At 39.4% G+C, this 72,089-nt stretch overlaps 3 protein-coding genes across 3 annotated transcripts in view; 2 read left to right on the top strand and 1 right to left on the bottom strand.

Moving 5' to 3' along the window:
- The window catches only part of LOC124291234, a 6,353-nt gene extending 4,258 nt beyond the window's left edge, over nucleotides 1-2,095 (top strand). Inside the window, exons 3-4 of the mRNA XM_046728178.1 lie at nucleotides 761-852; nucleotides 1,715-2,095. Coding sequence (XP_046584134.1) covers nucleotides 761-852; nucleotides 1,715-1,776 — 154 coding nt within the window. The 3' untranslated portion in view covers nucleotides 1,777-2,095. The remainder of the gene's footprint in view (nucleotides 1-760; nucleotides 853-1,714) is intronic.
- A 9,732-nt stretch (nucleotides 2,096-11,827) lies between these two features.
- Nucleotides 11,828-71,116, bottom strand: LOC124291241. Its single transcript, XM_046728183.1, has 4 exons — nucleotides 71,093-71,116; nucleotides 18,830-19,061; nucleotides 18,254-18,345; nucleotides 11,828-12,235 (listed from the first exon to the last, which is right to left on the bottom strand). Exons 2-4 carry the CDS (start codon nucleotides 19,045-19,047, stop codon nucleotides 12,186-12,188), a joined length of 360 nt encoding a protein of 119 aa, XP_046584139.1. The 5' UTR covers nucleotides 19,048-19,061; nucleotides 71,093-71,116; the 3' UTR covers nucleotides 11,828-12,185.
- Nucleotides 41,502-56,064, top strand: LOC124291242. Its single transcript, XM_046728184.1, has 4 exons — nucleotides 41,502-41,652; nucleotides 51,752-51,941; nucleotides 54,398-54,489; nucleotides 55,595-56,064. The coding sequence occupies exons 2-4, from the start codon at nucleotides 51,760-51,762 to the stop codon at nucleotides 55,639-55,641; spliced, it is 321 nt and encodes a 106-aa protein (XP_046584140.1). The 5' UTR covers nucleotides 41,502-41,652; nucleotides 51,752-51,759; the 3' UTR covers nucleotides 55,642-56,064.
- Nucleotides 71,117-72,089: the final 973 nt, after the last annotated feature.

The raw sequence follows: 72,089 nt of genomic DNA, 5'->3' as shown, positions 1-72,089 counted from the left end.
TAACACATTGTGCCCATGTGGGGAATCGAACCCGGGTTTTCGGCGTGACGAGCCAACGCTTTAACCACTAGGCTACCCCACCGCCCCGAGTATGTGGGCGGGATATTTTAAAATCACTCTAAATTAGCCGAATTGAGCATGCACTAGTGCGTGGATATGTGCGCTATATAAATATCCAATAATAATAATAATTATTATAATATTTTTTGTCACGATGCTTATAAACATACTTTCATTCATTTACAACCTCCAAAATCTGAAAAAAACATGAATTTTGAACAAAAAGGAGAAATTCTCGCCCTTGGGCGAGATGTTTTAAAATCGCTCTAAATAAGCCGAATTAGTAACAATGAGTTAAGTTTTGTGTTATGATACGTATAAACATACTTTCATTCAATTACAACCTCCAAAACATGAATTCTGAACGAAACTAAACATTCTCACCAATGGGCTGATCCATGTGCCACTGTAGTTTAAATTTTGAGTCTTTGAAAAAGACATTTTCATTTTTTCAACCTTAAGATATAATCATGACAACTGCATGTTGAATTTTGTCAAATCCTTTGTCAGAAAGTGGCCACAGTGCGGAAAGTTTCTTGACTTTGGGGTTTCCAGAATTGGATTGCAACGTGTTCAAGTCATTTGAACTTAATATGCCATTACACTGATTAAATGTAGTCAAATACCATACCGAGCCGATGCTGCTGTCCTGAAGACAAACCATTATGTATGATTTAATATTGTTTTAATATCATTGAAGGCCCTTGTACACCACTGAAGAAATGAGGGAACTAGTGTCTGGTTCTCCAAGACTTCTTGCAGGAATAATCAGAGGATACATTGACAGGAATGGTAAGTTTCGCAATTTGAAATATAGATCCGTGCAAGATGTTATTACACACTTTAATACATCTCGCAGATGTTCAATAAGCGACTGAAGACAGAATATTCAGTTTGAAATTTCAGTTGGTAACCGAACACTGACACATTTGTTATGAGCTATAGTTATGTTCACATACCTCTTTACAGAGCTGATTCGAAGGCTTAAATATATTTCACAAATGTACACAGTGTGGATCAGAAAAATAATGATTTTCTTTGATTACCATAGATGAGATAGTTTCAGATTTCAGAGGGATGAGTACAACGGGGATGACGATAACGTTTGATAATAAATCCAGATCAGTGTAACGTCCCAGAAATAGCCAGTTTCATATTTCATCTTGATAGGTTGACCGCTTTAAGCGAGGACATATGCTTCATTGGGTGTAGGACTATACAATGAAGGGTAGGTGTGGGTTTGGATGGGTAAGGTTGTCTCAGATTCTTTGAGATATAATATAATTTCAGTCATAATTTTAACACATATGTTGTGTTGTGTTTGTTGTCCTCTTAACAACAAAACCTTTTTATTTTATGGATAACGACTTGATTATAAAAGAAGTTTAAGGACATCCGATTTCTTCAAATGATTATAACTAACATGTGATGTCATTTGTATTACAGTCATTTGAGAAAATGAGTGTTCTTCAAGTTCTTTTGAGATATATGCCATGATGAGACGTTTCGGTACAGATCACCCAACGGTATAACGATCTATACCGAAAAGTCGCATCATGCATGTGAGACTTGATTGCAAACTACCTTGCCTTCTCTTGCCTTGACTTAACTGGATACTATATGTTTTCATTGATGCATAATCAATTCTTCTTAGGCGATGGCTTGGTCGACGAAGAGGAAATGTCACAGCTGAAGAAGAGAATTCAGTATCAGTAGGATCTGATTCGTGAAACCGATTCGTGAAACCTTTTCGTGAAACCTCTTCGTGAAACCTCTCGTCAAACTGTTACAAACAGCAGCGTGCAATTGCTGGACCCACGATATCACGTTTCTGTATACTGTATATCATAGAATGGTGCTATGCATTTCAACAAGTGACATCATGGATTCTTGGAGGATTTACATTGCATCCCTACCATCACATGCAAAACATACGTACAGTGATGCCATATTCATTAGTACAGACGGTGTTCTGAACGTCGCCATAAAGTCTTTCTTTTCTTTTACAATGCAAATAAAAGACTATTTTTCCTTATAATGCGGTTTATTTGTCTTTTTGCAACATAAGCGTGGAGTCAATGACATTTTTTCCAAATAAATTAGACTGACTGACTGACTTAGTTTGGTTTTACGCCGCTTTTAGCAATAATCCAGCAATATCACGGCGGGGGACACCAGAAATGGGCTTCACACATTGTACCCATGTGGGGATTCGAACCCGGGTCTTCGGCGTGACGAGCCAACGCTTGCACTATACTACCCCACCGCCCCCAAATAAATTAGATTTCAATATGGAATGTCTTTATATACACAGTAAATCCACGTTAATGTTATGTGTCCTTTGGGGCCGGTTGGAATCCCTATGTCAGAAAGTCGTTGTTCTTCGCATCAAAGGCCCGGTGAAAACTCACTCATTATCACTCACTCTACTCACGCATTAGTAACTCACACATTAACTATCACCCAACATCAATCATTCAAATGCTCATGCTGTTGATCACTGGATTGTCTGCTCCAGACTCGATTATTTACAGACCGCCGCCATATAGCTGGAATATTGCTGAGTGCGGCGTAAAACTAAACCCACTCACTCAATCAATCATTCAAAGCGCACACACTCACTCATACCCAAAACACGCGTGCACTCACTCATTCACTAGACGCTAACATATGTTGTTGATCTCCGAAAACATGACACTTGACCACCGACGATGTTCCAGTTACGATTGTATGTACACTATTGGCAGTTTGACTATTGACATCACGTGGACCTTTAGCATGGAAATGTGTTCACGATTTCTAATCGCCTGACCCGTAACGCGAACGGTCTTGGTGAACATTGTTTCGGCGAAATTGATCCTTCACTCTTTTGTCGCCATGAACAGGGTCGGTCGTCACAATTTTGGGTTTGTTCGTACCTGTCCCATGGTCTGCTAATCAGAGAGTGTGATTAACGTAACACATCGTGCTGAATTCTGCAAATTTCCAGAATGTCAATAAGCTGTACACCCTACGCGCATGGCAAGCATCGCATCGTTAGTTCACACACAAACAACTATCATATCAATCGCAGTTGTCTGACAGCAGAATCAATAAGACGAACATCAAGAATTACACCCGTGCAAACGCACGCGCCACGTTCGACTATTCGATGTGTTTTGGCGCTGTACGTCCTGGATTCTGCAAGATAATGCATGTCGTCAACAAAATCTTTGTTCTAATACTCGGTATTAGCATATATAAGTCATAAACCCCTTTTTAAGAGTACATGAGACTCATTTTTGTTGTAGTTGTTTCCTCTTTTTTTTCTTTCTTTTATGTCGAATGTCAAACCTGTATCTTGACGGCTGGAGCAGTGTACTTCAGTAGAACCTCCACCCCGTTATTGGTTGTTCCCCAATAGCGTCACACCAAAACATGCTAACAGATGGTACCCTGCCTGGGATTGAGTATACTGTGTCTAATAGACGTAATCATGCGCCCTTAGAAAGCATTAAAACACTGCAGACGGGACCAGTGCAGGGAGAAATATACACCTGCTTTCTGTATGTACTGGAAATTAAATACGGGAGTTGTTCAATTTGATTATATTAATTTCTAAGATGCAAAAAGATCAACTGCACTGTTTGCATTACGTCACACTGTATTGACGTCACTACGCCATTCTGGTCTGCCCCCTCGTAATCAAACGTACCTTTGGTAACCAACGATGCTAGGTGCCATTTCCTTGTCTCCTACAGTACAACTAACTCCGTCGCAACCCGTTACTTTGTTTGCAGATGCTTCTCTCTACTAACATCACTGGTGAAAACATTACGTTTTTAAGAATAACATAACTTTATAGAATGGAAAAACTGTCTCTGCCTGACTTACAAATTGAATTAAAATGCGACACAGCAATGTTCGCTGACAAAGCCTATGTACACAGTCCCACACTGTCCGTGAAATGCCACGTGACTTGTCAGCTTCATTTGGATGTACTGATCTAAACTTATATTGGAAGTGGAAATGCGACATTCATATTGCCCCATATACGATAATCTAAAATTTAATTAAAATAATAAAGCGAAGATTTTTAACCCGAAACTAAACCGTCTTCAAACTCTTGTCGTTTGTTTTCTTGGTAACATGCGTCTTAACGTAGGAGGGCAGACACGTCAATAGAACAGCACGTCAGTTAGCCCTGAACGAGAATTGTTAATGTCACTCAGCATTCCTCTTCAACAGAGGAGATTAGAAGGCACACAACAAAACACGGTCTATTACTTGTCTGCTTGTCTGAAAAGCAGTCAAAGGCCATAAGCCATTAAAAACCTCATTTATGTTCTGCAATTCTGTGCAGACTGTAAATGCACTGAAATGTGCATGATCCTTCATTGAACTGATTCTTTGCATTGGGCCTATTGTGTCGAAAAAATATTGCACTAAATATTTCATCAGCTGTCATTAATACGGCACTCTTTATCAGCTGTCTTGAGGCTGGAATACCACGATTATATTGTAAAACAGCCAGTTTGGAAGCGTCTTACATTGATATTGCAGTACATAATGAAAGATCTGATTAACTATCCCCGAGAGCTTGTGCGTAGGAGAAATGTGTGGTATTGTGTCTGGTGTAGAAGTGTATACAATAGGTGAACTTTACTTTAGGTGAACTTTCAGTGGGAAGTGGATGGGGAACTAGCAATGTTTGTTTGAATGAACCGCAGAGCGTATGCACATCCGTTTCACTAATTGAGTTGGCTTTAGATGACGAAAAGCGACTGAAGTCAAAGTCAAATGGTGCTACCTAAAGAGCGTTTTCATATCCCCAGTTACTTAGTAACGAAGGAAGACGTTTTTATATTGAACGATGCAAGAGAATGTGCCCACTGTGTAATATAGATGTGGAAAATGAAATCCGTTATTTACTTGTATGTCCTTTGTATAAAGATTTGCGTACGAAATATATAGCTGAATATTATCTACGTAAGCCACCTACATTAGCATTTAAACTACTTCTTTCATCAACTGACCAGCATGTAATAATAAAGCTGTCGTACTATATCAATTATGCTCTTATTAAACGTAACAATCTGATAAAAAGGGTTGTAGGTCCATCGTATTTCACTACTTGTACATAATTTACTGCCTGTATCATGATTTGCTGTTTGGATCACTAATTACTACTTATTGCGCCATATGTATAATGTATATGTATAACTCCAATGTATATGGGCCGGAGGCCTTTTGTACAATAAACATCTTTGACTTGACTAGTTGTCGAACATGGAACACCAGAGAGAAGAACAAGTTCATATCAACCGCTGAAACAGATTCCATTGGACACAAATGGCAAAACAAAAAATGGTTTATATTTACGCCGTTATTCCAGCTGTAGAAAGGGGCTTCAACACATTGTACCCATGTGGGAATCGAACCCGGGTCTTCAGCATGACCCGCGAACGCTTTAACCACTAGCCCCCGCCCCTCCTCCAAACCAATAATGACCCTGCGTGTTTCTGAAAAGTCATTCAACCGACATTGGGTTTGATGTTGTGTGTACAATTACTGCACTAATTCAGAGCGCATTTAAACACTGCATGTTGCCTGTTTGCGCAATTCTGGACTTCAGCCGGTTTAATAGTGCTAACGAAATAGAATTGCTAGATAAATTTAAAAAATCTTTTGTAAATAGATAGGTATTCTATTATTAGTAGCTTAGATTAGTAACTGGGATTGTTAGTGGCTGTTCCCTCAAAGAGGGTTGAAGTATTGTAAAATTATTGTCCTCCTGAGAAGGTACGCAAGTCCCAAAACTTTCAAAGTCAATTTAAACTTACCAGGATTTTTAACCGTAGTATTCTTGTTATTTTAATTTTGGCTAACATTTCTTACAATCGCCAGCAGCTGAAGGGATGGTGTAAATCCAATTAGGGTCCATGCAGGTAGCAAAGGTACTGTAAGTCCCCATGGTCCCTAGTATGGTGATCTACCTTCAGTTGTTGGTGATATATAGCCTGTTTTTATATTGTATTGTCCAAATAGTAAGATTAGTTTTAATTTTCCACGCTAGTTTTAATTCTAATTGTGATATTCTAGTTGTTTTACTGTCCTTTGACGACAGGTTTATATAATATCCACATGTTCCATTTCAATGTCAAACATGTTCTCGTCCCGATATGGCTGAAATATTGCCGATGTGACGTTAAAGATTAGCTTACTCACTCACTTAATAGTGCTAACCAACCGAGATACCGTGGACACCCCCCGCAGTTCACATCATGCTGACTGAAAGGTGACCAGGCTTCCATTAATACCGAACGTCATTCAGACGTCAACAAACCATCTTTCCGGTGACGTCTGACCCGTTGTCACTGACCTTCCCGTCAATGGACAGACGCTGTAGCTTCGGGACAACGGAGGTGGTTGGGGTAACTGACCTGGTTGAAGGTCAATGTGACTTTTCCATTGCCATGGTTACCAAATATATCTGTGTTCGAATTATTAGTCGTTTTGTCATCGTTGTGACCATGGTCAAGGACACAATGTCCATGCTCGTAGGCTTTACCAAAAAACCATCAGCGACAGTTTTGTCTCTTCCCCAGCACCGGAGCACTAACATTCATCGCTATATAATTTGAAAGTGTCTCACATTCCGTTTAGCTAATTGCCTCACATGCCTGCTAAAGGTGGAGGTGAGATGTAAACAATCTGAACTTCCAAACGACCATTACATTTCATTGGGTAGAGCCATAAATGAATGTTATAGTCATCCACGTTCATTAATGATCATTCATAAATAATGATTTATTGTTATTGACGAGATACATCACTACAATTGACGCTGTTGGTCTCCACAATTGTTCGGTACTTGGACTTTGCCTTACAGCATTATCAATTGACTCCATGCCATTCCGATAGCGCCGTTTCCCATCGCCTCTGGTCACTGTTCGTTCCAATGTTGCCATCATTTGAAATGATTGATCTTGCACTCTATACTCGAAACAATTGTTTAAAAGTGTTCCTGAGCAAATGGTAATCAGACTAGTGCCAAGGGACCAACTATTTGAAATTCCATGGTCGGGACTGAGTAGAGGGGAGGGGGTATCTCGGATTTGGGGTGGAGTATTGGAGGTGAGTTGCAGTTGGGTTTGGAGGTGAGTACTAGTTAAAGGAAACAAATCTCGAACTTACTTTTTTATTATTATGTATATGCGTTATTTGGTTCAATCGTGTGAGCTCAAACCCGCCGTGTCGAAATGCCAATTTTCCATTTACCAATATCCAAGTCGCCATCGCTACCTCAGAGACAGGTCGTGGGCTAAGAAAATGTGAAATAGTGTTTCGGTTTGAATGTCATTATGGTAAGGAATTGGCAGTATGGCTGTGAATATCAAACAATCGGTTGTTTCCTATTGATCAAACTAGACCATTTCTTATTGACTGCTATTCTACCATCATTGTGGTGCAAATATGGATAAATGGATGTAAGTACTCTTTCTTCACATCCCTTAGTATAACATTTTTTCAAGTGGGTGAATGAGTGAGTTTAGTTTTACGCCGCACTCAGCTATATGGCGACGGTCGAGTCTGGACCTGACAGACCGGTGAAAAAGAGCATGAGCATCGATCTACGCAATTGGGATACGATGACATGTGTCAACCAAGTCAGCGAGTCTGACCACCCGATCCCGTTAGTCGCCTTTTACGACAAGCATGGGTTACTGAAGACCAATTCTAACTTGGATCTTTTTAAGAAGCTGACTGGGTCCTTGTAAACAAGTTATTGACATTCTGAACAACAATCCATCCTCATTGTTGTCAATTTGGGATTGTTTAAAACATTTTCACAGCTTTCAAACTGCTTTTGTCTTGAAATGGTTTGCGACAGTAGATACAAAGTTTGTTAGTAGTGATTGTCAGTGGCAGCAAATCATCGAAGCTCCAAAAAATGTCCTGTCAGCAGGAGCTAGTGAGAAGAATTTGGAGTTACCTCCCCTTGTTGACAAACTGGCAATCTTTGCTTTCAAGAAGTTGTGGGACAAGGCAGGTTCTGTAAGTATTGCTGTTACCGGAGGCGCGGTGGGCGAGCTGACTAAGGCGCCAGACTAGTAATCCAGGGAGCTTGGAGGTGCCGAGATCGAGCCCACCTGTGACCGGGTGTAAAAACCTTGGAGTCAACTTTGTGTGCAGACTCTTTCAGTGTTGTCACAACCCCTAGTGTACAGTACACAACCCTGTGCACTTTAAAGAACCCACGAATCCGTTAGTAAATGACCAGATGGTGGCCACATGAATACGTGCAAACACCTATAGCAACGTGCAGTGAATTTGGACAAAGTACTGTTACTATGTGCCCCAGTCCACCCAGCTGTGAATGGGTACCTCGTTAGGATGAGAAAGCCACAATAACTCTGTGCGCCTAGTTGCCGCAAGAGTTGTATGATCCCCAGGGAGTTGAGATTGATAATACGATGTGCCGTTGAGATTGACATCCAATGATCGAAGGAAAAAATATCAGCGCCTTAAGCACTAGTGCGTGGATATGTGCGCTATATAAATATCCTATAATAATACATCCTGATATAAAACCAAGCCTGACCTCTCGATCCAGTTTCTAACGACCAGCCTCTTGTGACCGTCTGGCGTGGAATCCTCTTGGATCAGAAGACCAACCTTTTACACTACCTTGGTCTGAGCCAACGATTTAACCACGTGACCCAAGAAGATCCGGGATATATATAAGTTGATCTTGAGTAGCCAATCCTTGTCGTAAGAGGAGACTAACGGGATCGGGTGGTCAGGCTCCCTGACTTGGTTGACACATGTCATCGTATTCCAATTGCGTAGATCGATGCGCATGTTGTTGATCACTGGATTGTCTGGTCCAGACTCGATTATTTACAGACCGACGCCATATAGCTGGAGTGCGGCGTAAAACTATACCCACTCACTTCAAGCACCTCACTGTCCACCAGAACCAATGACCCTGGACACACTTTATTGATTCACGTGTAATCCGAGATATATGGATAATCTGACCAATAGTAATCAAAACGTTATCAAAAGCTCCTGAATATATTCACAGGGGAAGACAAATGTATCTTCGATAAGACTAATCCTAACATTACCTTTATTGACTGCTCGTGAAAGTATGAGAACAAGTTAATTTTACAATTGCAAATGGGACCTCGCTGAGCAAGCGCATTGTCCCTTAAAATCATTTGTTTCATTATTAACGACATCGCAGTTCATAAAGTCATGTTGCTAGGCAGCGGTCGTACACAGACAAAACAATGCCAATCAGGCTGAAGCATAATTAGTATTTCTCCCTGAAGCTAATTAATCTATCATCGCATTCTCTATATAACAGCACCTGTCGTAACAGACTAGCAACACAATCCGTGTCATCATTTTAGTTAACTTTAATGTCTGATTTCATTACACTACCCGTGACGTCACTTTGGTTGGCACCGACGTTATGAAACGACATACGACATCAACCGCTTCAAACATTTTGGTATATTTATATGTAAGTTATACCGAACCCGTGATGATCCTATTGCGTTACGGGGCGGTGGGGTAGCCTAGTGGGTAAAGCGTTGGCTCGTCACGCCGAAGACCCGGGTTCGAATCCCCACTTGGGTACAATGTGTGAAGCCCATTTCTGGTGTCCCCCGCCGTGATGTTGCTGGAATATTGCTAAAAGCGGCGTAAAACCAAACTCACTCACTCACTCCAATTGCGTTACACAACAAACAAATATAAAAGGTACGCTGATATTTTTCAAGGAAAACTGATAAACTCTGAAAAGATGCTGACTGACAGAAATAACCATACAACAAAGTCGCATATGTTTATTGCTTCAACTTTCTTCTCTTGCTAACGGTAACATGAGATTGCGTCGTGTACAGACCAGATGCTAAAACTCCACGCTCAACAGATAAGAAGAAGGCATACACACATTTTCATGATAGTTAACTTGAAATATACAAGGAACGAAATTTGTTTTGTGATGTGCCCGATATATAGAGAATCACCTTTTGATACAAGAAGCATCACAACGATTGGGTTGGGGGTTGGGGGTTGGAGGCTCGGGGTGCGTGCACATAACTCATGAAATCCAAAGGTAAGGGGAAAATCACCACCCACCACCCACCCACCCCCTTGGATGGCAATTAAACAGTACCTAGTGACTGGCACTATATTCATATCTTGACAGAACCATAGGCAGGCATTTCTGAAGTCCCCTTTGTTATATTTCACTCACTCAATGTATTGTAAGCGCTTCAGTAGGTCAGAAAAGGAAACAGTTACCCACAGAAATCACTTATACGCTACATCTTTATTGACTTGAACAAAGACAAAATATTTCATCTGCAAAATTGGAATGGTTGGCGCTTTCATTATGGAGGACAATAGTCTTAGACAGATACCACTTTTGGGAATCGAACCCACGTTAACAGAATTCTATCTCGCTTTAGGCGATGGACAACTGTTTCCTTGTCATTGGCTATGGGTCGTTGACGAGGTCGCTGTCATCTTAGTATAATTACCCACTGGATAATTGTTCCTGTTGTTATCCTGTTGTTATCAATAGTGCGACACCTCGATAGTCTGGACCCTGTCAACGCCAACACAACACAATAAATCAAATCACAGAGTTTGCCCATTTTTTAAATTTCGTAAGCATGGCGATTTCACCATAAGTGTTTTCGTGATAATCATTTTTCAGAGATGAGGGCGAACTTTTGATACTTATAAGTATGTTTTAACCAAAATAGTTCAGACAGACATTATTGCTCAGTTACCTATCTTTAACTATGCCAGGAACTGAAGCATAAGCCAGTAAAAGACCCTTTCTGTGCATCATGTACCGTGTTGATGATAATGTCTACGACCTCTTTGGGAATATAAACGTTTAAATATGCATGAAGTACTCCTCATGGCTGCGTTTGGCCCAGTGGGGACTCTGGGTAGGATATAGCAATTCATATTAATCAGTGCATCTGTAGGATACGTGTAATTGAATTCGTGATTGGTTGACTGTATGTCATCGTACGTGAAATGCGTATCTGTACGTCGCTGCGTAGATGGAGGCCCATACCATTGTTTACAGAACGCCGTCGTATAGTTAGAATAAATAGGACGTCGTTAAAACATACAAATCAAATCTACTTTAAAGCGAACTACTCAATCGCAATTTCACTGTACCCAGACATAAAATGTGGTTTTTCAACCGAATTATTTTCTTTTGCAAAGCAGTCTGCCTGAATAAAATAATGACAGTTGGGTAGGGTCTCTAAGTTAAAGGGGTCTAGTGGTTAAGGCGTTCGCTCTGAGACCAAGGTTCGAAAATAAGGGTATCTAAGTTAAAAGGGGTCTAGTGGTTAAGGCGTTCGCTCGTCACGCCGAAGACCAAGCGTCGATTATATTATATATGGTGTCCCCCGCCGTGATATTGCTGAAATATTGCTCAAAGCAACGTAAAACTAAATTCACTCACTAACTCGAAGTAACATTCCCAACAATAGATGGAGTCAGTGTCAGACACCATCAACAATTAAAATTCATTGTGTATTTCAAACATTTCTCGTCACCATATGGCTGAAATATTGCCGAGGTGACGTTAAATTTTAACTCATTCATTACAATATATGTAATTGTAAAGTGAGGAGGCTGTAAAATGCCTATATATTCTTTTCTCATCCACCCACTCACTTACTCACTCACTCACGTATGTACGCACTCACGCACTCATTGTTTCATGAAAGAAAAATAACAGTTTCACATAGAAAAAGATGTTTATTTCTTGTGGGCGACTGAATAAATGCGGCATTTGTTATTTACATTTCAGCCACGTTGATTTTTCAAAGTCCCGGTAGATCGGCGATGGTTTCGCTGTTGCCATGGGTAACTACATTAACGTTTAACAAACTATCTTTGAGACACAACTGATATTCGAAATGTTGTATGGGGAGAAATCAATCTGTTCCGAGTCTCTTATCATTTAATGAAGTATCAGGAGAATTGTTTAAACGTGGTGTGCATGCGGAGAGATTTTGCCCGAGGATAAGCTTGCATTTACTCGCAGAGAGCGGGACGTTGTTGATGGATGGAACCATGGCCCCGTGATATAGCATTCACATTGGTTCATCCCCGCTGATCTCACTCGCACTGACAAGTCCATCACCTGAAAACAAAGACCACAACAGTTAAACCACAAAGACCAAGACAACATCCTTGCAATGGGGTAGCCTGGTGGATAAAGCGTTCGCTCGTCCCGCCAAAGACCCGGCATCGATCCCCAACATGGGTACAATGTGTGAAGCCCACTTTTATGAACCCCGTCGTGATATTACTGGAATATTGTCAAATGCGGCGAAACCATAGCCACTCACGCATTCAACGCCCCATCACTTGGTATATGTCTCTATAATTCCAAAGATCTATATAAAAACGTTTATTTATGATGATGTCAATCACTAATAGTATTTACTCAAACATTGAAATAGTAAGAAAGAGTTCGTGATACGAGTATTAGCCTTCAATACAATGAAGAATAAAGATTGCCACTGTCATTTCAGGGAATAACTAATGTATGACGACATTTAGTATTTTAGGGGGAAGGGGGCTAATTGCCATGTGAAAAAAAAGCATTTCCAATTTGTTTATGTTCATTGCCCACCCCTTAATTATGTCCATCGCCCATCCCTTAATCAATTCCAAATACGGAATCTGAGGCTGTCTATCTCTGTGTGCAAATTTTGTTCAATGAAAACTGGGGTAAGAAATGAATTGGCAATCACATGACTCCTACTATGTTTCAAAATGTTGATTTTCAAAGATGAAATGTGAAAGATAAGCTGCATATTATTTTCTCAAATTATAAAGTCAAATTCTGTTGCAAGAAAAATAATTTCAAAGTTTCGTGCTGATTAGTCGCCATTGCAGTTTGTGTTATATATAATATCGCTAACATTTTTATTTTTATTGCCTTTTGAAATTCAAAGATATACATATTATATATTTATATCATGATATATGATAGGCAAAAGAAACTATATTATGACATATATGTATTTCAACGACATCACAACTCGTAAGTTTCAAGTGACAAAAAGTTTAAAGAGTGTGGAATTATTCGAGAATGTACATACTGCTGACAGACCAAGGGTCATAATCGGACTGAAACTGGGATGTGAGTCCACAACCAGCAGCTCCTGACATATTACAGATGGAGTGGCTGATGTAACTGCCAGGCAGGGGTGAATCGGTAGGGTTAGGACTATTTTTAATGAAAATCATATATAATCATCAAGTTTTCATCCGCGTTATCAACTGTAACATGACATTTTTAATTTAGTACGCAATGTATGTTTCCTATTTAATCTTATTGAACATGCGTGGATCTTTTTTTATTCTTTTACACACAGAGGTCCGTGAGCTTCATTAAAGTCATGATTGGACTTCTTGTACTCTCAGTATTGAGTGAGTGAGTTACGTTTTGTGTCGCTTTTAGCAATATTCCAGCCATATCACGGCTTGGGACACCAGAAATGGGTTTCACACATTGTACCCATGTGGGGAATCGAACCTTGGCCGTCAGCGTGACGAGGGAACGGTTTAAGCACAAGGTTGTTCCACCACCCCACCTTCAGTATTGAAGTAATACTGGATATTGGTGATTATAAAATAATTAACATAATAATACTGTGTCATGACATATGGTCTGTCAGGCAATTAGTATTCTCAGATTTATTACTGACATAACTGTTATAATTCTGATATTGTCCCTGGTCAAAATAACGATGTATCCTAAAAGATGAAACTGCCGATTGTTCCCATGGATATGCCAACTTCTGGCTAAACTTCCCTTCCCTCAAGTTTCACATTGTTGTTGTCTATGATGAAGTCACAGATTACTTTTTCAGAAACCAGTAGGTGGCCTTTGTGTCTTCAGTGGTGGCAAATTGTCCTGGACTTTTCACACTAGCCCATCATTACTCCTCATGTGTACGTTCTACCATTGCCAAATACATTTGACAGTATTGGCCCAATAGTAAGGACAGAGGACGTTCGTTTGTTTCAATATAATGTGCTTACGATCGACCATGAATTGAACTTTCAGATCTGAGCTTCAGAGGCAGACCAGTGTTCTTAGTTTAACAGTACAAGTAAATCAACGTAGACACGTTTTCTGAAAACTGATTTAACACAAGAAGCACTCAGAATTAAACGTTCCCATTTGACCAAGCTTCAGTAACAGGGTCGTAGAATCCATCATGTTGCCTACGTAAGTTTAGTAATACGATGTTCGTTTGCTTCAATATTATGTGTTGATGATCGACAAAAATTGAGATTTGAAATGTGAGCTTAAGAGGCAGCCAAGTGTTCACCAACACAAGTTCATCAATGAAAACCAGGTAGACACGTTGTCTGACAAGAAATACGAGAACTAATTTAACACAAGAAGGACTCAGAATTAAACGTCCCCATTTGACCAAGCTTCAGTAACAGGGTCGTAGAATCCATTATGTTGCCTATGTAAGTGTAGCAATACGATGTTCGTTTGCTTCAATATTACATGTTTGTGTTTATGATCGACAATAAAATTAACTTGAGCAATCTGAAATGAAATCTGAGCAATGTGTTCTAACTTCAACATTACAAGTACATCAACAAAAAACAGGTAGAAACGTTTCTAACAAGAGATACGAGAACTAATTTAACAAAAGTTCCCATTCGACCAAGCTACGGTAACAGGGTCGTAGAATTCATTGTTTTCCACGTAAGTGTTGTAATACAATATTCGTTTGCTTCAATGTTACATGTTTGTACTTAGGATCGACAATAAATTGAACTTTAAAATCTGAACTTCAGAGACAGCCATGTGTTGTAACTTCAACAATACAAGTACATCAACACAAAGCAGATAGACACGTTTTCTAACAAGAAATACGAGAACTGAATATAGCTTAACACAAGAAGCACTCCGAATTCAAGGTTCAGCACTCCCATCTGTCCAACTTACAGTAACAGGGTCGTAGAATCCATTATGTTTTCTACGTAAGTGTAGCCGTACATGCTACCGGACTCACAGATCATATTACATGAAGCACAGTGAGAAAAGCTACATGCCTAACATTGTTTAAAATAAGTTAGTACCAAACTCGAGTTCCCAGACTTTAAATTCTGAAACTTGGTGTTTGTTTTGAATTGAAAATTAAAAGGCTTTTCCTTCGGATAAAAGTCTTTTGTTAGCGTTTCACTTGACCTTTCTCTGGGCCAGCCGTTAAATAGTTTAATGCACTTTCTAAAAAAAGCAGAGAACATAACTGAAACTACCTGTCCTTGGTATTGATGCTTTCGATAGAGCCCCCGTAACGCTGTTATCAAGTTGTAGGGAGAAAATTGATTATTGTGGTGAATCAAAACCTGAACGTCAAACAATTATTGACGGCCTGTTCTGTCTCCTTCGTGTATTTCTTGGCAATAAAATAATCTACGAGGTCCATAATTCGTTTATTGGCGTTCGTTCCGCGTGGAATATTTGATCAACGTGACCACGTATCAAGAGCCTAAGGTTTTTATCATTTAAAAAAATAGACGGAGGGTAATAGCGAACATGGAGATTTTTCTGTTCGTATATGTAAGAAACGAAACTGGTTTTGTTTCAGAACTGGCTTTATTCTTCAGTTTCTTATAAAAGTTACTGTTACACAACGTAAATATCAAACTGTAGACCTGTTTAAAGGTGTATTTAATCCTTGCCCTCCTTTTTGTTATTGCATTCTATGTATCCGGTGTTTTTCATAGATTAACCAAGGCTTATAAAATCCCATCATTTTAGAGAAAACCTTTAACGAAAGTCTCTGGTCAAATTACAAGGCAAAAGAGAAATATAAACGTCAACGCCAAACAATAATCAGTCTAGATTATACTAGATTCGGGTGAGCTAAAAGGTAAACTTGAGGGGAAGCGTATGAATTGGAAACTGAAAATCAGCGATTACAAAAGGTAAGCATGTCCTACCCAACCGGTTGTACCCGCCAATCACGCAATTTGGATTAAAAACGCAGGTGTTGGTTCGTTGCCTGACGCAGCACGGCAGTACTGCCCTGCGACGACGGCCAGTAAACAAAGCTGACAATCAATAGACCAGTAAACGCCTGACAGGTCATCGCATTTACTGAACGTAGGACGTTGTTGCACTTAAGCTCGTTTGTTATGTAGCAGGAACCGTTGGCTGAAACGTAGGGTAGGTTGAGGGAACAGGTTCCGGGACGTTACAAGTTTGTTGAGACAAGAGGAACCATTTTGTTACACCCAAGGTTCAGGGAACAGTGTGACATTAGTAAGGGTCTTCTCTGGTAGGAATTATTGACTGCATCGCGGAGAAGGTTATCAGAGCAAATGGGACGTTAACTGGTGTCTTAATACACTAGAAACTGTTTGTTTCAACCATGGAAAGATTCAGGGAACAATGTGACATTCGTAAGGGTCTTCTATGGTGGGAATTATTGACTACATCGCGGAGAAGGTTATGAGAGCAAATTGGACGTTAACTAGCTTCTTAATACACCAGCAACAGTTTGTTACATCGATGGAAAGGCTTAGGGAACAATAGGGCATTAGTTAGGGTCTTCTCTGGTGGGAATTATTGACTGCAGCGAGGAGAAGGTTATGAGAGCAAATTGGACGTTAACTAGCTTCTTAATACACCAGCAACAGTTTGTTACATCGATGGAAAGGCTTAGGGAACAATAGGGCATTAGTAAGGGTCTTCTATGGTGCAAACTTGACCTTAATACACCAGCAACCGTTTGGTACATCGATGGAAAGGCTTAGGGAACAATAGGGCATTAGTTAGGGTCTTCTCTGGTGGGAATTATTGACTGCAGCGCGGAGAAGGTTATGAGAGCAAATTGGACGTTAACTAGCTTCTTAGTACGCCAGCAACCGTTTGTTACATCGATGGAAAGGCTTAGGGAACAATAGGGCATTAGTTAGGGTCTTCTCTGGTGGGAATTATTGACTGCATCGCGGAGAAGGTTATGAGAGCAAATTGGACGTTAACTAGCTTCTTAATACACTAGAAACTGTTTGTTTCAACCATGGAAAGATTCGGGGAACGTTAATTAGAAAGGGTCTTCTCTGGTAATATTGACTGCAGCGCGGAACCGTTATGAGAGTTACATCAGCAATGGAAAGGCTTATGGAAAGAGGGAACAATAGGGCATTAGTTAGGGTCTTCTCTGGTGGGAATTATTGACTGCAGCGAGGAGAAGGTTATGAGAGCAAATTGGACGTTAACTAGCTTCTTAATACGCCAGCAACCGTTTGTTACATCGATGGAAAGGCTTAGGGAACAATAGGACATTAGTTAGGGTCTTCTCTGGTGGGAATTATTGACTACAGCGAGTAGAAGGTTATGAGAGCAAATTGGACGTTAACTAGCTTCTTAATACGCCAGCAACCGTTTGTTACATCGATGGAAAGGCTTAGGGAACAATAGGGCATTAGTTAGGGTCTTCTCTGGTGGGAATTATTGACTGCATCGCGGAGAAGGTTATGAGAGCAAATTGGACGTTAACTAGCTTCTTAATACGCCAGCAACCGTTTGTTACATCGATGGAAAGGCTTAGGGAACAATAGGGCATTAGTTAGGGTCTTTTCTGGTGGGAATTATTGACTGCAGCGAGGAGAAGGTTATGAGAGCAAATTGGACGTTAACTAGCTTCTTAATACGCCAGCAACCGTTTGTTACATCGATGGAAAGGCTTAGGGAACAATAGGACATTAGTTAGGGTCTTCTCTGGTGGGAATTATTGACTGCATCACGGAGAAGATTATGAGAGCAAATTGGACGTTAACTAGCTTCTTAATACACTAGAAACTGTTTGTTACAACCATGGAAAGATTCGGGGAACAATGTGACATTAGAAAGGGTCTTCTCTGGTGGGAATTATTGACTGCAGCGCGGAGAAGGTTATGAGAGCAAATTGGACCTTAATACACCAGCAACCGTTTGGTACATCGATGGAATGGTTTAGGGAACAATAGGGCATTGGTTAGGGTCTTCTCTGGTGGGAATTATTGACTGCAGCGAGGAGAAGGTTATGAGAGCAAATGGGGCGTTAAGTCGTTCTTCATTGCACTGGGAATCGTTAACTGCAGGGCAGAGAGAATAGTAAATATCGCAGCTTACCATTTGTATCAATGAAGCTGCGAACAAACTTCTGTGCCAACTCTGGTTGTGAAGAAATCATAGCTGCCAATTCCTCAACCGTCGTTAGTACCCTTCAAATAGAACGTGATTAATTTGATTCATTCAAAATATTCATTCCCTGGCAATTATTTTAATGACAGTGCACCGACAATGAGATACTCAATAGCAAAATCGAATCAAGAATCTTCAACTGATTTGAATACAATTGTTGAATACAATTCAGAATACAATAATATGTGCATGTCGGTGCAACATTGCATCAAATATAGTTCAAACTTCAATTTTGTTTTAACACTTCCATCTACACCCTCAACTTTACAACACATTTCGTTTTTAATTGAATACTTCGTATGACTGACTGACTGAGTTTGGTTGTACGCCGCTTTTAGCAATATTCCAGCAACATCACGGCGGGGGACACCAGAAATGAGCTTCACACATTGTACCCATGTGGGGATTCGAACCCGGGTCTTCAGCGTGACGAGCCAACGCTTTAACCATTAGGCTACCCCACCGCCCCTACTTCGTATGAGAATAAATGGGAATGTATCTCACCTTTCATATCCTTCATTTGAATCCCTCTTCCCATATCCAACTGACATTCTGTCTAAGACGGACCGGAGCGATCTGGAGGGTATTCTCTTTCCATAGTGTAAAGGCATTCGGTCTAATGTGGAACTTCTCTTGTCTCTATCAGCATCTGTTCCCAACTCCTCGTTCGAATCAACAAGGGAGATAACCGTGGCGATCGTGAGGGCTAGTATGATCTTCATTTCTTCAGCACTGCCTGAAAGAGTGAAACAATCCGATTACTATCAGTTATACTCTATAGCCTCTCCGAATCAGCGCAAATGATCTGCGGATACGAGATTAGACGTTATCATGAGAAAGAAGTGAACGTAAGTGGGCAGCGTGTATTTAAATCTTCTTTGAAATGTTATCATACTTTGTAAAATGATGCTTACTTAGTTATTGGTTCATGAAGCTGAAAATTGAATATCAGGTATCCCGTTTCATGTTTAGCACGCGCCGGGATCTTGTTACAGAATTAAGATTTATCATTGCATTCCGACGAAGTTCATATTGTATTTAGAATAAGGGCATGTGCATGTATGTTTTTGGAGATTGGTAAAAGATTATTTTTTGGAGTCGTGTGAAAAAATGAAGAAGCTGATACCGCTGTACCGTGATACAAGATTATATGCTTCTGTCATCGTATTTCGCTTTCATGTCACTTAGGTAAAGAACTGTTGTAACGTGAGTGAGTGAGTTTAGTTTACGCTGCTATATGTATGTAAACAATCGAGTCTGGACCAGGCAATCCGGTGATCAACAGCATGAGCATCGATCTGCACAATTGGGAACCGATGACATGTGTCAACCAAGTCAGCGAGCTTGACCACCCGATCCCGTTAGTCGCCTCTGACGACAAGCATGGGTTACTGGGGGTTCATTCTAACCCGGACCTTCACGGGTTTGTAACGGATACTTTGGCTTTTCATTAGGTGATACTGGGAGATAAGAGTCATGGTTTCACTCAGACGAGTCACGTATGTTCACCTGATCAGCGGCTTTCGGTTACTTGACTGATGTTCCCTAAACAACCGAGCCACCTTGGTCCATTGAATCAGCGGATCCTGGCTCATTAAGGGACGGTTCCTCATACACCCGAACCACATTGGTCCACTGAATCAGCGGATCCTGGCTCCTTAAGAGACGGTTCCTCATACTCCCGAACCACCGAACGACAGCGGGTCCTTCGGTGACGGTTCCCAATACACCCGAACCACACCGAACAGCGGACTTAAGAGACGGGTCCTCGTCCACAGAATCAGCGGATCCTGGCTCATTAAGAGACTGTTCCTCATACACCCAAACCTCTTGGTCCACTGAACCAGCATTGGTCCTCACCGCACCCGAACCGGTTGACGGTTCTTCATACAACCAAGTGACCTTGGCCAACTGTATCAGCGGATCCTGATTACTTTACTGACTGTTCCTAGCACAACCGAGTCACATTGGATCACTGTCAGCGGATCCTGGTTATATGAATAACAGATCTTCACACAACCGTCACCCTGGTTCACGATGTCAGCCAGCCATGGCCATAGGAGTTACGTTTTTTCACACAGCCCTGTCACTTTGATCCACCGTATCAGCGGATCCTGGTTATGTGAGTTGCTGTTGTTTAAACCGCCGAGTCATCGTGGCCTACCATATCGATGGATCCTGGTTACATGACCTATAGCTCTTTTAACTGCCGGTCACCCGGGTGCACCTAATCAGCAGCTGCTGTTTATATGAGCTGTCACCCCTGTGTACCGTATCAGCGAATCCTGCATATGTGAGTTGCTCTTGTTTAAACTGCCAATCACACAGGTTTAAAGTAACAGCAGTTCTTGACTTTATGAGATGTGTTTCTTTAAACTGCTAGGTTCCTAGCTCCACCTGATCAGAAGTTCGTGGTTCCACAAGCTATGGCTCTTTAAACTGTCACCTTCCTAGCTCCACCTGATCAGAAGTTCGTGGTTCCACAAGATGTTGCTCTTTAAACTGTCACCTTCCTGGCTCCACCTGATCAGAAGCTCGTGGTTATATTAGCTGTGGCTCTTTAAACCGCCGAGTCACCTTGGTCCACCTCAGTGGATGCTCACTAATTTAGCATTTTGTAAAATGACATAATCGTGATTACTAAAAGCATAACAGGACACGAACATAGCTGTTAAGCTTCTTCTTGCACATCTATTGATTTTACAGCAGACTCCTTTAGATCGCTCTTCTCAATGATAACGAATCAAATTCGCTTAATTTGTTTCGAAATTATTTACCACGGCAACGTTCTTTGAAGTTAAAAAGAAGTTAAACTAATGACAAGACCAATTAAGTAATGCAATCTGGTATTCAAAGAGCAAACTTACAAAACTTTAATCAAGATAACGGAATATGATGTTGAAAAAAATATTAATATGATTTTTTCTTCCTCTTCCGATCTATTTATATTCTTGAGGACTATGATTGGTTAAAAATAAACCTTGTGAAAAGGCATCTTCTTTCAACTTTGACGCTTCGTTTGTCTCAAGTTTACAAACACACTCACGCCTCGAGACATTTGGGCCAAAACTAGCTGTTAGCATTCCAGCGTTCTTGTGAAAACCTACTCACCACAAAACTTTAAGTAGTATTCTATGAATGAATGATGGAAGAACCATCGTTAATACGGTACTTAATCTACACAACTGTATTGAATAATTTGAGTCATGCGATGCATATAGCTTTTGTTACAAAAGGTGATGACCTTAGTGAGTGAGTATGGTTTTACGCCGCATTTCAGCAATATAGCAATATCACGGCAGGGGACGCCAGAAATGGGCTTTAAGCATTGTACCCATGTGAGGAATCGAACCCGGCTCTTTGGCGTGACGGGCGAACTCTTTAACCACTAGGCTACCCCACCGCCCCTGTGATGGCCTTAGATACAGTTATATATTTTAGAGGTCCAAGACAATTTGTGAAAATACAACTGTTCTGTCTGAAGCCTTAAAGAGCGTCATTCGACTCTTTCTAGAAAGTAACTTAATCAAGATTTCCAAAATTGCACGCCTCAGTTTAGCTATTAAACGTTTTAATGGTATATATGGGGAAGGCATTTCAAATTTGGACGTACATGTGACATAAATAGTGTTTGATGCAATCCTTTACCATGTGTATTTCTGTGGAACACTTGACTGGCCTTTGCATGTGTTTGGGACGGTGCCATTTTAGAGACAAGACACCTCCGAAACTCCTATAGCTAGTGTCATTCTGTCAAGAATCGTAAACTCTTGCCTATGATACAATCGGAATCCTACAGTAGCCTCTTAGCAAAGATGTATTGTGATTACCGTACATGGTTTTGTCGCTTTCATGTTTTATGACGATCCTAACAAGATAACTCTATGATGCTGGCTAAATATTTAAAACATTGGATATTATAAGTAATAAAAGTCAAACTGTCCCTCTTGTGTACCTCTTGTGGGAACAAATGTGCAAGGTGATGCACATCTGGGAATGCAAAGATTGGAATGAGTGAGGTTAGTTTGACGCCTCACTCAGCAATATTCCAGCTTTATGGCGACTGTCTGTAAATAATCGAGTCTGGAACAGACAATCCAGTTATTAACAGCATGAGCATCGATCTGCGCAATTGGGAACCGATGACATGTGTCAACCAAGTCAGCGAGTCTGACCACCCGATGACCTTCACGGGGTTACACATATTGGAAGTGTAAGGGGGTCTTTTTAAAACTAATTCCCAATACACGCGATGCCAGACATGACAAAAACATAATATGATATTCCTTTAAAACTTAAAAAGTAAATGCCCTTTAATTATACACGTTGCCATCAGTAATTGTCAAGACGTCAGGCTGAATAGTACTACTGATTTCAAAACTATTGTGTCTGTATCATTCTGATTGTCCGGGATGTGGGGTATCCTTGAGGCTTAAAGCGATCGCTGGATAACGATTGACCACATTAATACAATGCATTAAGCCCATTTCCGGTGTTCCTCGCCTCGATATTGTCGGAATATTGCCGAAACAACGTAAAACCTTACTCACGAACTCTTATTCATACTGGTGCTACCAGGTGAAGCGACACCTAAAAGTATATTGTTTGTATTTTAACTTAATGCTGCGCTAACCCGTGAAGATCCGGGGTCTTCAGCAACCCATTTTTGTCATAAAAGGCGACTATGCTTGTCGTAAAAGGCATAGTCGGCGACTAACGGCGATCAACATCGTAAAAGGCGTCGGGATCGGGTGGTCAGGCTCGCTGACTTGGTTGACACATGTCATCGGTTCCCAATTGCGCAGATCGATGCTCATGCTGTTGATCACTGGATTGTCTGGTCCAGACACGATTATTTACAGACCGCCGCCATATAGCTGGAATATTGCTGAGTGTGGCGTAAAACTAAACTCACTCACTCACTCATTAATGCTGCGCTAATTGATTTTCCTGCTGTATGATCTGTAAATAATTAAATCTGGACCGGCCTATCCAGTGATTGACATCATGAGCATCGATCTTACTTGTCAACGCGGGACGCGTTCGGAGCCTGATGCCAATACAAGGCTCATGTAAATAGATATATTAAAAGAATTTAATTGTTTCGTGATTGTATATTTTCTTTTAACATAACTCTGAAATTGTGAAACTATAATTATGCATTAACGTTATGTGTGACGTTTCTATTGTCTTGCCCTACAGTGACCTACAGTATAGTCTACTAGACTAAGGCTTAGTCTCTGAATATATAAAATTTTGATAGTAACAAACAAGCCCATTTATACTGAAAAGGAGCCCTAGGGAGACCAGAGATTCTGAACCTGAGGAAATTTAGACTTGCTTTATTTAGGGCTTTAGCACTGCAGAGAGGGCTTGGCAGTAGGGAAATTAATGTGGTTCAGGGACTGTGAGACAGGCTATATAGGCTACCTACAGTGACATCTAACGCTTGTACGTTTCCACAATGTACATCTATAACCATGAAGCAAGCGGTGGAACTGAGCCCGTATATCCAGTAGTGAAATATACTCCTCATCAAAAGTTTAGACTCACTAGTGTAAATGTAGCCACTAACTAAAGTCAACTCTTCTAAACTAGATTTTGCAAAATTTTCCATACTGTTTAAAAGTACTGTTTACACATGAACTGATGTAGTGTAAAACAAATTCGTAACGTTGAAAAGATAATTGTCATGGGTTACAAAAATGGTGAAACTGAGTGAAAATTGGCGAATTGTTAACAAAATTTTACATCACAAAACAGCTGTTCACATGCACGATATTTGCACATGCTTTTTAGCAATTTAATGCGTGATCCTCGTGCAGTTCATCTGCATTAAGTTTGCAGTTGGTTCCCCAAAGTTAGTGGAGAAATTCATCTTCGATGTCACCACACATATATGCATAACATATAGTGAGTGCTTTATGTGAGTCATAACTTTTGATGGGTAGTATAGTTACAATCTCGAAACCTGACTGCGCTATGAAGACCCCGTTATGTCACCACATTTTAGCTGAGGAATCGTTGTCCACACAGGTGCTACTGTATACGGACATAAATAAAGTCAAAATATGTAAAAGTGCCCTAAACGGCGGACGAGTACATATTCCTCAACACCAAACAGAAACCGTATGTAGTTGTTCCGTTCGCCTGATCGTGACTGGAATTGTGCGGCGCGGAATATTCGTTAGTGTGAATATTCGTTTCTTACATAACGCAGTCAAATGCATCGACTGCAAATGTATGACAGTTCCGATCGAGAAAACGGTACAATTGGGAATGGACTTGTCCTAGGGTACGTTTCTGTATTCTGATTTGTCAAGGGTACATATCTGCATTACCCGTGCCGAAAACGACCTCCTCGGACATATTTTATACCAATGGTCGACATGTGTTAGCACAACTAGTCATATATGACTTTCCAGCCATGGACAACCATGATTCATGTAGATGGCCATGATAGATAGATAGATAGATAGATAGATAGGTAGGTAGGTAGATAGATAGATAGATAGATAGATAGATAGATAAATAGATAGATAGATGGATAGATAGATAAATAAGATAGATAGATAGATAAATAAGAAAGATAGATAGATAAATAGACAGACAGACAGACAGATAGACAGATAGATAGATAGATAGATAGATAGATAGATAGATAGATAGATAGATAGATAGATAGATAGATAGATAAATAGATAGATAGATAGATAGATAGATAGATTGACTTTATTTCCTCCAGATATGAAGATTACAAGCATTTAAACATCACATGACATTTACAGACAAGTGAGTATATAAATGCATCAGAAAGTTAATGAAACAGGAAATTGCATTTACTGGCAAAATCAGCCACAATTAACATTATTTGGCACCAGGTATCAAACTGAATCTCTTCTGTACAGTCTGGGAATCCACCAAGGAAGAATGAAATGATGAAATCGTCATCTTTTGACCATAAGTCAGCAAAACATTTGACATCCATCAGGTCAAATACTTTTTCATACAGTTCGTCTCTCTCTCTGACATGTTCTTGGAACATGATATGAAAACATGGTTCACAAGGTCATAAACAACTGTACCACATGCACATTCTCTCGATTCTAGTGGTCTACATGCAATCTGGACAATTTTGATATAGCATTGAATTTCAGGGGAAGTCTCTTGCACGGTAGCCAGAGTCTATTAGTGTTCTCATGTCGTACAGTCATGTATCTGGACAGATCTAATCTGCTGGCTATTCTGTGCATTCGAGTAGATATGTCGAGGTTTATAACTCTATCTGTGACCAGCTGGTTCCACTGAGGCTTGCTGAGAGGATTACAGGCATGAAAGTAGTCCCTGACCTCCGTTTAAAGACTGTATTTTTGTACAAGTCTGAACATGTTGAAAGCGGGTGAGAAGAAGCATCGTTTATCGTCGTTAAGGTCACATTTATACTGACCAAATCGACCAATGAAGACACGTTTGAAGTAGTATTTACTACTTACCCTGCAGAGCTTGCCCATGAATAGGAGTGATTGACGCTCAATGTAAGATTGTATTGTGGAAAGGTGTAGGCTGTCCAGGGCAATATGAGAAGGAGTATGCTTAGGTAAGCCTTGTACCTTTTTGCTGAAAGATCTTTGGGGTACTACTAACATATCATATTCCCTCAGAAAGAGTTGTCCCCATGTGTTGGAACCATACAGAAGTCTTGAAGTCTGCCCACTATAACTATAACTATTTCCAGCAATATCAAGGCACACATTGTACCCACGTGAGGAATCGAGCTCGTGCTCACTTGGCAACCCGATCGTCCCCCATTTCGTACACTGACTGATGCGACAAGAACCTTTATCTTACCTCACACATTAATGCCGTGTGAACAACTTATAATATGCACTGATGCACTATGACCATACGTTACACTTACTGATGAGGCCCCGGCTGGCAGAAAACTATATTACAAGGCTTCGTCACAATAATTAATCGTAATTAATATTATATTAGAATGAATAACTGGCTATGGCTATACCCCATATCGTACACTGTATGGGGTAGAAGATAATCCACATGCTTGATAGACTAGCTATGACCATACCGTACACTGAGTGGGGAGAAAACAATCCATATGCTTGATAGACTAGCTATGACCATACCGTACACTGTGTGGGGAGAAAACAATCCATATGCTTGATAGACTAGCTATGACCATACCGTACACTGTGTGGGGAGAAAACAATCCATATGCTTGATAGACTAGCTATGACCATACCGTACACTGAGTGGGGAGAAAACAATCCACATGCTTGATAGACTAGCTATGACCATACCGTACACTGTGTGGGGAGAAAACAATCCACATGCTTGATAGACTAGCTATGACCATACCGTACACTGTGTGGGGAGAAAACAATCCACATGCTTGATAGACTAGCTATGACCATACCGTACACTGTGTGGGGAGAAAACAATCCACATGATTGATAGACTAGCTATGACCATACCGTACACTGTGTGGGGAGAAAACAATCCACATGATTGATAGACTAGCTATGACCATATCGTACACTGTGTGGGGAGAAAACAATCCACATGCTTGATAGACTAGCTATGACCATACCGTACACTGAGTGGGGAGAAAACAATCCATATGCTTGGTAGACTAGCTATGACCATACCGTACACTGTGTGGGGAGAAAACAATCCATGTGCTTGGTAAACTAGCTATGACCATATCGTACACTGTGTGGGGAGAAAACAATCCATATGCTTGGTAGACTAGCTATGACCATACCGTACACTGTGAGGGGAGAAAACAATCCATGTGCTTGGTAAACTAGCTATGACCATATCGTACACTGTGTGGGGAGAAAACAATCCACATGCTTGGTAGACTAGCTATGACCATACAGTACACTGACTTGGGAGAAAACAATTCACATGCTTGATAAACTAGCTTTAACCATACCGTACACTGAGTGGGGAGAAAACAATTCACATGCTTGATAGATTAGCTATAACCATACCGTACACTGAGTGGGGAGAAAACAATACATATGCCTGGTAGACTAGCTATGACCACACCGTACACTGAGTGGGGAGAAAACAATCTACATGCTTGATAGATTAGCTTTAATCATACCGTACACTGAGTAGGGAGAAAAGAATCCACATGCTTGATAAACTAGCTTTAACCATACCGTACACTGAGTGGGGAGAAAACAATTCACATGCTTGATAGACTAGCTTTAACCATACCGTACACTGAGTGGGGAGAAAACAATCCACATACCTGGTAGACTAGCTATGACCATAGCGTACACTGAGTGGGGAGAAAACAATTCACATGCTTGATAGACTAGCTTTAACCATACCGTACACTGAGTGGGGAGAAAACAATCCACATACCTGGTAGACTAGCTATGACCATACCGTACACTGTGTGGGGAGAAAACAATTCACATGCTTGGTAGACTAGCTATGACCATACCGTACACTGTGTGGGGAGAAAACAATTCACATGCTTGGTAGACTAGCTATGAACATACCGTACACTGAGTGGGGAGAAAACAATCCATTTGCCTGGTAGACTAGCTATGACCATACCGTACACTGGGTGGGGAGAAAACAATCCACATGCTTGATAGATTAGCTATGACCACACCGTACACTGTGTGGGGAGAAAACAATTCACATGCTTGGTAGACTAGCTATGAACATACCGTACACTGAGTGGGGAGAAAACAATCCATATGCTTGGTAGACTAGCTATGACCATACCGTACACTGGGTGGGGAGAAAACAATCCACATGCTTGATAGATTAGCTATGACCATACCGTACACTGTGTGGGGAGAAAACAATTCACATGCTTGATAGATTAGCTATAACCATACCGTACACTGAGTGGGGAGAAAACAATTCACATGCTTGATAGACTAGCTATGACCATACCGTACACTGTGTGGGGAGAAAACAATTCACATGCTTGATAGACTAGCTATGACCATACCGTACACTGTGTGGAGAAAACAATCCACATGCTTGATAGACTAGCTATGACCATACCGTACACTGTGTGGGGAGAAAACAATCCACATGCTTGATAGATTAGCTATGACCATACCGTACACTGTGTGGGGAGAAAACAATCCACATGCTTGATAGACTAGCTATGACCATACCGTACACTGAGTGGGGAGAAAACAATCCATATGCTTGATAGATTAGCTATAACCATACCGTACACTGAGTGGGGAGAAACAATACATATGCCTGGTAGACTAGCTATGCTTGAGTGGGGAGATGCTTGATAGCTATGACCATACCGTACACCGTGAGTGGGGAGAAAACAATCCACATGCTTGATAGATTAGCTTTGACCATACCGTACACTGAGTGGGGAGAAAACAATACATATGCCTGGTAGACTAGCTATGACTATATCGTACACTGAGTGGGGAGAAAACAATTCACATGCTTGATAGATTAGCTTTAACCATACCGTACACTGAGTGGGGAGAAAACAATTCACATGCTTGATAGACTAGCTTTGACCATACCGTACACTGAGTGGGGAGAAAACAATACATATGCCTGGTAGACTAGTTATGACTATACCGTACACTGTGTGGGGAGAAAACAATTAGCTTGATAGATTAGCCATACCGTACACTGAGTTGGGAGGGATAGAACTAGCTATGACCATATCGTACATGCAATTCACATGCTTAGATTAGCTATAACCATACCGAACGTACATATGACTAGTGGGGAGAAAACAATTCACATGCTTGGTAGACTAGCTATGACCATACCGTACACTGAGTGGGGAGAAAACAATACATATGCCTGGTAGACTAGCTATGACCATACCGTACACTGTGTGGGGAGAAAACAATACATATGCATGATAGATTAGCTATAACCATACCGAACACTGAGTGGGGAGAAAACAATTCACATGCTTGATAGATTAGCTATAACCATACCGAACACTGAGTGGGGAGAAAACAATACATATGCCTGGTAGACTAGCTATGACCATATCGTACACTGAGTGGGGAGAAAACAATTCACATGCTTGGTAGACTAGCTATGACCATACCGTACACTGAGTGGGGAGAAAACAATACATATGCCTGGTAGACTAGCTATGACCATACCGTACACTGTGTGGGGAGAAAACAATACATATGCATGATAGATTAGCTATAACCATACCGAACACTGAGTGGGGAGAAAACAATTCACATGCTTGATAGATTAGCTTTAATCATACCGTACACTGAGTTGGGAGAAAACAATTCACATGCTTGATAGACTAGCTATGACCATATCGTACACTGAGTGGGGAGAAAACAATTCACATGCTTGATAGATTAGCTTTAATCATACCGTACACTGAGTTGGGAGAAAACAATTCACATGCTTGATAGACTAGCTATGACCATATCGTACACTGAGTGGGGAGAAAACAATTCACATGCTTGATAGATTAGCTATAACCATACCGAACACTGAGTGGGGAGAAAACAATACATATGCCTGGTAGACTAGCTATGACCATATCGTACACTGAGTGGGGAGAAAACAATTCACATGCTTGGTAGACTAGCTATGACCATACCGTACACTGTGTGGGGAGAAAACAATACATATGCCTTGATAGACTAGTTATGACTATACCGTACACTGTGTGGGGAGAAAAACAATCCACATGCTTGATAGATTAGCTATGAATCATACCGTACACACTGTGTGGGAGAAAACAATCCACATGCTTGATAGACTAGCTATGACCATATCGTACACTGAGTGGGGAGAAAACAATTCACATGCTTGATAGACTAGCTATAACCATACCGAACACTGAGTGGGGAGAAAACAATCCATATGCCTTGATAGACTAGCTATGACCATATCGTACACTGAGTGGGGAGAAAACAATCCACATGCTTGATAGACTAGCTATGACCATACCGTACACTGTGTGGGGAGAAAACAATCCATATGCTTGGTAGACTAGCTATGACCATATCGTACACTGTGTGGGGAGAAAACAATACATATGCCTGGTAGACTAGCTATGACCATACCGTACACTGTGTGGGGAGAAAACAATACATATGCCTGGTAGACTAGCTATGACCATATCGGACACTGAGTGGGGAGAAAACAATCCACACACTTCATGTACTAGTTATAGCCATACCATGCACTATGCTGCGAAAACACAATCCACATGCTTGAAACACAAGCTATGACCATACACTGAGTGGGGAGAAAACAATCCACATGTAATAAATAATATATTAGTATCAATAATTCACAAAATTCAATTAGTGCACTCTGTATGCCAACATGCATATTGACGGTGTGAGATCCAACCCAACTAATATGATTCACTGGATGTTGCCAGCTCATAACCTATTTTAGATTATCTCATACAAAACTCAAAACCTTTTATCTAAAGATGTGCACAGTTTTTTTCGCACAATATTTCTAAACATATGACAAGATACGCCACCAAAACCAGATTCCTAAGTGTCATGGTTATGGTGTTATACTTGTTAACAATTGTCCAATTAATCCCACAAGAAAGGATTTCACGCCTTATACCTTGGAATCGAACCATGGTGTAGGGCGTGACGTACCCACGCTTGACCACTCGACTAACCATCTCCCCTCTATGTCATGACTCGAGAGACCTCAAGCAGCAAAGTGAATACGGGGTTATCGATTGTACAAGAGAAATAGACACGACCAATTACCTAATGACCAGGTCTGAATGTGTTCTTTTGACAGGAACAGCACCTAAGGGGCATATTTATCATTCACGACTGGGGAATTTTCTGGCGCAAGTTGGTTTCCTCACACCCATTATACTCGATCCTCAAATATGTTTCCATATCAGTTCTGAGCTATTTGTAGAATAATGGGCATCTCGTAGTCATTTCTTTGAAGAACTCTGCAAAATAGTTTAAATGAATATTTTGGTATATGGAACCGAACTGAATGTATAGTTTGACTCATGACCTACAAGAATGACATATAACCCTCCTACCTTCTGTGTCCCAAGTGATCTGCCTCACGAATTACGTATTGCTGTCTGAGGCAAAGGGAATTGACGTGATATTTATGCATGATTCAGAGCACCGTATGTCTCTCTTCAAAGCTTTAATGGCCAGTGTCTAGTGGTATCGCCCCTGCCCTGCCATTCTTCTATAATTGCAATCACTGATCATATTAATATTTAATATATTTCCAAATATTACCCGCCGTGATCTCTGACAAAACTCTAAAACAGAACACTGGTTGTCGATACTTTCATAAATTTGAATGCTTGCTGCTTGTGAAGAGATTATAGGTTCTACTGGGACAACCTGCTGCTGATTTGAAAGCTCATATTTTTTTGCTCAAAAATTTGTTTGTTTAGGGTTACAACAATCAAGGTTTTTGTAAAGCTTTCAAAACGTGTTGTGACTGACACGTGGGGGACATTTTAAATTTGACGCATCGGTGACCAAAATAATTTCCGATACACCTTCGTGTTAAGACTACTACAATATGTTTCCGTGTTTGTAAAAAAACGTATGATGTGCCCGTGCATGTGTTTGTGACACACTAATATTTATTGATCACATGTGTACGTTGTTTTAAGCATTTTGGTTAAGTGACTTACTTAACTTGCATGTATCACATATGTATCTGAGGCTTCATTTATTGTCTTTGATTCTGTAGCAGTGGCTTGTAAATAATCACGCCTGGACTGGTAAACAGGTGATTGATATTATGAGCATTAACAGTCACCTACCCTGACCTCTCAATCCAATATGTTGTCTAATACAGTGTTACTGGGCAAGCATCAGTACAACTATGAATAACCTTCAATAAACTTGTATTGTAAGTATTCATACAACGGTTGTGATATATATCCCCAACAAGCATACATTGAGGCAGGATCCCGATTGTTGGTTGGAGTCTCAGGTTCGTTCTACGTATTATTAGATGTGTTTGAGTGATTAGGCAATGAGTGATTAGCCAAATCATGAAACGCTCATGGTTTGAATATTTCTCTATACGCACATACACGTCGGGTTATTTTTCGTATAAAGTGACAAGTATTCAGTAGCCCTTTTTCTCTATTAAAACCTAAGGTAAAGTTAAATTTTCACCTATTTCTGTTGCCAAAATGTTATGGTTTCTAATAAAATGTAAGTGACAAAAACATTTGCCTTACTGTAAGAAATCTCTGCTAAAGGCCACTGGGATATTGTGACCCTGATCAGAACTAATGAGCGAGTCATCTATCACGCTTCCCGACAAACACGCTCATTCTGACCAAAAAGGTAAATGGTTCGTTTCTAACCGTATTCAACGAGACATAAAGCAAACTCACTAAAAGACTGTCAACCTGGATCAAATATTTATGATCACTGTCTCTGTCACTGTGATAATATTGGTTATTTTACGTCCACCACTCGGCGCCTGTTGCCTGTTTCATTTCCCTTTCAGCTCAAAACTGACTTAGTCGAAGCCAAATACATTGTTTGTGAGGTTCATGACGAAGAAAGTCGATTTCCTCCCTGAAGATCAGATCGGGAATCGATGAGGAGTATTTGATCAGATCGACTGAACTTCGAGTCTCGGAGGAACGTTTTCCAAAGATAACGTTATTATCAATTACTTGCACTCAAATACCACTGTGCAAGTTTAACTCGATTTCAGAGCAGGACAGTTAATAAAATTGCTTGTATGGCTGGGTAAACTTCTGTAGCATCAGTAGATAGATGTTCATCGGGGGCCAAGCCAAACCCACAACGCTGTACCTGTTGTCAATGAAAGCCTTTACAACTCTTGCTAAACGAGACATTTAATTATTCATCACAGGCGCAGTGTTTTACTGTGTCACAGCGGATTTGGGTTGGTTGGTTTATTGTCATGCAAATCAACAGCGTTTCACATATCCATAAAAATATTGAGAGTGTCAATTGTCTAAATAGAAATCTTATTGAATAATTGTTGGAACGGGAAAACGGGCAATTTCCGTGCTTCAATTTCAAGAGCGCTATTGCCCAGAGTGCATGTCAGTTTCCGGTCTGGCGCAGTAAGCGGATATTCCTGATTGGCGAATTCTCTCTTGTTTTCCGCTAATGTGAAATCACTTCGGGAGCGTATTGATCACAACACTAAAAAATAATATTTGCATGTCGCGTTTCAATTTGTCCCTGTTAAATGTAGAAGTGATATTACATGACGATGAGATTGGAAAGGATGACGGCAGAGTCAAATGATAGTTACAATTTTCTGATATTCAGAGTTGATAAGGTGAAGTAAAAGTCATTTTAAATGTTGATTGCAAATATAAAGCGATGTGTTTGAGTGTGAGTGTGTGGGTGTGTGTGTGTGTGTGTGTGTGTGTGTGTGTGTGTGTGTGTGTGTGTGTGTGTGTGTGTGTGTGTGTGTGTGTGTGTGTGTGTGTGTGTGTGTGTGTGTGTGTGTGTTGTGTGTGTTGGTGTTGGTGTGTGTGTGTGTGTTGGTGTTGGTGTTGGTGTTTGTGACATCACGGACCATCTTACCAAGGAGCGGCCAAGCGATCGAAACAGCGCTCATGCATTACACGTGATGCTGTCACTCCCATTCAATTGACATGATTTCATAACTTCATCGCGTCATTCAAAACTTGATTATATGTGAGTGGCTCTTGTCAGTAATATTTAATCTACAATCTTGTCTGTTCAATATGCCACTCTGGTTATACGATTTCCTGGTTATAGTTTAAAACATGGCAAATTAGTTAATCTTTTCGTAAAAGTTCCCACTTCTAAATCAACAAACTTCATCTCACTTCTTTACACAACCAACACAGAACATTTATCGAGTTCTTAAGAATAATGAACATGTGTGATGGTAATGATAACATCGTTTTACAAGCTTAAATAGATTGGCATTTGATGTTCAACCCTGGTTACAATGCAACACTTGTTATAACGCTAATGGAGCAATGCAGGGAGGACTGTATACCAAATAGACCTGTAACGAGCTGGGTTTTGTCGTTAACAATCTATACTGATCGCAAGAAACATTTCCGTGAGGATCCGGGTTAGAATTGGTCTTCAGCACCCGATGCTTGCACGAGGCGAGTAAGGGGCTCGCTGACTTAGTTGACAGCAAATTAACCTACCCATTCAGTGAGAATCATTCGTAATATAAAACCACTGGGTTGTTTTGTCGAGACTACATTACGGGCCCCCTTGTATTGCTGGAATATTGTGCGGTGCGGAAGTAAATGAGGAACAAATGCACTCAGGTGGCAATCAGTCCAAAGAGTCTCAACACAGGCAACTGGTCTGACAAATACAGCTCAGATCTACGATATTTGGCACATTGAAGACACATTGTATATCAAAGTTTTCATATACAGTGTATTGTGTATTGTATTCTTTGATTTAAGCAGCAATGCTGTTAATGTACTGAAGAAAGTATACACGGTGGCTGAAACTTATAGAAACCAGAAACTGTCATGTGATGGTGATGAGGTGTTTGATGCGGGTGACATAGCTGAAGTTTTTTACCTTAGCCTTGAAGTTTTCATCGTCCGGTATAAAACTAGTAATTATAACGTTTGGATCATTTTGTTTGCTGGGATTTTTTTTTTCTTATGTTGTTGTTGTCGTTTGGGTTTGTTTTTGTTTCTTTGTTTCTTTGTTTTTATTGTTTGTTGTTTTTTGTTGGTTTTTCCTTCTTTGTTTCGTGTTGTTTTGTTATTTATTTTGTTTTGTATTGTTTTTGAGGTTGTTTGTTGGCTTTTTTTTTCTTTTCTTTTTTTTGAGGGGTATTTTTATTTTGTATTTTGGGGGTTGGGGGCGTTGAGGGTGGTTGCTGCTTTTATTTTGTTTTAGGTGTGTTTTTATATATTTGTAAGTTTGGTCACATTCAACTGCTTACTTACTGTTGTCCGGTAGTATATTTATATTCAATGCCATTATGTTTCTGTCTCATAAGATAAATCCCACCATACGTCAACTGATTAGCGGATACCAAATTACTGAATAATTTGGAACTACCCTCCATGTACTTACAGATTAATCGGATATTACGCCTTGAAACATTACAAAATAATGCCATTGTCTGAACGCTAAATTATTCACTACGTTCAATATTTATTTTTATTGGTCCCTAAGGATTTCCGTGACAATGCAACGGTAATCTGGTCATCTGTATGTGGTAATGCTAGGTGTTACATCTCTCACCATCTGTCGCTGTTTCAGACTCATTGTTTCAAATCGCCATACGATTTAATGACCACGTGCTTCATAAAGTTGCCATGTCATGATTAAAGCAGCCATGCTCAATCCGCTTAATGGTCTGCTCTCATAGTACAGTGTATTGTTCGTAACGGACCGACTGTCGAGCACCCATCAAATAGGTTATGTTGTTACCCATGGTTTAATTCACGAACCCAGCATGTCGTAATGTATGAAAACATCTGACATGGTCTTCCAGAGTCACTCGTTCCTAGAGAACATCAAACGTTGGCAAACACCAATGGACGCAATAGTAATATTCCCTGGATGATGTGGGAATTATCACTGAATGATTTCCAACAAGACACCCCAATGTGTCTTCAGGTGAAGAGTAGGTGGAAATTGTCAGTTCTGGATGGTCACTGAGTGTGATCTGATGACTGCGTATGCGACAGTCTGTGTATGCCTCCAATGATATCAATTTCCATGTCGCTTACATCTCTTTGTACGGCAACTGACAAAGCACACCAATTAAAATTAAAAACGGAATTATCTATGAATATTGCATAATTCTAATGAGTCAAATCCATATTCTAAAGCTCAAAGTGATACTTCATTACCAATATTAATGGACGAGATTTTCATTCTCCCTCTACTATGGGGAACATACAGCAGAAGAAGGTTACAGTCACAATAGGATGTCATCAATCGCGATACCTTCTGATTTGGTGAACCCGTGAAGACACGGGTTAGAATTGATCTGCAGTACTGACTGACTGAGTTTGGATTTACGCCGCTTTACCAATTTTCCAGCAACATCACGGCGGGGGACACCAGAAATAGGCTTCACACACTATACCCATGTGGGGATTAGAACCTGGGTCTTCGGCGTGACGAGCCAACGCTTTAACCACTAGGCTACCCCACCGCCCCTGATCTTCAGTAACCAATGCTTGTTGTCAGGGGCAACTAACGGGATCGGGTGGTCAGGCTCGCTGACTTGGTTGACACTTGTCATCGTATCCCGATTGCGTAGATCGGTGCTTATGCTGTAATCACTGGATTGTCTGGTCCAGACTCGATTATTTACAGACAGCCGCCATATAGCTGGAATATTGCTGAGTGCGACGTAAAACTAAAATCCATCACGCACTCACTCTGATTTGGTGAACATAGGAATAACGAAAAAAGTTATTTACTCAGAATGAACCACTGCAGGACATTGCAATGAACAACCTTTCGATGTTCTTTAGGCGATATGTTACAACACATGTACACAAATAGTTGACGTACAAGACTATCCAAAACCATTGTAATTGAGGCAGTAGACTATCATTTGGTCGTTGGAAGGAAGAACGTTACTGAAGGTTCGTTTTAAGCATCACCCTTAGTGCATCAGCAACAATAACTGTTTCTATTCACCGCTCTGAAAAGTATAAAGTTTCGACCCAAACCACTCTTTAAGTTTAGTATGAGGGTTTTACACGTCCTCTTTATATTCATCACTCCCACATGTCGAGTACTAAAACTCTTAACCAGATATATAAAGAAATTGTACAGTCTTGAATCGAAGACATGTCGTGCATAATTCTTAGCTCTGCTCTCGCTAACGACTTCAGGACCAGTTTTGATCCATGTGGATACATTTGATAACGTAATGTTACTGGATTTTACATGATCAATACAATCAAATGTTGATCAAGATGTCTTAGTTAATAATTATCTATCCCAACGATATTGTAAAACTGAAAGCATGACTTGTCCAGGTTTCGAAAATCACCTCCAGTAAAATTTGATTTGATAAGTCATTCCTGTTTAATAAATACAATCAAAATTTTATGGGCTATTTTGAATTATTCCTGCCAGGCTTATTAGTACCGCAACGAGGACTCACCAAATTCTAGCGACTATTCAAATACGAATGCAATGATAGCCAGCATCTCACAGTCGTCAAATTAGAAAAGGAGCAATTTTCATGTATGATCAAGGATTAATTTTGGTCTTATGGTACGTAATGCAATCAACTGCGTTTGACAATTTATCATAGTTCATTGTCGTGGAATTGGTTCGTTTGTTCTTGAAGAATCTTCAGCCACGGTTATACATGTTTGACATTTTGTAGTTGGGAGCTGTATACGATGACTGACTGACTGAGTTTGGTTTTACGGCGCTGTTAGCAATATTCCAGCAACGACACCTCGGGGGACACCAGAAGTGGCTTCACACATTGTACCCATGTGGGATTCGAACCCGGGTCTTCGGCGTGACGAGCCAACGATTTAACCACTAGGCTACCTCAATGCCCCTGTAAAGCATGAATAGTTTAAGCATAAACAAATTGAAAACATTCAAATACATTAGTGAAAATTGTTTTAAACCACCTTTTTGGTATAATTTACATTCAAGAGGATTTTTTCCTATATTTTATGATTTGTGCAAAAGGCATATCTGTTTATTGCTTTTTCATGATACATCATAAGAATTTTAAAGCAACCTTCATCACGATTTTGTTGTGATTTTAAAACGTTCTGTAATGCCTAGGGCTGTAATCCTTTATTCATAAATGTCCCAAGGTTCAAATATCGGTGTATCTAAATTCACCTTTAAAATGTCCTGAGAGAAGGTTCTTTGTCCTGATATCAGAGCAAAGTCTTTGTCCGCATATTGATATTATAAAGGTCTCTTATTTACATGCCTGGAGTAACTTAAAGTAAATTTGCGAAAGCCTTTCACTGCTGGATTTGATTTCCTCCTATTTTATTTTCACACAGTTTTTTTTCAAAGATGGTATTGAAATGCTATTTTACAGGGATTTGAATAGTTCACACCTTTGTCGGTTCTCAAGGCTGCTGTAGAACGCTTACAAATTATTTACACATATTTTATCCAGTCATATGTCGACGTACTGTAAATACCCTCAAGCATTTTGCACTCAACGAATCTGAAGGAATCTGTTAATTGATCTGCATAGAACCTATGCTGTCTCTTATTATACCAACATCGTTAGTTTTGATTGTGATGTAATGGTCAATACAAGCCTGAAAGCTATAGAAAATGTTCTTAGAGTTTGGTATTAAAGTTTGTATTGATGTTAAAATATTCAGACGAGATACCTGCCATGATAATACAATAGTCGTATCAGATATATGACACATATACATAAATAAATCATGAGGATGTGTTAATGAATCACTATAAACACAGAGGATGATACCAGGTGTTCGCGCAAAGGTGAGCGTATCATAAACACAGTCAAAGGGTAGTTAATAGTTCCTCTGACAAAAATCGGGAAGGTATGGCACGAAATCAAACACAATTTTTATCACGAAACTGAAATCACGTCAAACTGTGAAATTTTCCCCACATATCTACATGAAAATTTTGGATAGTTTATAGTAGGTGATTGAATAACAGTTCCTCGAAACTAGGCTTTCCAGTGAAGAGCAAGAATTCCACAATATATGTATCAGTGCCCAAAGTGATGTCTGGCGATGCTCCCTGTTTGCCCTTTACACTGTTTGTACCCATGAAGATCCGGGTTAGAATTGAGGCCACTAACGTGATCGGGTAGTCAGGCTCGCTGACTTGATTGACACACGTCATCTTATCCCAAATGCGTAGACTGATGTGCATGCAGTTGATCACTGGATTGTCTTGTCCAGACACGATTAAGTACAGACTGGAATAGCTGGAATATTGCGTCGAGTTTGTTTGGTTTGGTTTTTTCACTTTTTCGTTCTTTCTTTTATTGTATTTTTCAGGGTTATCGTGGTTCTTTTTCATTTGAACAATTGATTGGCCTTTAGTATGAATTTTTGTAGGGTGTCACTGCTGAAGACAGATACTATGATCTTTTATAGCAAATCCCTGGTATCATCAATGTTTGATTTATAAACACATGCTTATGTGATAGTCAGAATCGTGAAAGCTGCTGCTTATAACATACATTTCTTATATTATTATGGAAAGGATTTTTAATTTTATGCACATAACATGGCCTAAAATCTAAGGGAATTCCACGGACCTGTTCTTATTATCTGCAGCAAAACGTACAAGAAAACATCAACACCTTGTATAAATATTTACATGTTAGAGTCTGAAACTGTGCGTGCATCAGTGGAAGTACTCATTTATTCGTTTGGTGTTACATATTTTTTCAGATCATATATTGCACGAAGCACGCAACTTTTAAAAGTGAGTGACATAGCTTTTTAAATGCTCTTTCAAGAAAGGGTAAAGAAAGATGCCATACAAAATAAACAAATGAATGCAAAGATAATATGTTTAGATAAAAATCCACTTTGCATTCCAATGTCAACAGTTCCATTTGAAAACACGGAAGATCATGAATTCTTTTCAACTAAAATGTTGGCATGAATACTTCTAGAAGATTGGTGGTGGTTATTAAGGTTTGTTCATCTAGTTGTGAGTATGTGCATAGGTGGGTGTGTTGCTCTTAAATCTGCATCATGTTACACCTGTTGTGCCTCGAACACCCGGTGTAGTAGTAGTAGTAGTAGTAGTAGTAGTAGTAGTAGTAGTAGTAGTAGTAGTCCGGCCATTGTTAGAACAAAAGTGCCGCAACGAATTTCGATCAGCACTTTATGATGCAAAGTTTAATTGGAACGGTATGAATCTTCTTCTTCAATGTCCGTTCGTCAAATACTTGATAACATCTGCAAATTCTTTATCATTTATTGAACAGTATTTGTGTGACATTTTCTGAATATGACTTCACTTTATTTGTGTCGCGCAATATACAAGCAGCTAAATCCCTTGGTGGTCTACATTTCACAGTTCTGAGATACAATCTAGCATGCTCTTCTGCGAAAATGTCAAAGAGCGTCGTATGACCCGTGCTAAAAACTTCTTTGATCAGAGTTACCACATGCACGGCCTAAGTAAGACGCGAACAATCTCAGACAAATGGAACATATTGTAAACCTGCCCCAGTGACCAAAATGATTTTTGACGCTGTTCGTTATTTTGTCTTGTACTATACGTTCCCATGTCGTGTTTGTGCATTAAAAATTGACTTGTTTTACCATATAAGTGTGACTAGTGGGCGTAATACGCATTCGCAAATACCTAGTATCATTACCATGCTTGTGATATATTTGGAATCGAACAACGGATATTTTTTGTGATCACTGAGAAGGGTTTTGTCGCTTTTATTGTCCGTTCAAGTACTGAATTCTGAATACGAAGTCAACAATCTGCTTCCTACGTATAACTATAATGCATCAACGTAGGGTGCTCCTTTATAGACAAGTCTCACAAAACAATTATACTCTAATTCAATTAGAGGAACCAACCTCCTTTATCTCGCTCAGTCGGGAACAGCACGCGGACGTTGTTAGCAACATCAGCAACAGCTCCTGTGCCACGGGACGGAGAAATCGTGCTGGTAAATGCTCTATCCAGCATTCTCATTACTACAAATTGCGATGACAGGAGTTCGCATAAGTTAACCCCTCTTACCCCTAGCGTTGTTGGCTTAAAATTCCACCGCCTTTGGAAATATAGAAAATAGAAAATAAAAATATCGAGCTCTTGGCACTTGGCTGGGAAAGCGTAAGTTCTCTTTTGGAAGAATACTTTTGGTGGTGGTAGTCGTAGTAGTGGGGGGAGGGGGTGGGGGAGGGTCTGTGGGGTTGTTATTGCCATTGTGGCTGTATTGCAGATTTATAAATATTTGGAAGCTATACACGTACACAATTATATTGATGACACATTTCCTCAAATTTCAGCTATTTTTTGGATTCCTTTGGCCTCTCGACATCTGTGATTAGTTTGTCAGTTAATTAGACATGAATTAGAATTATTTTCGGACCACGCGTCATTATCTCGCTGTTTGGCGTGGGAAGGGTTAAGGTGGGTTCCAAAGTACTACTCCTACTGAATGCACATTTTCCTCCTATAAATTATTCACCCGCTCCATGCATCTCTACCATACGAACACGAACCCCTCATTGTTCCTTGAAGCTTATGGGCCTATGGACTTGAGAAGGGTCCTTATACTACAACGCTAGATCCATGAGAAAACACTGACAAGCTTCCTCAGCATCCAATTTTCAGCCCAGCCTACAGGTGAGTCCGAAGCAGTAGATGTGTTTAAATATGTATGCACGTTCAAGAACAGTAAAACAAATTTAAGAGAATAATATATAAAGGAAAGTATAGGATGTTAGGCATGCAAGTAAAGAAATGAACGTTAGCGGGCATGGAATCCAGTTTGGTTTGTCAATTTTTTGTTTATTTGTTGTTGTTTTTATTGAAATACAGATTTCTAGCCGAAAATGTCTGATAATTTCATAAAGAAATACAATTTCTGTGCATAGATTACCATACATATCATAAGTGCCTCAGAATTAACTTTAATACTGTGTTTGTGAAATATAGTTTGTGTATAGCTTAATACAAACGATAAGCTTGGAAATGATTTGAAAGCTATCTCTAAATATTCTATCTGTGCAACTTAAGTATGATAATTTCATTCTGAGTATTTAAAATCAGCAAGAACGCGGTTTTTAATGACAAACAGTTTCAGCTGTTTCAAATATTAATTATCATTCCTGCTTAAATGAATTATTAAAATGTGGCGTCGCACTGGCAGATATCGTGGAAGGTTGCATCATAAGTAACGTTACATTCTGATGCTAGAACAGTCAGTTTAACAGCATAAAGCAACTGTTTGAAAAAAGTGTGAACAGTACGCAGCTGAAACATCGATTATTACGTACATGTTATATATATTTTACCAACTCTACCAAGTATGGATTTCATCATGCTAGCGGTTTAATAGGTGCCAAAACGTTTGCTGCCGGTCCCCGTTGGCAATAGTTGTAAAATATGTCATATCGGAACTTTTTGTAACGTCACATAACTTGTTGATAGTCGCCGCTGAATGTTCAAAGACATCAGTTTAGTTGAAATTTAACTTCTTAATATTTGATTAAATAGTTATTTGCCTTTAGTTTTGGTTTCTATTCGCACTCCGATACATGTGGACGCTGAAGATATTTTGTCATCTTGGCAAAGCTTTTAAATGTTTCGTGTTTCTTTTATTTAAACAAAACCTCAGAGACAACATAATTCTATTTAGCAATCTATCAAAATAATGTGCCAAGAACATTTTCACAGGTATTTGAAACGTAGCTTTTAGTTTTAGACCCGAAACGCCGACAAATGAATTTTTATTTATCATGATATCGTTAAGCATGGCCCATGTGTTGTAAACCGGTATCACAAAATAGAAAAGATTGGGTTACGTAATGTTATCCAATCTTGGGGTTCGTAATTACAAACGGCTTTATAAGTTATTGATCTGCAATACTATTCCCGAATTTAAAGCTTTTTAACCGATCCTGACATTTCTACATCTGTTTAACAGGAACATTTATGTTTGAAACATCTCCTTTTGAAACCCTAAGTTTTTTAAAATGTGTAGGGTATCGCGTTCATTTAAACTTAATAGATGACGGGTTTAATACAAATTCACATCTCGTTCCTCTTCATCCAAAAATGTTGTTGTATATGTGAATTCGTGAATTTGACTCAGATTTAAGTAAGTTGAAATTTAGGACAAATCCTGAAGTGGAACCGATTGCGTTGCTCTACAAGTAGGATTTCATTGCATTTCAGAGTAACAGCCTATAAATCTTTCCTATAGGCCTGTTCATTTATGCCTATTGCTCACTGTAATGACAGAACTGGATGTAGGCGAATGTGATTACCGAACACTCAAAAGTACACTTTTGTTCATTTTAGTCCAGTAACTTGTCATACTGCAAAAGATTGGACTCACTGAACTTGATAAAAGAGATACCACGGCTCGATATTATTACCCGCTTTTAGTAATATGGGGTTCAATCGTATCTTGTTTAAGACATGTTTTAGACACATGTTTTAGACACATGTTTTAGACACATGTTTTGCAACGTTAGTTTAAAAGAGATAGTATATCCCTTAAATTTTGATCTTCAAAACGTCTATGCTTTTGCCCCTAATTAATGACACTTTTTCCGTGTTGCACCATTGAAATGATATTTGACAGAAATGTTTCCATGGGCCACGATAATCCAACACAATGGCATACTTACCCCTTGTTGCGTGACGTCATTACCTTGTCAGAAAGGGAACACAAAGTCATTTTCATTTTCTCATCTACGAAATTGTTTGAAATGTCCTGAGCCTAACGTAGACGAAAGTTTGTTTTTGCGAAACCTTTGGTTGTGGACATTGCACGATGCCATTAAAGAATATCTACAAAGAATAATTGAGGCTTCCAATTACCATGTTTCGCGGTGTCAAGTCGGGGGAATATCAGGCGTCCGTAACCTTCGGAAAACGTGAAAAGTGAGGAATGTGAATTGATCAAGCACATGTACTTGCAGCAGAGGGCTTAACACCAAAATATGACTATGATGCTGGGGAAGCCAATATCTTGCTATGCCACCATAGAAATGTAGGTAGCAGTTTTTTAGCGTCGAAGAGGGAGGCTTGAAGAGGAGCTCCGATCCTGGAAGCCCATACTACACTTCATTATCAGAGAAAGTATGAATGAAGAAAGTATCAGCCAGTCTGCATCCAAATCACCTGGCATCTGATAATAAAATCACCAGGCACAACCTGTCTCTGTATGATGCTGATCCAGAAAGGTTCTTGCAACGATTTGTAAATATTGATGAACACGGGTTTACAACAGCATCACCACCACTGCAGAAGGCAGGGACTGTCCCATAACCTAGAAGGATTAAGGACTCGGGGTTCTTAGAAGCCGGGGGTTTCATTCTGGTGGAGTATCTGCCAAAAGCCGTCGGCCGTTGGAGGCGTTCCTCTCCATTAATAAAGATATAAACAGAACCCATTTCGACCCGGACGATGATGTCATGGCATCAAATTTTGAACAACGACAAAAAGGACGAAACTAGAATAAAATCCCTCCAACTGTTGCAGTTTATCAGCGTGGATTAAGTTTATAAATGTATAACTCTATTATCTAAAGGAAAATCTTTTTATATGAGGATCAGAAAGTATCAGCCGTAAATCGGACTCAAGGTATACGAGCGGGGGAAAACCTATTTTTAGGTGTGCATCTGTTACGTACCATTGATAATGTTAGTTAATGCATGGGCAGTTGAGGAAAAACACGTAAACCTAGTGTGTGGAAATCTGGTCTGTAAATGCAGAAAACATTTATTGTGACGAACCCGTAATTATGCGACAGCTCGCGAGTGACATAAGACGCATTTTATTTGCTGGTGCTCCTGAAGTGGTTAATCAATAATCATTAAACGACTACTCAGCTCTTAGTCGTGTGCCCATTTCCTTACCGGAATCGGCGTTATATCTAGTACCTCATGTGAACATGAGACATTCTGTGCAATGAAGGCAATTTCTAAATTGGTTTACATCAGATTATTACCTTAGCAGACCTAGAAAGTGTAGTTTTAACGGCTTAATTCAAACTTGATATAACGGCACTTGTCACGCTCCCTAGCTTCCATTGTATAGCTTGTTGCAACCCTCATACTGAGGTGAAACCAAATCCAAACAGATGATAGTGATGATGATTCATTTGTTCAACATAATATGAAAATCAATTTACTGTTTTGTTAACTGAAAAAAGCACCTACTCTTTAGCTTTGGCTAAAATACGAAGGATTTTTTAATTCAAACACGACGTTATGTTTGGCACAAGCGGATCAAGGAGAGAAGTACAGTGCTGCCCATCCCCCCTTTTACACTTGTGAAACGTTTATACATTGTCATACATGGTATTCGGTATACTAGAATGTGTATTTTACGACAATTATTTCATATTGGTAGTATGTTCCGTCATCAATGACAAGATTTCGAAAAGCCACTCTATATTCCTAAACGTTGTATACGCGCTTATTAAACATCACACGTTAACATCATACATGTTGTACTGACTGAGTTTGGTTTTACGCCGCTTTTAGCAATATTCCAGCAACATCACGGCGGGGGACACCAGAAATGGGCTTCACACATTGTACCCATGTGGGGATTCGAACCCGTGTCTTCGGCGTGACGAGCCAACGCTTTAACCACTAGGCTACCCCACCGCCCCTCATACATTTTGTAAACCTCATATAAAAATCACACATGTTAAGAATAGCATCACATTCTGTTGTGACCAATGAGTCTTGCTTTATCCTCCTAATGATATAATCATTATGTAAGCCATATGGAACAAGATTTAAACTATGTTAATTTCGGTCATCAAATTTTGTTGCAAACATACATGCACAAAGATAGCAGTTTGGAACAAGATATTCCGCCTGTGGCCATATGCATATTGGCACTGTGTACATTGTACCACAGTCTATAGCAATAAGGTATTATTTCATGCCTAAGTCCATAACAATTCTCTGGGGTATCTGCCCTGCCATTGTATCAAAGCCAGTGCTCTATATTGAATTTACATCGAATAGCGTTTACCGAGAAATGTACATAGCACCGCTCTTCGACAACTAAGGGCATTGAATTGAGTATGACACAGCTGGCGAGTGGATGACGGTGGATGAAATCTCATCTGCGTCAGGAATAAATGGGAATATGAAGATTGAAATGACTGGAAATGACAGACAGCAATATCATGGCTTTAACCCCTGATCAGCCCCATCCAGAAACGGACCATGTGGCTCTGACCATTTGTTCGCTTTTTTGTTCTAATGGAATCAGGTGTGGTTTAAATAGACTTTTTCTGTGATTAAAGGACAGCGTTGAAAAAGCATGGGTCAGCTGAGGTGATGTGAATGAGGTTTAACGTCGAGTTCAAGATTATTGCATGTAAACTACGACGGTCCGGACTTATATGTACAAATGCATGACTGTTTGATAGTGTTGAAACATGCAAACGGATTTTACTGACTCCGAACCTACCGTTGTTCTGTTATCACATAAATACCGAGCGCCAGGGTAACAAGTACAACCTTTGAACGTTATTTACTCTGACGCACCATACACCAACTTTCCACTTTCCGAGCAGGAACATAAATTAAAACAAGGTTAAAAACTCATCTTCTGTACCATCTCAAATGTCCGGAATATCTGGTATTGATATTACGCCACTTAGTACGTAGCGTATCATAGTTATATCTAGTGTGACGTAATTACATGTTACATAGTAGTTTATCCAATGGGCATTGAGTGAGTGTGTTTAGTTGTACGCCGCTTTAAGCAATATTCCAGCAATATTATGGCGAGGGAAACCAGACAAAGGCTTCACACATTGTGCCCATTTGGGAAATCGAACCCGGGTCTTCGGCGTTCAATGGTATCGGTCCAAATTAGCGTCGTTATACTGCAACTTTAGATCCTTCTTGACGTTAGGTCATCCTACATACTTTCTTCTTGACGTTACGAAATACTGCTGCAATTATGTTTCCTTCCTTCTTGACGTTCAGTCATACTACTGCAATTGTAGTTCCTTCTTGACGTTAGGCCATACTACTGCAATTGCATTTCCTTCTTGGCGTTAGGCCATACTACTGCAATTGTAGTTCCTTCTTGACGTTAGGCCATACTACTGCAATTACGATTCCTTCTTGACGTTATGCCATTCTACTGCAATGATAGTTCCTTCTTAACGGTAAGTCATACTATTGAAATTGAATTCCCATCAGAAGCAGCCTAGCTCACACACACATGATTCACACGCCAAGCTAAAATAGGTGAATCACACGCCCATTTCCCAAACGAAACCAACAAGCCCGGCTCACAAACGACTCATACGCCCCACTTAAACTCTAGACCCCCACGCACACGAAATGGCTAATACGCCCTATTAATTATTTGGTAAATGACAGGAAGATGTGTGGTTATGAAAATGGACATGACGGCAGTTATAATTTCTGTTATCGTGTAAAATGTATCATCTTTAATAACCGCAGAATTAATAGCATCTGACATCAGGGAAATCTTAAATACGAATATGTTTCGCGAAGATCTGACTTTCAATTACAACGACATTTAAGTTAAGTAGCTCTCAATCAATTTCAATATTTATTTCACACATAAAAGATCGATTTTTTCGGAATTGTCCTAAGCCCGATCTGCACGTAGTTGAGAATGAAGTGAATAATCAGATGGGCCATTATCCTCCACAGGAGATAAAGTTTCAACCCTTGTACTACGCTGTCGACGGGTTAATGTTGCCCTCTGCAACGAAGCTAATACGAAAATTACAGTACGTGTTTTGGATTGGTTGCTGTATAAAACATGCATGTGATACCACGCTATTAGTATCAAATACTCTTTCGTCGCACCTTCCATTTCACCCGTAATGAAATTTATGTGAAATGGTTTACGTGATCCTGTATGGCAACGTGGCGAAGGTCTCAGCGAGGTGGGAATTATAAATGGTCGTACGCCAATAACACCAGCGATGGGGCCAGCATGACTATCACGTACTGCTTCTCATCCCTAGTGTCACTTAAATGCATGGAGACATACCAGAATATCAATCGATATTCAACCCAATCAGAAAGAACGCAATTGAGCTTTTGACAAAGATCTGTGTGTGTCGTTTTAACGTTAACGACCTATTAGTGAGTAGGGTCCTGCTGTGATGCTCCTGGCTGAGGTTGAAAGGTTTCACGAGGTCTTGAAGACAAGTAAACTGTTGGTCCATTAGACAGTTAACAGCTATTATTTAATCCACATTTGAGTGAGTGAGTGCGTTTAGTTTTACACCGCACTCAGCAATATTCCAGCTATATGGCAGCGGTTTGTAAATAATCGAGTCTGGACCAGACAATCTAGTGATCAACAGCATGAGCATCGATCTACTCAGTTGGGATACGATCACATATGTCAACCAAGTCAGCGAACCTGACCACCCGATCCCGTTAGTCTTCAGTTGCGACAACTATGGGTTACTGAAGATCAATTCTAACCGGATCCTCACGGGTTAATCCACATTTGAACGCAAATCCGAGGATATATTAGTAACATGTAGGTGTACCTGGGTGTATTTAGTCATTGCATCTTTCTTGTTATATTCGGCAGGAATACCTTGTGAACATAAGGACAACTCACATTAACTACCTTTGTTGCGATTCAGAACGACTAAAACCTTTCAGATTGTACAAATATGTCTTCAATGTAAATGTATGGCTCTGGGGGCTATTTAAGATATATATTATTGCATCAGTGGCCATCTGAAATTTGACTATGACTGTTAAGTCTGCACTCAATGCTCTTGTCCAAACCTACATTATTGTTAAGAACGTTTGATCAATTACCTTTTGAAGTCGTGCTCAATGGTGTGATTTACATGAGGCATTTCAGGTCGTAAAACGAGACTTATTTCTATTGATCCGCAAAAGAATGTTTCTGTCACATGAAAACAATTTTAATCTTTTTTTTTCTCAGTGCTAACGATATTGCACAAGATCACGTTAATGTATGGATGTCGTCGAGTGAGTGAGTCAGTGATTGAGTATGCTTTTACCCCGCTTTTAGCAATATTCTAGCAATATCACGGCCGGGGACACCAGAAACGGGCTTCACACTTTGTGCCCATGTGGGGAATCGAACCCGGGTCTTCGACGTGCCGAGCCAACGCTTTGACTACTAGGCTACCCATCGGCCTTTAAATGGCGTCGAGCTATAAGAATGAAATACGCACAGCAGGAGCACTGTTGTAGGGCGTTATGAAACAAACATCTAAGTTAACCTTCAAACAAACGTGTCAGTGGCGGTATTTCAGGTCATACTTACCCTTTTCGAGAGCACCTGGTGTCATACTTAGATTCGGTGATCCGTCAAACACTATTTTGCCTTTTTGGCAGATAAACGAGACCTTTTACTGAAATGTTTTTTGACGCCGTACAGTGGATTCTTCTTTTAGCAGACATGATTTGTTATTATGGATTAGGTTTTGGAATGTTTTATATACTAAGGCAGTGTGTAAACGGAGGCATTTCGTGTGTATTCTTCCATGCTACAAAGTGTAATATTTGCTTCAAAGCATTCTTTCTAGCATTAGAAAATGTCAAAACGAATACCAGCGAATCGGCAAGGAGAAACAGCAATTTGGTTGGCATATTGAGTGCACAAAGAGCAGGTTAAGTTACATATGATATGAATCTTCTACATATGTAAAAAAGACGCTGTCGCATTATCTGAATGAAACATAACCTACTTTTGTATCTGAAAGTCATATTCTCTTTTCAAATAAACCATTGACAGGTGAAATTTAAATGTTCTAAGAAAGAAAAACAACTCAAATTCTCAAAAATACATCTGGTGACCAAACAGCGTATATGCCAAACTGTCGTAACAAAATCAGTTAACATCCGCAGTTTATACTCTTGTGACAACGTCCCAAGTCTATTGGATAGATGGTCTGCTCGGAGATCGGAAGGTCAGGTGTTCGATTCCCTGGCCGCGTCATAGAAAACGATGTCAAAAGATGGTACTTGTTTCCCTGTCGGCGGTTGGACATCAGTTCCATAGATAAAGACAGGCTCGTCAGAACACTGTGTCTGCGTGCAGTATTCATATAAAAATTGCATCTTGGAACATGTATCTCAAACCGGCACACGTGCATGTCTCCATATAAATGGAACAATATAAAACGCGACGTCAAGCCCCATTTCCTGACACTCTTTCACGGCATCTTGGAACATGTACAATTTATGCAACCCTAACGCATTTCGTCAAATTCAACTGAAACTTGGTCCCTTGTTACACGCATGGTACACGTGTGTGTGTCTCGTTGCACACCCGTGTGACACGGAACTCAAACGCGCTGCACACCCGTTGCACATGCGTGGCACATGCGTGTTACACGCGTTCTGAACGCGTTCAAGGGGAATGAACTTTTAGTGTATCTCAAGCCGGCATACGTGCTTATCTCTAAATGACACAATATAAAACGGGACTCGTTCACAACGTCTTGGAACATGTATCACAAACCGACATACGTCCATGTCTCCATACAAATGATGCAATATAAATCGCGACGTTAAGCCCAATTTCATGTCACTCGTTCATCATTTGTGTTGTTGATAACGCGGACCTTGAATTCCGTAACGACGTTGACCTAACGGAGATACTTGGTCGTGCATATGGTAGAAGTATCTAGACCGTGTTGAAGCGGTTGATGCAAGTTGTATCTGCAGTTACACTCGGGTAGATTCTTCCAGGTTTTATGTAATAGATAGTTTACGTTGATCGAGTTAAGGAAAATATATGAACGTGTTATACTAGGAAAGATTCACCCGCAATTCTACATTGCTAATTTAGGTACCACCGCTTCTGTCATATATAACTACATCACAGTAGATGATGATGATGATGATGATGATGAAAAGGCGGAGGAGGAGGACATTACGTCAATACGTTTTTCAAAATTTAAGCAATTATTTCCCATTGATTGTGTACATATTGTACAAAATTCTTGCCATAAAATTTTGCTTTCAACGTACAATCTGGATGCCACGTACTTGTCAGCAAAGTATGGGTTAGCAGTGGTGCATTCGTGATGTACTTTGTATGTCCCTATGTTATATATGGCTCTGTTATATGCGTTTATGAATCACATGCGAATACTGATGATATCAGGAGTTTGTGAAAAGGTGAGCACATCCTGCCCCACCGGTGCCAGCTGTCACTTATGTAAAGGCAAACTGATAACTCACCTAAAAGTTGAGTTCAGTGAAGAAAAAGAATGTATTTTTTTAATTGTGTAAAGGATTATGGTTAAGTTTCATGATGGGGATTTGCTGGATCCAGACAAAGGTCTGCACAGATAGTTATGGAGATTTGGAACCTAACACAAAAGAGGAATGGGCATATCGTCACGATTAAAACCATACTGATGCATGGTTTGAGCAGATCAACATTTATTTCTCAGTTTAAAAACTGGCATAAAATGCTGAGTAAAATGCTTTCACATCACGTGTACCCAGTCCTTTCATCAATCTGGTGATCTTTGATGATAATGGATGTGCTTTTCAGGCCGTGTAAGCTTGAACAACTATCCATGAAACTATGGATGAAACATCCGCAGAAACAAGACTCTGGCTATGCATAAAATTCATTTTCTTTACTGTACCAATTGACATCGAGCACTGACTGAACGAACTTATCAAAATGAGTTCATAACGTTTACACGTATTATTATCATTGTCTCTTTGCATTATTGTTGCAGTTACCAGAATGCCTGAGTGGAACCGAATGTTGGCGTACACGGTCGCCGTTGCTGCTTTGGCGCAGTGTCTAATCTCCACGACAGACTCCACGGAAACACGTGCTGCATTCTGGGACAACGCTGCCGGAAGACAGCCCTATAAGAAGCGCGACATGCACACCCTCAATGCGCTGCTGTCACCACCAGATCGGTGTGTTGTCCTTATATATGATTAACAGTTAACATTTAGAGTGTGAGCGAGTACCTCTTTGGCCAATGGTTTTATAGTTCCGTGATAAAGTCTTTGAACTGCATTTAGAAGTCATGCTCACAATGACAAGAATTTATGGATGTCAATTTCTTTATTTTGAGGAACATTCCGTTTTGGAGTATATTCTTACTCCTTCATCAGGTGAAACATTCAGTTTCGGAGAATATTCTTACATCGGGTGAAACATTCCGTTTTAATCGGGTGAAACATTCAGTTTCGGAGTATATATTCTTCGGAGTATAGTCCTTCATCGGGTTAAACATTCAGTTTCGGAGTATATTCTTACTCGGGTTCATCAGTTTGAAACACTCCGTTTCGGATTGAAACATTATTCTTACACTTTAATCAGGTGAAACATTCATCGGGTTAAACATTCCGTTTCGGAGTATATTCTTACTCCTTCATTCCGTTTCGGAGTATATTCTTACTCCTTCATCGGGTGAAACATTCCGTTTCAGAGTATATTCTTACTCCTTCATCGGGTGAAACATTCCGTTTCGGAGTATATTCTTACTCCTTCATCGGGTGAAACATTCCGTTTCAGAGTATATTCTTACTCCTTCATCGGGTGAAATATTCCGTTTCGGAGTATAATCTTACTCCTCCATCAGCTGAATCTTCAAAATTCAACATATTCCAAAACGTCGTGTAACTCAACATAGAGTAGTTGAAATTAATAAATTCTTGCCTTCAGTTAAGTCATGTCAATGTGGCCAGCATTTAATCGAGTCTCGGCCTGGCAATACAGTGGCTGACTGCGTGAGCACCGACCCTCAGTACAATGACACACAGTCAGACCTGATCTCCTCCAGAATCACTACCCGGTGGTATCCATTTCCTGACTGACCCACTTTTCACCTAACACTGCGATTGTAAACATGATTATTTCAGAAGCAACCTTGTACTCAGAAAGAGTGCAACACTTAATGTTATCTCTGAAAGCCATTGAAGAGTAACCAGACAGATGTATATACTAGTACATGTACACTTACATATGTGTGTTGTTTTCGCGAAAACCAGGTGTCATCACTAGTTCTAAGTGATCCATTCATATACTTTTCATAGCTATTTTCCACAGAAATCTGTTTCTGAGGATGGTCAAGAATGTGAATTCTCTTGCACTGACGTTCTATATATATATTTACATGTAGTCAAGGATTCAGGTCTATGAATTACTACCTAAACAGGAAAGCATCTTTAACTCAAAGTCATCTAGACTATTACAAATTTAACTAGTTATCGGTAATAAGGGATAGGAGATGTTACTCATTTCGCGAACACTTGGCATCACCACTGGCTTTGTGTTTTCAATGATCAGTTCATATTGTGTTCGTCACTATTTACCATTTTCGTGCAATGTAATCTGTTTGGGCAGATATTTTAGTCTAACTATTCTTTACCGTTTACATGTGACTTCCCCGATAGGAAACGTAAGGAAATGCAACTTCAACCATGTAAGCAACGCTCCAGCTGCATTTAAAGTTAAAGCTGTAAATACATTTTAAGCGCTTGTTGAAGTTCAGCAGCATCAGTTTGTGCGCGAATGAAGTGACTTCTTAAGTAAAGAAAATCTTTAAATTGACAACCTTCTGCTCATAGTTCATTGGAATAACGATCTGAAGTAAAATGGTCATTTCTGTCTCCCATTGCCCGTTTAACATTGTGGCGAACACCATCCGTACGCTAACAACTTAAAGACTGCTCTAATACCTTTCAAACGTGTGCCTGACACCCTATATACGTTCTTATTACTCATTTTATGTCAGGTAATTGTCAATTCATCTCTGATTTCAATCCCTTATGTGTATTTATATTTTTAAGTATTTTTACATAACATATTAAACGCTTTAAAAATAAAATTGCAAATTATCTTCTAAAGATAAATCCGTGATGTATTTTGTATTCAATAAATCGGCCTTGATCGATACAAATTCCGTAATAATACCATAAACATTATTCCCGTATTTAGCAAGGAACCACATTTCCGGAAGCCTTGAATAACACAAGTTGGACGGCACTGTTGCTGACTAATCTTTATCGCTAACACCGGCTCCGTGGTGTAGAGCTCAGACCGTCTGTGCAACAGCGGAACGCCGAAGGTTCGATCTCCAGGCTATCATACCAAATTACCCTGTCTGGAGCTCAGTATCAGGGGAATAAAAGTATGTAGTCGCGCATGTAGTTACACAACTGATAAAGCAAGCGTTACAATGATCGCGACCAGGGCGCGTAATGTTCGCGTCACTTCCGCGGCCTTTGATACTAAAATGCGAAAACTGCCGCATTAACAAACGTCTCCTTTCGCGTCCATTGAGTGAACGGTTTTCGAGGGGAATTGGTTTCAACTCGTAGTAAAAGTCTATGTTAAAAACCATTTTGTTCTTTTTTTCTAACAGGTCTGACGTAACCGTGGATGAAGTGGCAGATCTGATATCACACGTCCCCGCTATGGCCAAAGCACTAGTGGAACGCTTCGTGGATAGAGACGGTACATAAAAACAATACCCTATAGCATCCATTCCACTTTTTGGCTATTTCATGCCGCAATTACTTTAAGGACATGTTTTTTTAAAACTGTAAACTTCGAGTACAATAACATTTCTTTGTAATATTTGGGGGATAGAGGGGGAGTGAATGCTGATATCTGTTTCAATAACACTCGGGTTGATTGATATATGTATTGATTGATTGGTTGGTTGGTTGGTTGGTTGGTTGACCGGAAAAGGTAATCTGTAAGTTCCATCCCATTTATGCTTCTGGGCCTGTGTTGTTATTGCGGTTATGATTACAGACTTCACAAGGTATTTTTAAATTTATTGCAAATGACGTTTAGGATAAATGGCGACATCATGTGCCCATTGAAGAAGCACGACTGTTTACCGGAAATTTGAATTCTCAATTTCAGGATTATTAAGATGTAAAATATGTTTTACTGAGAAAATGAACATAAAACATTATGTCTTGAAAACAAGTTTAGATGCAAATGAAGCATTTATAAGCGGGGATTATACTCGTTCTGTCTCTTAGTGGATGTTAGAAATAACAGTAAAAAGAAATTGGCGTTACAACAGCCTCATCAAACAACAGGTGGGCTTCATTTGCAAAAGGTACCACCGAATCACCCGGTTATAAGTGCGTGAATATAGATTTACGCCGTTATTAGCACTATTAAAGCAATATCACTAAGGGGATACACAAAATGGGTTCCGCGCATTTTACTCAAGTGGGATATCGACCCCAAGGAGTTTGTGGGACGTACAAACGCGTCGAATATGACAAGGTCTAATAGGTTGGTAGAAAGTGCCCAACTCTTTCTAATTACAGAGCATATCTTGTCATGAACCTAAGTAATTAGAAATATGTAATAAGTAATATTTTGAAATCAGCGAGATTTTTAAACAGCTACTTCCAACAACAAAACACAAAAAGCATTTGTTATCAAAGAAAGCCTTCTATCGATGCCTCCGCCAGAATTATTCCATTGCCAAACCACAAATCAAAGTGACATAACTCCTCTGTCAACTTACTAATATTGTTGAGTATTTAAGCTTTTTATCATTTTTTATTCATCTCGAGACATGTCTTCATTTCAGGAGACGGACTAATAAGTGACGAAGAACTGATGGATCTTTGGAAATGACACGTCACGTGATGCGGATATATCAACTTGTGACGTCACTATGTACATTCAGAGAAAATATGTAAAGTCACAAGATAACCGATGGACTTTATGTAATGAAAATACCATCGAGTTTGGATGTCATCAAATTGTCTCATCTTTTCCGAGAAAATCCTGCTCATTTTAATCGCTTTAAAAAGCAGTGTTTCCATATTCAGTAAAACGATATTTCGTGCATCTAATATATGATGCTTATCGGAATGCATTACATTGCTTTATCGAAACTCAGAATCTAATTCTATACATAAAGTTCAAATTCCATACGATTCATTCCAACACATGCCTGTTCGATGATAAGTAACCACACTAAGTCATTTGATGGTACCTTCAGAATTAACTATAACTATTTGTAGTGAAAACAAGAATAAAGAAATTTGGTCGATATTTAATGTTACTTTGTTTTAATATTAAATATTGTAAATAATGTTATTTTATGCTAAACACCCTCGTTGACAACCATTCATACACATATTCTTATGACATAGTTTGAATCGCATATCGGGCTCTTGCACACCAATCAACGCTGCAAACATATATGAATCTCGTTTTCTCCCTGAAGTCTTTTCTGTTCAGATCTGTGCCCAGTCATTTGGCAATAAGGACCTGGGAATGGTATTGACAAAACCATTTGCAATATCAAAAGAAAGCTTTACTGCAAACAGATTCCACTAAACGATTCCAACTATTTCATAAACATGTGTAATACTATATAAATCACTTATATATAGTGATGATACATTATTTCCACAAAAAGGTTAGCGTTTCCTTCTGGAGCACCCATCAAAACACATGCAAAGGCAAGTCAACTGATTAACTGTAAACGTCACATAATTTAGGTCGTTCATGCTCCAATTTGAAAATGTTCTTCGGAAATCTTTTTGACTTGAATGATGAAGAGGAACACATTTTATGGATAGGCAACTTCTTCGATCCTAACATCGTTATCAAACAAAGATACACAACAATATATTTGGACAAGGAGAATATATACATGAAAGGTATTTGAGTTTATACAATTGAAGAGATTGATGTACAGTGTCAAGACATCACTGATGCTTGTTGTGATACATATAACGATTGAATGATTGACATCTGCTTGATAGGATCGACACCGAAACGTCGCATCCATTGCATTTAAGAAGTTGTCTATCCAGTGTTTTTCTTTATCATACCAACATCTAAATACCACTTAAAGAAGCCTTGAACGATGTAACCACGTTAAAACACAGTTTCAGAAAGAGTCTCATGACACTGTGTTTGATCTACTGCGGAGAGCATTTCCGACTGTTACTCAGACATTGTGACATGTAAAACCCAGGGGGCAGAGCTTTTGGGAATTTACTCGACGTAAGGCAAACCTTGCCACAGAATAATCAGTGATGATTTTTTAGCCGAAACAGGTTCTACTTGGGGTAATGCGCAGAATTAAGGAATCGTTTATCAAATGCCACAGTGACTTCAGAATACGGTTTATTTAACAGTGATCATGATGGCGTATGTTAATTATTCTTCATGAATTAAATGCGCACCACTCTGAGTATCAATGTACAATACATTTAATTTCTTGTGGCCGAATTCATCCAGAGGGTTAGTGTAATTTCCCAAATGTTTAAAATAGTAAATACATCAAATCGCTGGAATCCTAAACCCGTTCCAGCAAGAAACCACTGTCCCAAACAAATCTGCAACTCATTCATTCCTGAACAAATACAAGTGCAATATTTTCTAAACAAGATATGCCTAAATCTCATCGGATCAAAGCGCGATTGGAATTGGAAAATGGTAAAACCTTAACATGATAGAAACGAAAAAACAGATACATTGTGCCAGTTAAATTATAGACAGTTTTGTCATCAGTGGTTGGCTGGCAACCAAATACAAAACATATGATTGTATAATATTTCTGTTCATAACTTTTTCGTTTGCCAAAAGGAATTATGAATGGCACTAAGGTATACAATATCCCTGTAAGCTACGAGCACCTGCTGTCAAGAAAAACGATCAATATCAAAGTAAAACGAATTCTTTATAAGCTACGAGCACCTGCTACCAATACAAGTATCATATTTTAAACAGCCTAGAGCACCACTTCTTCCTATTACTATTAAGAAATTTGTTCTTACCTTAAGCTGGTGTCTAAAATATCGACATGTGCAAATCATGGAAATAAGAAAAGGGTCTCAAGAGAAAGGAGCCTTCCTCACCTTTGCGTCCTGTCTTCTTACTGGTCCTCCGCAAGTCGCTAGATCTACCTACCAGGTAAAGCTATAAGATGGCAGATATGAGCGTGGGATATCGATGGCATCCAGTCACAGGGAGTCCACTGTCATATGATCGCCTCTCGGTTGCAATCAATAGAACTTTCAAGTTACCCTTTTCAGTGTCCAAATACATTCAGGAAAACCGGTCAATACTTAAGGCACTGTTTCCATTTGGGTTGAAGGCTCCCATCAGGAACCACTGTATGGCCACACGGTTTTTGCTCGGTTATCTCAATTAAGAATGTCAAGACGGATTTGTCATTGATATAATTATACGCAGTCGCTTTTTTCCTACTATTTGGTACCTACCAGACTACAGAATGGATTTAACCGTAGCAGGATTGGTTTAGGACATGCGATTTTGTACAAAATAGTGTTCTTGACACAAACGGATCGTCTTGGTCATTTCCGTCGGGTACTGATTTCCGAACAAACTCCCAAGATAGCTATTAGACAAGGAATATGTGTGTTTGGTGGTTTCTCAGGGTCATTAGATTCAAGGGTTAATGATTGTATAAGAAGAAACTGCCGACGAAACATATTATTCTCTTGCTGTCTAGGTCCAACGGTGTTTTCCGGAACATATAGTAGTTTACCAGCATCAGTTTACGATTGAGGCAGATTCTATTGGCTGACTGCAAACTTTCCTAACATGTTGAAATGTCATTCTCAATACACAGTAACTGCTTCAAATCACACTCTTTCGTACAACACATTATTTGTAATTGACAATAGTGTATCATTCATTTAGGCAAAATGGCCTTTCAGGTCACTTTATGTAAGTTACCAGCCAGTAACCTTTTCATTTGAACCCGAAATTGAAAAATAGCTTGAGGTAAAACTACAGTGAGGGTCCAGAAGGTTTGCCTTCACTCTACCTACGGTTACCAAATGAAATAAGACATAGTGAGTCAGTCATTAGTAGTGAGTATGTGTATGAATACATAATGGAAGTTAGAAAGTGGTCAAGTGGAAGGTATGTTATATTTATGATTACACTTTCTCAGTAAAGGACAGATATTAGCTGAGGCTAATTACAGTTGTTCATGCTTTTGTTCGTTTACATCGCTCACAGATATTTTACTTTTACTGTTGTCTATTGAGATCGTGTCCGAACCAGAGTGAGTGAGTTTGTTTACGCCACACTCAACAGTATCCCAGCTATATGGCGGCGGTCTGTAAATAGTTAAGTCTGGACCAGACAATCCAGTGATCAATTTGCGCATGAGCATCGATCTACGCAACTGGGATACGATGACATGTGTCAGCCAAGTCAGCGAGTCTGACCGCCCGATCCCGTTAGTCGCCTCTTAGGACAAGCATGGGTTACTGAAGACCAAGTCTAACCCAGATCTTCATGGGTATCTGAACCAGACAAACCATGCCAATGGTCACTGATACGAAATCGACCAAGTCACAGAGTGTCTTCAAGCGCCTGGCACGACAAACATAGGCTGGTGGGCACAGATGCTTCCAACTGGGTGTCCCCACGGAGGAGCATTTTGTTTACTAACAAATGACAAATTATGTTAAGATGACTATTCAAATCATCCGTTAATTTGTGAGTCTAAGCATTACCAGTTGCTGCGATCTGAATGATTGCACAGTACTTTGCAGTCATAACAGAATCACTATTCCTGTGAATACACACCCGTGAAGGCCCGGGTTAGAATTGATCTTCAGTAACCCATGCTTGTCGTCTGAGGCGTCTAACGGGATCGGGTGGTCAAGATCGCTGACTTGATCCCAATTGAGTACATCGATACTCATGCTGTTGATCACTGGATTGTCTGGTCCAGATTCGATTATTTACCGATCGCCGCCATACAGCTGGAATGTCGCTGAGTGCGGCGTAAAAAAACAACTCACTCACTCACCCCTATGAAAACAAAATAGTCCTTGGAAAATGAGATGAAACATCGACAATGAGTGAGTTGTTTCATTTCCGGTTTCAACAAAATTTCGTGGGGATTCTGAGATTCGAACCCACAGATACAGGATTCTGTAAGCCTAAGTGACGCAAGATTTGTGAGGACTCAGTGAGCGAGTGAGTTTAGTTTTACGCCGCACTCAGCAATATTACAGCTATATGGGGACGGGGTGTAAATAATCGAGTCTGGGCCAGACAATCCAGTGATTAACATCATGACCATCGACCTAAGCATTTGGGAGAGAGGACACAATGAGACAGGCATATGATTACTGCCAGGATCAACCAGATCAGCGTCACCTTCGCTTTGGTATAACTCTTGTATCTACACTGATAACGCAGTGATACTAGTTGCTGTATCTTTGGTGTTCATCTTGAAGACGGCATATCACATGCTCACGAAGGCCTGTCAGTCATTGCGGAGGAAAGGTTGAAACTGTGTTGTGTGCATATGTCAGACAGAGTTTCTATTCCAGATTGTACAACATATCACGCATCGATTTACTGAAAACATAACACTTCATATTTCAGACATGACTCAATCATGTTTCTTTTGTTGTAATTTCGTATAGTTCTACATTTCATCATATTCATATAAGTGACATTTCAGTCTGATATATAGATATAGGATGGCTTACATATGAATTCCTTATGAAGAAGCCTTCGTTGAGATCCGATGTCGCAGAAAATTGGTTTGCATCAAATTTGTTTTTAGATGACAAAATGCATAAACAAGACGACGGTTCAAAACGGTTCGCGTAGTTAGCCAGATTATACAGTATAGTGTCTTATATGGCAGTGTAATGTATTGCTGTAATGCTGTTTCTGTACAGTTCAGTACAAGTTCATAACATTGTACTTTGTAATTAGTTATCAGGAATGAATTTCTATCCAATATAAGAAGTGGAGATCGAGTTACTATTTTGAGTCCTGTGTAATGTAACACCTTCTAGAACAGTCATAGACTAATCAAGAGTAGAACATTCTTGAAGGTTTTTAGACTATTTAAGTTGGGAAGGGCAACCATCTTTCATCTTTCCTTTCATTAATACCAGTGGCTGTGAGTTTAAGATCATTTGTTACACTCACTATTGCTGAGCAATGAATGTTATTTTCAGTGTCATTTATTTTTTCACTTTTTCAACTACAAGTGAGTGAGTGAGTTTAGTTTTACGCCGCACTCAGAAATATTCCAGCTATATGGCAGCGGTCTGTAAATAGTCGAGTCTAGAACAGCATGAGCATCGATCTGCGCAATTGGGAACCGATGACATGTGTCAACCAAGTCAGCGAGCCTGACCACCCGATCCCATTTAGTCGCCTCTTACAACAAGCATGGGTTACTCAAGATCAATATTCTAACCCGGACCTTCACGGATCTTCAACTACAACTGTACTTTATTTTGATATTGTATACTCTCCCAAAACAGAAACGCATCATGAAAATAGCAATTTCATATAGCAATGAATTAAAACGTAATTCATTTTACAATTGGTTTTGCTCTGTTTATGAGTCCTATGGTGTTTATGTTTTGAAACATCACAACAAAACGCACCATCCGTAAAATACCCGTATTTAACAGCATGATTTTCAATTTCGGCGTGTGGTGTCACAGAATACACAATTCACATGCAATGCAAGTGAAAGTTGGGGATCAGATAGTCTCAATGATGGGTATAAAAGGTTGATCGCTATCTGTCGATTATTCACTGTATTTGGAATATTGTTGACGAACGCAAAATGCCACGTCTAAGTGAAGCCAACCGTCATATCGCCATTGGTTTGCTTGAAGCTGGCCAGTCTCAACGTGCAGTTGCCCGACGCATGAATGTTCACCAAAGCACCATTTCACGGCTCTGGGAGAGATATCGCCGGCAGAATGCCCTGTGCTTCGACAACAACATCGTCGACATCGAGTTCAATGGTGCACCAACGTTCAGGCCTGGAACCTACCGAATTGGCGTAGAATCTGGTTCAGTGATGAATCACGATTTCTATTGGAACGACGCGATGGAAGAATGCGGGTGTACAGACATCGACGTGAACGTTTCGCCGACGCTTGCGTTCCCCAGGTGGACAGATTCGGCCGGGGCAGTGTTATGATGTGGGGAGCATTCAACTGCCGTAGGAGAAGTGATTTGGTGATGACCCGGGCAACCTGACAGCTCAACGGTACTGCGACGAAATCCTACGCCCACACTTCCTTCCAATCATTGATCGCCAGAGGGAGTTGTTTCAACAGGACAATGCCAGGCCCCACACAGCACGTCACACTAGAGACTTCCTCCAGAACCACAACATCAATGTGCTCCCCTGGCCCTCAAGATCACCGGACTTAAACCCGATCGAACATCTGTGGGATGCCCTGGACAGACGGTTGCGACGCCGTAACCCTCAGCCCAAGACACTTCAGCAACTTGCACAGGCACTACAGGCAGAATGGGCTGCGATTGGGCAACACGAGATTCTGAGACTTATTCGTTCGATGCCGAGGCGATGCCGTGCAGTTCTGGATGCCCACGGTGGTCACACGAGGTATTGACTTCAGCGCCACCACACGTCTCCATGTGACACTCAAACTGACTTTCCTCGAGTTGGTGCCAAAGACGGATGAGTCTGCATTCCCTATGTGCAATTTCGCTATATTTCATTGCCTCATTAAGCCTACAAGATGTTTCAAAATAAACAAAAAACACAGTTGAAATTCCTATATGCGTTTCTTTTTTGAAAGAGTATATTTGTAACTCCACTCTATCATTTACTGTTGGTTTGTTTTTTACTTTGTAAGAATTCGGAAACCTTGCAAATTTTATAGAACATATACAGTTGTTAATTTGTGAAGTTTTCTGACTGAAAATATCTAGATACAATTAGGGGAAAGGACATGTAGATAAGAGGTAGGCATTCCCATGGGCAACAACTCTGTTTCTCTTCTTGTGGATCGTTTCTTTAGGCATATAAATAAGAATGGCCCATCCCCTTCCACTGATTTACCCACCTGGCGCTAGATTTTCGAAGCTCTTTTAGCGCTAAGATAGTCGTAAGTTAATGTTAATGTATGGCACTTACGACTATCTTAGCGCTAAGAGAGCTTCAAAAATCTAGGCCCTGGACAGGAACTGTAGCAGACCGTGTGAGACTGCCTCATTTCTTTAATATTTAGATCTCTGCACACAGAGGGACAATAATAAAACAAGGCTGTGAGACAAGTGGGAATGACTTCGACCTTCCACCAGTCAACATTTTCTTTAAGTTGAGCAGTATTCTATTCTGCAGCTCAAGGATAACATTAACATTTCACATTTTCTCAGGTATACTCAAGCATGCAATATTCATGTTCCATTACATCTTTCAACACATTTATGGTAGATATGTAAAGACATTTAAAAAATTGACATATCGGCGATAAACAGCATGGCCAATGGCACATTTTGGGTTGTACCATACGTCCCTTGTCTTTTCAGGTGGTTACTTGACTTGATTGTTCATGTGTTTGTGACGTTTGCGGTCGGCAGGATACACTCATCTCTTCGCAGCACCTGGTGTTATCATTATCTGTTAGTGATTTATAGAGACCTACCCATGGTATAGTCGGAATCGCACAATCGACTGCTTTCAGCAGATATTTCCTATCAATCTATAAAGAGTTTTTTTCAGCTTCTACTTGTTGTTTGTTTGATTTCACAATGACTTCTCTTACATATTGATGTCTCCATTAAATTCATTCTCATCATGTGGTAGTACGTAAGTTTTAATTTTATTTTATTTTAATTTAATGCTAGATTCTCAAAAATTGCTAACATCTGAAGGGATGGTGTAAACCCATCTAGGGTCCATGCAGGAAGCAAATGTACTATAAGTCCCCATGGTCCCTAGTATGGTGATCTACCTTCAGTTGTTGGCAGTCTATAACCTGTTTTGATAACGCATTGTCATTTATAGTTAATATATTTTATATTTGATTACTAGTTTTAAATTTATATATGTGATAGTCTAGTTGTTTTACTGTCCTTCGTTGACAGGATTTTAATATTTCCTTTCAATTACTATAATCTTTAATTTGAATTAGTCACGATACTGCTGAAATATTTCTGAGGTGACTTAAATACTCACACAGTCACTCATAATTTGGTAATCGACACGTAACACGTTACAGTACATTCCATCATCATAATGTCAAAATTGTAAATTAAAAATACCACAAAATTTCTCAAAGCGATTAGTTTGTGGTACAAAACCAATTCCGGGAGAGAATATTTTTGGGTTCGATTTAAAACCACTTTATGGTAACTGCTTGCTAAAACCTTCAAAGACTTTTAAAAACACCGTCATCTGCAACGAAAATAACTGATACATATCCTCAAAGAATCGTACAAAAGACACCACACGTGGTTATTTCTCCACGGTAAATGATAATACAACATCGTGTTCCTAACCATTTAGGTCGTTTGATAAAGTTTCGTGGCATGTTATTGATTGTAAGATGTTTGTTGTCTTTTCCCGTCCTACTTGACACATGAATAACACGGCATGTTTACAGATCATCGAAATAACGAGGCGAAAATTGAAATGAAAACCTTTGCCCTCTACCCGTTGGATCAATGAACGCTCTTTGCTTAGTTATTAAACACGGGCAACACATCCTTCACGCCGAGGCGAAGAATTACACTGATGTGTATGAATATTAGTTTAATTATTGATAGAAATACGTGCTAAAGGCGTGATTAGACCGTGTTAGATGGCACTATAAATTTGAGCCTCTTTTGTCTCGATATTGGTCCTTCGTGTATTAATAAATAATGTGATTAAAATGAAATCATAGAACACACCCATCATGTATACTTACCGGAGATGTGGCATAGATGCATGTGCTCATACATTTAAGCACCTTGTTTGTTTCGGCGCGAATATGTTTGTTGGAACAATTTATCACCAGAACCTATATTGCAGATTGTGTGACAGCAAAATGCCAACTCCAAAGCACGATGATCCACGGAAACGGATTGCAATAGGCGTGTAAGGCAAAACAGTGATGGCAATTGTATGAAAGGATCGCTGAAAATATGACGATAAAAGGTGTTCTCGAAAATGTGATGAACTTGAACAACACGAGTTTTTCTGATTTCGGGGTCACAAAAAATTAATAAAATTGGCGTGTCCGCACCGACGAATCTGTCTGAATACTCACTTCTTGTCATTGAAAATACAATATGTGATGTTACATGTGAGACATGGTGATAATGTCTGCCATACTTTTCAGAGGTATGCAGATTCAATTCATATCGTTTAAAAAATGATGGAATAATGTTTCTTTTAGCTCATACCTTTCAATTAGAAAGGTACTCTTTAATCTACAAAATGTACGTTCGTATTGAGAAGCATTGGAACGATGAATATGTTCATCTGCTCTGTTTATATTTGCATATCATTACCTCTGCTTGTTTATTATCATACGAATTAAAATAAAAAAAATTAAATTAAACACTTCAGAATAACTGACATTTATCTCTACTATCTCAATTGAAAGTGCAAAATCGCGATTACTACGTTTGCGACCATAATGTGACTTTATTTTGAGGTCACTGATGACAGATACACGAAGAGGGCGGATGGTGCTTGCGTGACCCCAAAGAAACATGAGATCATCAAGTGGGCCTTTTCCGTGTGAGATCCAAATCGGTTTTTGTGTCTGCTCGTGTCTAGATAGTTGCGCATAGTTTCCTTGCAGCCAAAACAAACTTTACAACCGTCCAGCGTTGATTAATGATGTGAGCATTTCTCATGTGAAATCCTGCATTGAATCGTTTAATGGTGCAACACGCCATCGTTGGGACTCCTTAGAAAAGGTCCTCGATTGCCCCAACGACTTTAAGATCTGGTGGTCAGGCTTGGTAACTTTCGGATAATCATACACTGGCAGTGTTGGACGTATTAAATAGTGTGTTAAAATATTTTACAACATAATAATTGGTCTATGCGGTTTATACTCGATTGTTTACAGTCTTCTGAGATATACTTGAGGGATATATCCAACACTGGTACATGTGATACATTTGTGAAGTTCTACGCGTAATACATTTTTTAAATCGGTACATGTGATCTGGTCGTTACATTATTACATGATACATTTGTGAAGTTCTACGCGTAATACATTTTTTAAATCGGTACATGTGATCTGGTCGTTACATTATTACATGTGATACATTTGTGAAGTTCTACGCGTAATACATTTTTTAAATCGGTACATGTGATCTGGTCGTTTCATTATTACATGTGATACATTTGTGAAGTTCTACGCGTAATACATTTTTTAAATCGGTACATGTGAACTAGTCGTTTCATTATTACATGTGATACATTTGTCTAATTTGTACATGATGTATTTGTAAATGCATACACATTCTCCATTAGCTGGATCATGACACGTTTGAATGATTCACAGAGTGATAAACCCAGTATGCATAAAATTTCATTGTTAACTCAGAGTATTTGTACAAATTAATATAACATTAGATATCGCCTTTATATTGCAAAAGCGTCATTGCCGCTTACGGATTGGAATGCTACGCATGATTACACTGTGGCGTAATTGATTGATTTAAATCTGAGCTCAATCGTAATCGCTAAAACGTTTCACTATTTTGTAATGTGGTTAATAAATATGCCGGTTAAAGCTTTGCGAATGAGCATGCCTTGCGTCGCTTTTGGTACTTAACCATCAGTAGAATGGAAAATGGCAGCCACAAACGCCATATACAATGTTCCATATTCGGCAAATCCTTGATTTCCAACTCCAGTGTTCCGATGAATGCAGAATGTTTCATTGCAAACTTTGTTTTGAGCATATAAAAATGAAAAATACCATAATCACTGGGATTGTTGTAATCTTAAGCGAATGTTACAATACAAGCACAACTCCTATGTTCTGACTGATAAAGCGTCTTCCGAGATAAGGCTGGCACAATACAATACAATACAACTAGCTATGGTCCAGACTAGTATTTATGGCCACAAACACATGGGCTAAGAGGTTGCTGCATAAATACAAACATATCGAACGCTTCTTTAAACACTGTTTTTCCTCACCTCGCCTCATTTCCTCTGCAATCCACTAATCAAAATCGTCGAAATCGTAAACCGACCATCGACTCTGCTCTTGGTAAAGGATTCGTGTCGATATGTAAAATGATTTGTCAGTTGTATTGAGTGAAGGTGTACCTGTATGTCGGTATCGTGACTCTGATGTGTCATTATAAATACAGATATGTATCTTTAACATATTTATCTTTATCGATTTTTGTATATAGATATGTATTTTTGAACAAAAAAGGGGGTAAAAACAGAAATATTGTCAAGGTGTTGAATTACGTTCAGTGATTATTCTCAGTGGCGGTAGTGTGGGTATGTTCGGTAAATCTGCATATTGTCACATTGTAGCAATCAATCTGATTGACGTGGTTGGTCTTCGCAATAAATCATCCACGTTATATCCATAAAATCAGCACGATTGCACATCACGGGAGGTTTTGCATAATGTAGCAGGATTAGCTGGCATCCGCCTCTGCATCTGCATCTTAACCCACACAGGAGACAATTGCGCAGTAATCATAATGATGAAAATAATATCCATAATAATCTATACCAGGACAATAAACGAATAATAGGCATACTTTAAATTGACCGTTTTAATATTACTACGATTGAACATTGTTGTTGTCCGCGTTTAACTTTGAGGTACAATGCACTGTCTACAAGAAGCGTCATGAGGTTCCTGTTCAGAAGCTGTTTGATCAGAAGCTGTTTGATCAGAAGCTCGTTGATCAAGGCCTTAGTAAAGTTTTCAAAACAGTTTATGGCAGACATGTGGAGGATATTTCATACTTACCGTCCATTCCATAATTACATGAAAAATGCTGAAAGTATATGTGTTTATGAATCACTAGTCTGTCGTACAGACCCTGAAGTAAATATATCCAAGAAAGCCCACGCAAGTCTAGAAAATGTGGCAAGTCTAGATTTCCTCAGCTTCAGGCTGAAAATGAAGAAAGTCTCAGGGTTCCTTTTCATTATTTTTTTTTTTTTTACTATGAACTTTTTTTCAGTAAAATATGTTCATTTCAGAGACTAGTTGCTAGTCTAATGAATCACTACCACATATGGATGTAAGAAAAAACGGATCAATATTTGGCAGTGATTCATAAATACATAAAACTTAAGCAGAGTTTTCATATAATTATGCAATGGATTTTGACTCATTTATTTCAAAGAGCCTTAGAATCTAAATGATGAATGACTCAGCGTGTGTGTGTTGTAAGCCATTACGATTAGAATTAACACAATTTGTTACAGCCTGAAATGTGACACAAAATTCAGAACCAATTTTCTTCAGTAGTTCTCTACTCTCACAATGAACAGTGGTAGATATTTGTTCAAGCGATGTACTCCTAGTTTCGATTCCCTATGTGGGTACAATGTTTGAAGCCCTCTATTTGTGTTCCGACCCGTTCTTATACTGAATGTTGCCTACAAAATTCATAATGAGCAAAAGGAAAATGTGCGAAACGATTGTTGTATGCTCCAGAAAGTTTTCTGATATAGCTAACGAATGTTGATGAGATTAATCGTGTCTTAACGTGTGAAACAAATGGTTCATATCATGAAAACGGACACATCCTTCGACGTAGGTTTGACCAGCCAGGTTCACGAGCGGTAACAACTGCATCTATATTCTGTACACAGTATTCTGTCAAATCTGCACTGTTGTCATAGTTCGTTTCCTATAGTAAAACATATAACATTGTAACGCCTCATGGAAAGTGGAATTAACAGGACCTTGTACAACCAGTGTGAGTGAGTGCGACAAACTCACTGTGCGCGAATAACAGTTTAACAAGAATCCCGGAAATCGATTGTAAATCGAAATTGGTTATATCACATGTTCATCCGATATTCTACAGAAGCGGTATTCCTCCTGCCTATCTAATTACTGAAGTCATTATGTATTCCTTTTGATTATTAAGCGATAATGTTTCTGCATCCGGGTAACCAGGCGGATCGGTTGTCAAGGGATCAAATAACGTCATACATTCATTCATGACGTGACTGCATTCAAGAATCACGGCAAATCTGTCTCAGGGCTATTTGAATAATTTGAAGAATACGTATAACATTTATGTACAATGTCGAAAACAAATATGAGAAGGCAATCAAAGTTTGAATACATAAACTGTATATTTAAACATTCAATGGCTACACAGTTTTTCAGTCAAAATTGGCAAGATACCAGGAAAGGTGTTCATCAACTCCTCACATATTTTATCAGCGCCAGAGAAAAACCAATCTTGATTATTCACCGAAACCGATTACAGATGGCGTAAGGTAAAATAGCGGTAAAAATACGTATATAAATAGATCAGTGAAATTCAATGATGACACCAGGTGTTTTAAGACTACGTCACCAAGAAATGAAAGTCTGTGTTCATTAATATTCTAATAACATTTCAGTATTAAAGTCAGGTGTAAGTGGAACTCGGGAGGAAATTAAGCATTTCGCAAGTGTCGTATATGGGAGCGATTTACATAAGACATTGCAAAACGTCCACGACAAAACCCCTGTAGTCCGAACCTCGAAAACCCGTAAACCTTCGTTATCCGGCTTTTGATTTTTGGACCGTGTAACTTCAAAACTTTAAAGTCAGGATCATCTTCCATGACAAATTTCAATGGAGAGTAAAATGTGAAATAGTGGTGAAAATTGTAGTAATGGATTACTGAAAATCAGGCTTTAGCAAGGTTTTGGCAGGAGGATTAAGTGTGTCCTGTTATACTGGTAAACGCCGCTATTCACAATTTCCATTAAAACAAAGTGCTTGTTGCTTTATAACTGATAGAGCAGGGTACTCTCACCTTTTCGTAAACGCCCGGTATTATCACAATGTTATAGTGATTTATAAAACAGGTTCATGATAAAGATTGTACATGTATATAATTGAATGTATAATTGACTGCTTTGGGAGGGATTTCGCATGTCTATGGAAAGTGATTTCTCGCATGTATGTATTTAGTGTTCTGGCTTTTATCTGACAAGCATAATTTGACAAATCATTAATAATAAAATCATAATAACTTATAAAAATAGCTATGAATTTATAGTGGCTATAAACATTGGAATTCTAATTTGGTTAAATAATGTTTTTTTATCACTAGCTTTCTACCGGTTCGTGTCTTTCATATGTTGCTTGTATATTTAACCAATATTATTTACGGTAGAAGTGGTAGTTACATATATTCGGTATTATTCTTTTGGGTCCAATGTGAGGTTAAATCAAAATTGCTCCATGTAAACATCTAAGTATAGTGATCATTCACATTCATCAAATTTTAAATTATTAAAAAATAATCAATTTAAATTTTATTATTATCATCGCTTTATTATCTATTGTCATGATATGCGCACACAATATCCTATAAATGAACCACCATAATATAACGAAATGTAGTAGACGACCTCGCAAGGGTGTCACCTGTTCCTGATCCATTTGATTATTTTAAATGGAATATAAATCACTATAAATCACGTAAATAATTATAATTTGGTGATTTATGTCTTCTCCAAGTAACGTTTATACCAATGATGGGTGTGATCGAAAGGCGCGGGGTATTGGGTGAGATTGAAATACTGACGGTAATATTATGGTTAGGAAATACACGCTAGTGCTGTTACAATATCTCTAGCTTACCAGGGATTGAAAATAATGACTTTGCTTCTTGAACGAATTTGATGTATTTAGAAGTAAAACTACCTAATCAATACCATAAACTTTATTACAGGGAATAAAAAAACAAGTTTCAAAAACAATTGTTCACATCATGCATTGGGTCATTTGACGTTATCCGTGAATGTTAATAACTCTTCATGTATCTTTGTCGGTTTCAACAATAGTCAAATTTAGCCATACACATAAACACCGTTCGGTAATTGAGTTTTTTTCGTAAACTTTAGATTCCAACATTTTACAAGTATTAAATGTACATCAAGTTTGAGCTATCAAACTTTCAACTTAGTAACCCATAATGTGTCGCAAAATGCATCGATTTTTCATTTTTAGCATCTTGTCACATTAAGCATCAGTTTTGAAAGAGGAAAAAGCTACTTTATACCTAATGCTAGTTTATGTCCAAACGTTGTCATGACGAAAGTAATAATAATTTTCGCCCTACCTGACGAATCCTGTCGCTCTGCCTCTCAAGTTAATGCGGACCGTGTACTAAACACTGAGAACTATATAGCCTTCAGCGTAATGCACAATGACTTGTGGCAAAACAAGGGGAAGTGAGCGTTTCCTTACTCGATTTACACTTCAAATGCACACTCAATACATCTAACAAAGCGTGAAACTTAATATTGAAAGCATAGAGACTTAACTCCTGGCCTAAAGGGATATGATTTTACGCCAGTGCGTCCGCAGTCGTGCGACAAACAATTGCAACAGGGCACATTCTTAATTTCACATTGAACCAGGATCACTGGTGTTGACATGGTACAAACGGCGTGGGACTTCTCCCAGGTCCGCAAGTGATAGAGGCTGTAGAAGAGGTCCACGTGGGATGAATTTACAACTGTGGAGAGGCAATTACTGACCAAAACACACAATCACACCCAGACGGTGGCCACAATGTATCGATATTGGCCAGCCAGAAATGTAGGTGGAGAAAATACTGTTTAAGAAGGGTTGTGATAATATTATTCCCATTGCAGTTAGAAATATATGGTATTGTTGCATTGGTTGTCGAATACATGTTGACCTATCTTAGTGGGAGGGACGTTTAGAAGGTATTGATTGTCTATTGATTTCTTCTCTAAGGTTAACGTCTAAGATTGGCATATGCGATAAGCTATGGGCTGTATTCAGCAAACTATGTTTTGTTTAAGCTAGGTTAGTCTAATAAAAATGTTACTTTGGCAACGCTTTCGCAATATGTGAAGTACAAAATGCATGCTTCGTCACGATATGGCTGCGATATTGCCGATGTGACGTTAAATATTTACTCACTCACTCACAAAATGCATGCACCTATAGCACGTATACATACCGAGACAAACATCAGTTTAAATTGTCACTTGTAACACGACACTATAAGATGTTTCAATGCAATCTATTTTCGCTATGCTTCTTTTGAAGCAGGAACATCAAACGTTTGGACAAATTTCGTAGGT

Source organism: Haliotis rubra, unplaced genomic scaffold, assembly GCF_003918875.1.
Source record: "Haliotis rubra isolate DU_JTF1 unplaced genomic scaffold, ASM391887v1 Scf487, whole genome shotgun sequence".
Lineage (NCBI taxonomy): Eukaryota > Metazoa > Mollusca > Gastropoda > Lepetellida > Haliotidae > Haliotis > Haliotis rubra.
Note: the sequence above shows the minus strand (reverse complement) of the source record. Positions and strands in the feature narration are given on the sequence as shown.

Bases quoted from the DNA above. Each gene is read 5' to 3' on its own strand.
- LOC124291242 (XM_046728184.1), top strand. From the start codon at position 51,760: ATGCCTGAGTGGAACCGAATGTTGGCGTACACGGTCGCCGTTGCTGCT. The intron at 51,942-54,397 runs GTGTGTTGTCCT...TTTTTCTAACAG, and splicing joins CTGCTGTCACCACCAGATCG to GTCTGACGTAACCGTGGATG. The intron at 54,490-55,594 runs GTACATAAAAAC...TCTTCATTTCAG, and splicing joins ACGCTTCGTGGATAGAGACG to GAGACGGACTAATAAGTGAC.
- LOC124291241 (XM_046728183.1), bottom strand. From the start codon at position 19,047: ATGAAGATCATACTAGCCCTCACGATCGCCACGGTTATCTCCCTTGTT. The intron at 18,346-18,829 runs GTGAGATACATT...TTCTATTTGAAG, and splicing joins TCAAATGAAGGATATGAAAG to GGTACTAACGACGGTTGAGG. The intron at 12,236-18,253 runs GTAAGCTGCGAT...CTTTGTTTTCAG, and splicing joins CAGCTTCATTGATACAAATG to GTGATGGACTTGTCAGTGCG.